This window comes from Rhinopithecus roxellana, chromosome 8, assembly GCF_007565055.1.
Source record: "Rhinopithecus roxellana isolate Shanxi Qingling chromosome 8, ASM756505v1, whole genome shotgun sequence".
Taxonomy (NCBI): domain Eukaryota; kingdom Metazoa; phylum Chordata; class Mammalia; order Primates; family Cercopithecidae; genus Rhinopithecus; species Rhinopithecus roxellana.
The window spans coordinates 44613716-44685804 of record NC_044556.1 but is presented as its reverse complement, the minus strand read 5'-3'; the positions used below and the strand labels follow the sequence as shown (position 1 = coordinate 44685804).

General features: G+C 40.5%; 3 protein-coding genes and 1 pseudogene across 4 annotated transcripts; 3 read left to right on the top strand and 1 right to left on the bottom strand.

Moving 5' to 3' along the window:
• Positions 1 to 7447: 7447 nt before the first annotated feature.
• LOC104671277 lies at positions 7448 to 8515 on the bottom strand (annotated as a pseudogene).
• Positions 8516 to 11505: 2990 nt separating this feature from the next.
• LOC104671276 (late cornified envelope protein 3C) lies at positions 11506 to 12350 on the top strand. Its single transcript, XM_010374706.2, has 2 exons — positions 11506 to 11556; positions 11979 to 12350. The coding sequence occupies exon 2, from the start codon at positions 11996 to 11998 to the stop codon at positions 12278 to 12280; it is 285 nt and encodes a 94-aa protein (XP_010373008.1). The 5' UTR covers positions 11506 to 11556; positions 11979 to 11995; the 3' UTR covers positions 12281 to 12350.
• A 39233-nt stretch (positions 12351 to 51583) lies between these two features.
• On the top strand, positions 51584 to 52869 carry LOC115899253 (late cornified envelope protein 2D-like). 2 transcript variants are annotated; one of them, XM_030936951.1, is made up of 2 exons: positions 51584 to 51621; positions 52291 to 52869. In XM_030936951.1, the coding sequence occupies exon 2, from the start codon at positions 52312 to 52314 to the stop codon at positions 52642 to 52644; it is 333 nt and encodes a 110-aa protein (XP_030792811.1). In that variant the 5' UTR covers positions 51584 to 51621; positions 52291 to 52311; the 3' UTR covers positions 52645 to 52869. The 2 variants fall into 2 exon arrangements, with proteins under 2 accessions (XP_030792811.1, XP_030792812.1); XM_030936952.1 differs by having other exon boundaries at positions 51588 to 51649; positions 52291 to 52853.
• A 9497-nt stretch (positions 52870 to 62366) lies between these two features.
• LOC104671275 (late cornified envelope protein 2D) lies at positions 62367 to 63657 on the top strand. Its single transcript, XM_010374705.2, has 2 exons — positions 62367 to 62416; positions 63085 to 63657. Exon 2 carries the CDS (start codon positions 63105 to 63107, stop codon positions 63435 to 63437), a length of 333 nt encoding a protein of 110 aa, XP_010373007.2. The 5' UTR covers positions 62367 to 62416; positions 63085 to 63104; the 3' UTR covers positions 63438 to 63657.
• Positions 63658 to 72089: the final 8432 nt, after the last annotated feature.

Genomic DNA, 72089 nt, shown 5'->3' with positions numbered 1-72089 from the left:
AGAAAAAGCCATAAACTTTTCATGATTAAGTACGATGTTTGCTATAGGTTTGTCAGATATGGCTTTTATTGTTTTGAGGTGTATTTCCTTTATACCTATTCTATTGAGAGTTTTTATCATGAAAGGATATTGAGTTTTGTCATATTCTTTTTCTGTATCTAATGAGTTGATTACATGGCTTTTATTCTTCATTTCATTAGTGGAATGAGTCACATATATTCATTTGTATATTTTGAACCATCCTTGCAGCCCAGGGTTAAATTCCACTTGATCAGGGCAGATGATTTGTTTAACATGTAGTTGCATTTGGTTTGCTAATAGTTTGGTAAGGATATTTGCATTTAGGCTTTTCAAAGACATTGGCCTGCAATTTTCTTTTCTTGGAGTGTCCTTGTCTGGATTTGGTATCAGAGTAATGCTGTTTGATCAGAATAATCAGTTTGAAAATACTCCTCTTCTTCAATATTTTGGAAGAGTTTCAGAAGGATTGGTATACAATCTTCTTTAAAAGTTTGGTAGAATTTATTTTTAAAGCCACCCAGTCCTGGGCTTTTCTTTGATAGGACAGAGCAGGAATTAAAAGAAATTAAACAATGTGTAAGCAAAAACTCAGTTGTATGTAAGAAAACCCAATTCCCCCTGCAGAAGAGAAGGAGCTAGAGTCCTTTAAAATTAACTGCCTGTTTTTCTGTGACTAGTAAGCCTTATCTCTCGCTTTCCCAGGCATTGTGAAGACCCTGCTTCTCTAGCTGTGCAGCTGCAAGGTCACTAGACAGATAATTTCAAGTCATAAAACATGTTGCTCCTTGAAAATTAACAAATGATGTAATGTGTGTCTTAATTGAATAACTGTCTTTGTTTCTCGCTTCTGTAATATGCTTCCCCCTGCACAGATCTCCCCCCGCCCCACAAAATGCTTTAAAGGTAACTGAACTCTTTGTTCAGGGCTCAGTCCTTTGGATGTTAATCCGACTGGGTCGATGCACCTAAATAATTAAATAATTCCTCCTCAACCCCTCAGTATCTCTGATTCCTTAATCATCCTGCTGCAAGGAGACTATCACTGATTTAATCCCTTATTTATTGCTGGTTTAATCCCTTTACTCACTATTGGTCTGTTAAGGTTTTCTATTTCTTCATGATTCAGCTTTGTTAGGTTGTATGTGTTTAGGAATTTATAAATTTCTTCTAGATATCCAATTATTTGGCATACAATTGTTCATAGTAGCTTCCTATAATCCTTCCTATTTCTGTGGCAGCAGTTACAATGTGTCCACTTTCATTTGTGATTTTTATTTCTTTGAGCCTTCTTTTTTTTTTTTCCTGGTTAGTTTAGCTAAGGTTTGTGGATTTTATCTTTTTAAAAAACCAACTCTTGGTTTCACTAATTTTTTTCTACTGTTTTCCTAGGCTCTGTTTTATTTATTTCTGCTCTGATCTTTGTTATTCTTCTCCTTCTCTTAACTTTGGGCTTAGTTTGTTCTTTTTCTAGTTCCTTGAGGTGTAATATTACACTGTTTATTTGAGATCTTTTGTCTTTTTGATATAGACATTTATTGTTATTTTCCCTCTTAGCACTTCTTTTGCTGCATCTCACAAAATTTGTTTTGTTGTGTTTTCATTTTTGTTTATCTCAAGGTATTTTTTGTTTTTCTTTTTTATTTCTTCTGTGACTCATTGGTTGTTTAAGAGCATCTTGCTTGATTTTCACATATTTTTGAATTTTATAAGATTTCTCCTGTTACAGATTTCTAGTTTGACGTCATTGATTGATTGATTGGTATAGTGTTAATCTTCTGAGATTTGTTAAGAATTGTTTTGTGGTCTAACATAGAGTTTATTTTAGAGAATATTCTATGTGCTCCTGAGAAGAAAGTATTTTCTGTTGCTGTTGGGTTGTATGTTTTATATGTGTCTGTTAGGTCTCTTTGGTCTGAGGTGTAATTCAAGTCTAGTGTTCCCTTACTGACCTTCTGCTTAGATGAGCTGTCGATTGTTGAAAGTAGAGTATTGAGATTTTCTGTTGTTATGGTATTGCAGTCTATCACTCCCTTCAGATAATTTAATAATTGCTTTGGTTATATGTGCTCTTATGTTGGGTGCATATATATTTATGATTATATTCTTTTGATGGCTTGACACTTTCTATTGTTGTAAAATGACCTTCTCTGTCGTTTTTATAGTTTTTGACTTAAAGAATATTTTATATGCTGTAAGTATAGCTACCATGCTCTTTTCGTTTCCATTTTTATGAAGTATCTTTTCCCATCCTTTCATGTTCAGGCTATGTATGTCCTTAGTAGGAAAGTGAGTCTGTTGTAGGCAGTATATGGTTTGATCTTTAAAAAAAATCTATTGAGCCGCTCTGTCTTTTGATTAGATAACTTAATCCTCTTACATTCAAGATAATTTTTGATAGTTATAAACTTACTACTCTTATTTTCTTAATTGTTTTCTGGTTGTTTTGCAAATCTTTGGTTTATTTCTTAATTTCTTGCTCTCTTCCTTTGTGGTTGATAGTTTTCTGTGGTGGTCTTCTTTGAATTTTCCTTTTCTATTTTATTCTACTTTTCTATTTTATTCTACTGGATTTTGCTTTATGGCTACCGTAGGACTTATATAAAACATCCTAAATTTGAAACAAGCTATTTTAATCTAATAGTGACTTTAATCACAAACGAAACTGCACATTAATTCCCTTCTTCCCCTTGTATACTTTTGATATTTACCTAGTTTTGAAATTTATATCCCTTAATTATTTATTGTAGCTACAGTTATTTTTAATAGTTCTGTCTTTTTAATCCTCATAGGACAGATAAAATTATTTTATGCTTCACCCTTACAGTTTTAGAATATTCTGAATATGATTACATAGTCATATTACTTATACCATTGAGTGATTTACTTTTGTGTTTTATGTTATTAATTAGCAGCCTCTCATTTTAGCTTAAAGAACTCCCTTTAGCAATTCCTAAGGAGCAGGCCTAGTGATAATGAACTCCCTTAGCTTTTGTTTGTCTGAGAAAGTTTATTTCTGCCTAATTTCTGAAGAACAGACTTTACAGGTAGTGTATCCTTGGTTAGCACATTTTTCTTCAGAATTTTGAATATATCATTCTACTCTCTCATGGCCTGAAGAATTTCTGCCAGGAAAGCTGTTAATGGCTGTATTGGGACTGCTTTAAATGTGATGTTTCTTATCTGTTGGTGCTTTTTTTTTTTTTTTTGTCTTTCATTTTTGATAGTTTTATTCTAGAATTTTTTGATAATTTTATTCTAGAATTCATCTTTGGGTTGGATTTACTTGGAGACTTTTGAGCTTCCTGTACCTGAATGCTGTCATCTTTCTTCAGACTTGGAAAATTTTTAGTCATTATTACCTAAAATGTGCTTTCTGGGCCTTTGTCTCTCTCTTCTTCTTCAGAAACTCCTATTATGTGGAGATTAATTCTTTTAGTAGTGTCCCATAATTTTTGTAGGTCTTTTCTATTCTTTTTTCTTTTTACTCCTCTAACTAGATAATTTCAAATATCCTATCTTCAAGTTATTCTTTCTTCCACATGATCAAGTCTGCTGTTGAGGCTTTCTATTGAATTTTATAGCTCTGTTATTACATACTTTATCTTTAGGATTTCTATTTTTATTGTTTCTATTTATTTGGCAATCTTCTCATTTTGTTTTATAAATTATTTTCCACATTTAATTTAGTTTTTTATCTATATTTACTTGTAGTGCCCTATAAGTAATACAACTATGTATCACATTCAGAATATTCTAAAACTGTAAGGGTGAAGTATAAAAAAACTTTATCCCTCCTGTGATGATTAAAAAGACACAACTATTAAAAATAACTATAGGTACACTAAATTATTAAGGAATACATTTTATAAAACTAGGTGAACTTTTTTTTTTTTTTGAGATGGAGTCTTGCTTTGTCACCCAGGCTGGAGTGCAGCGGCACAATCTCAGCTCACTGCAACCTCTGCCTCCTGGGCTCAAGCAATTCTCCTGCCTCAACCTCCCGAATAGCTGGGACTACAGGTGCATGCCACCACATGTGGCTAATTTTTTGTATTTTAGTAGAGACGGGGTTTCACTGTGTTAAAGATAATTATTCTGAATTCTTCATCAGTCATTTTATAAATTTTCACTTCTTCAGGGTCCCTTATTGGAGCTTTATTAATTTCTTTATGATGGTGATGTATTTTTTCAGATTTTTTGTAATCCTTGTGTCCTTGCATTGGTGCCCAATCATTTGAGGAAATGGCCATCTCTTCTATCTTTGTTTGTGTTATTTGGCCATGGTATACCTTCACTATTTGATCAAACCTGGAATTCTGATTAAGCTAGTTGATTAAGACCTTGAATGGGAAGACCTTGCTGTCAGGCTCTCTAACTGCGTTGAACTACTAACTGTGTTGGTTGAGTAGAATTTCTGGCTGTGTTCCATGGTCTGGTGAGAGCACTAACTGGACTCTATAATAAGACAGAGCTGCTGGCTGAAATTGCCTCTGATTGAGCTACATTGTTTTTTGTCTTCCTTGGATGGCCAGTACTACAGTTTTGAATCTGTAGTTGGGCAAGGCCATGTTCTAGGTGTCAAGGCTGAACAAGGACTCAGATTGCTACATAGCCATGCAGGGTGACAGGACCAGAGGCTATGCTCCATAGATTTACATGGGCATGGATTCACCTCTAATCCTAGGATGACCTAAAGCAGAGCACCATGGCTTGATATATTAGCCACTTGGATGCTGGGCCTGGATGGGACAGATGCTCCTTCTACAGTTAATTGCCACCATGCCCCTGTTTTCTGGCTTTAGGAAGCATTAAGGAGCACTGCTGAGATCAGCTCGGTAGGGGAGACCCTAACCCAGCAGCGCTAGAGGAATTAAAGACACACACACAGAAATATAGAGGTGTGAAGTGGGAAATCAGGGGTCTCACAGCCTTCAGAGCTAAAAGCCTGGAACAGAGATTTACCCATGTATTTATTAACAGCAAACCATTCATTAGCCTTGTTTCTATAGATACTGAATTAACTAAAAGTATCCCTTATGGGAAACGAAGGGATGGGCCAAATTAAAGGAATAGGTTGGGCTAGTTAACTGCAGCAGGAGCATGTCCTTAAGGCACAGATTGCTAATGCTATTGTTTGTGGCTTAAGAATGCCTTTAAGTGGTTTTCCGCCATGGGCAGGCCAGGTGTTCCTTGCCCTCATTCTGGTAAACCCACAACCTTCCAGTGTGGGTGTTAGGGCCATTATGAACATGTTACAATGCTGCAGAGATTTTGTTCATGGCCAGTTTTGGGGCCAGTTTATGGCCAGATTTTGGAGAGCTTGGAGAGCTTGCTCCCAAGAGAGCACAATGGGCGGGGCTTGACTGGGTGAAAGTTTGGCAGCTGGGAATGAGTGGGGCCAGATGTTCTCTTTGTGGGTAATTGCCATCCTACCCTTATCTCCTGGCCTGGGGAAGTTTCAAGGGGAGCACTGGGGCTGAATGTGGAAGCTGAGCAGAGATTCAAGCCTGGGAGACTAATCAACTGTGCTTCTTGTTGAGCATTGCAAGCCTCTCTGGTGGTGTGCCTCTGCTGGCCAGAATGCAGAGCAACTGTCAAGACCCCTGAACTGGTCACTGTGAGTCTCACCATGTTCTTAGTTTCTTTTCTTTTCTTTTTTTTTTAAATCTCTAGTTTATTTCTAACAAACACCACTTGATGCTTGACTCACAGGCTTTATTTACATTTGTCTACAGTATCATTTCCTTATGAAATGAACTAGTACAGTTTAGTTAAACCAAATGAAATCATAATCATCAGAATTGTCTGTAAACTACTATTAGCTAAATTATAACCTTGCATTTGCTTAATACAGCCAAAGTTTTAAATACAGAAAGCACAAGAATAAACCAATGGTAACATGTAGAATCTAGATCATCTGGGCAATTTAGAAGGTAGACTTTCAAAAAGTCTGAGGCACAATTACAAGTGAGTAAAAGTTCTTGTGCAACCTACATAAACGCAGCAAAGAAAATTAAGACATAAAAACATGGGAAAGCTCACTGTAAAAATATCATCAAAATATTTCTACATTAGATATTTTGCTTTCATTTTTAGATCAGCTGAAGAGAAAAACATTCACTTTAAAATAAAAACATATATTTTTGTTTGGTCTGTCTACGAAATATCTTAAAATGTCGTAATTTTTTATTTAAATTGCAGCAGACAATGTTATGGAAAAAAAACAAGAAAAAGAAATCAATATCCCATAACAAAAAGCCCCCAAGCACAATTATTGATTTCCTTTGATATACTTACCTTACATTGTCACTGGAAATACTGTTAAGAGAAACCTTTTTATTTTTTAAACCAGAAAACAAACCGAAGCTCATATGACCAGATTTTAATTTTGAGAAATGAACTCCGAAAGCATTTTAAGCCATAACTTACTTCAAATGAATAGGAAAAATAATGATTTTTGCTTACATCAGGTAGAGATAAGCATTCACTTGTTATTCAGAAGAAAATTGTATGCAGTATGTTTATAGTTAACATCTTGAGGCAAATGTTCACTTAAATTCACAATGTCTCCATTGGCCTTTCATCAAAAGAGAAATATACTTTAAAAGCTTACTTCAATTTGCTCATTGACTATGATTTAGCCTTTTCTACCATATCATATTTGGTAACTAGATTTTGAAGAATATCACACAAAGCTTCTTAAAACATTGGTAAACATTTTGAGATGTCTTTATCAAGCAACTATATCAGTAGAGAAGAGATAAACTCTTAAGACTTTCTTTTTTGCCCCAAATTGTGTGTCAAAAAGGAAAATAAATCCCACTCCTCTCCTTGTAGATGTCACAAGATTCTTTCGCATTAAATGTGGAGCAAAAAAGTAAAGCTAGATAAAAGAGACACAATGATTCTAAGGCACCCTTAGCAGAGGGAATTTCAAAGTAAATACATTTACAGTTGGCTGCTTACAATATAGTTTAACTTTTTTTTGGTGAGAATCACTTTGACATCTGTTAACAGCATAAACAGGTTGACTGTCTTTTCCATAAGTGTGTTTCCAACTAGTTTCCAGTCTTGCCTCCAAGCCCAAAGTTCAGGCAAGCCTAAGTAATCCTGTCTTAGCCAATGGACAGGATGTATTTGAAAATGAGAAAAACAGGTTTAAATTAGGAAGCAAAGTACTTTGTTATAAATGAAGCAAATGGTTGTAACAATGAATGACAGAGCATCTATTTTGGGACATTATGGCTTAAAATGCTATTTACTTTTAACTTCACAAATAAACACAGCTGTATTGTTTTGAAAAGCAATGAAAGGCATGCACCTCTACTAGCAGATTTAGCACTTCTGACCAAGTAAGACACTAACTTCTTTAAAAATATGCTTCATGCACTGAGCTGGGTTATTTTAAGATGTAAATTTTAATATATTATTTCTTTTTTGAACTGGAACAGGAACCAGAATGGGATGATCCAGAAGATGACCTGTGGCGTCTGGGTAAAGTAGTGGTGTTCTGTAGGGGTTGACCCTGGGCTCAGGGTTGTTTAGTGTTTTCACCAATCACCTAGCTTTCCGGTGACCGTGATCTTGTTCGTCTTTTTTTGTGATCACCAGATGAAGAAGATCTAGAATGGCTTCTCTTTCTGTTCCTCTCAGGAGAAGATGATGAACTTGAATAAGATCTTTTTCGTGGGGAAGAAGAGCCCCTGTGGGACCTGGAGCTGGATCTTGATTTCGACCCACGAGATCTCGAACGTTCTCTGGAACTGGAATGAGATCTTGACTGCGAACTGGAAAAACTTCTTGAACGGGACCTGGACCTAGACCTTGAACTTGAGGGGGAGGATGAGCGTGATGAAGATCGTGAATGTGAAGATTGAGACTTTGAACGACTTTGTCTATTAGATTTCTTTTTATTACTATCTTTTTCTTCACTGGCATCAAGATTATATTTTGAGAGATCAGCATCATCTTCATCCTCATCCTCATCTAATTTATATTTAGAAAGATCTTCATCCTCATCCTCTTCTTCTCCCTCTGATTCTTTATCTTCAACTTCCTTTAATATAGATGCAGGACCAACTACTTTCCCTCTGTATTTTTTCTTTTTACGTCCAAACTCATCATATTCACCATCAGATTCTTCTCTTTCTATATATTCAACATTTTCTCTTTCATTAAAACCACCACCATATCCTGTTCTTTCTTCTAATTTAGCATACTTCAGAGTATTACACATATTACACTCTGATCTTCTGGCCCAATTCACATTGCTGCAAGTTTTACATTGCCAGTCATTAGCACTAAATAGGCCTCGGTTCTTTTCTGCAAGTGTCTTTCCTATTTCAGTGCCCCCAGCTTTCATCATCTTGGCCTCAGTTGTTTTCTCCCGACCACATCGATTACAGCTGGTTCTTCAAGCAAAGTTTACATTTCCACATTTTTTGTCAGGGCAAATCCAGTCCCCATCACTGACTCGGAAATTCTTGGTCGACATCTTGAACGCCCTGTTCTTAGTTTCTAAATAAACATTGCTAATGTTTCCTGTGAGATAAGACAAGAGAGTTTCTTGTGCGATGGATCCCAGAATGGTGGGAAAGCTGAAAGTTCATTCTCAACTCTCTCTTCCCTCTGTAAAAGTCATGGGTTCTGGGAATCCTCTTTTTTTTTTTTTTTTTGTTTTTTTGTTTTTTTGTTTTTTTGAGACTGAGTCTCACTCTGTCGCCCAGGCTGGAGTACAGTGGTGCAATCTCAGGTCACTGCAAGCTCCACCTCCTGGATTCATGCCATTCTCCTGCCTCAGCCTCTCGGTACCTGGGACTACACGTGCCCACCACCACGCTCAGCTAATTTTTTTGTACTTTTAGTAGAGACGGGGTTTCACCATGTTAGCCAGGATGGTCTTGATCTCCTGACCTTGTGATCTGCCCATCTCGGCCTCCCAAAGTGCTGGGATTACAGGCGTGAGCCACCGCGCCCGTCCCTGGGAATCCTCTTATGTGTGATGCTGTGCTGGCTTGGGGGAGGGACAGTGTGGTCAAAGTAAAACCTCCTCTTGCCCTGTGTGTGTGGTTTTTCTCAGTACTGTGGTCCAAGGGGATGTCTGTGCCTCATTTCAAGTTCTGAGATATTCACAAGGGTATTCTTGTCTGCTGTTGGTTGCTAGTTGGATTTCTGTGGTGGGACTATTGGAGTCAGAGAATTCCTATTCTGTTATATTTCTAACATCTCCCCTAGTATGAACATTTTAGCAACATTCACTTTTCCAGTCTGTGAACATGGAATATCTTTCTATTTGTGTCTTCATTTTATTTCCTCAATGTTTTATACTTTTTAGTATACAGATCTTTCAACTCTTTGGTTAAATTTCTTCCTAAGTATTTTTTGGATGATATTATAAACTGGATTTTTAACTTCTTTTTTGGATAGCTTTTTATGGTATATATAAGTGCTACTGATTTCTGTATGTTAATTTTGTATTAAAGTCTTAAACATAAGACTTGAAATTTTAAAACTACTGGAGTAAAACACAGGGGGAAAACTTCTTGACATTAGACCTGGGCAAATATTATTTTTGAATTTTGACCCCAAAAGCACAGAACAAAATAAAAAAATAGACAAATGTGGTTGCATCAAAGTAAAAGGCTTCTGCAAAATAAAGGAAACAATCAATGGAGTGAAGAGACAACCTACAGTATGTGATAAAATATATGTGAACTACACATCTGATAAGGAGTTAATATCCAAAATATTTTAGAAACTCAAACAACTCAATAGCAAGAAAACACATAAACCAATTAAAAAATGGGCACAGGGGGTTTCCCAAAAGAAGCCATACAAATGGTCTACAGTATATATAAAAAAGTGCTCAATATCACTACTAATCAGGGAAATGCAAGTTAAAAACACAGTGTCACCTCACACCTGCTAGAATGGATATTATCAAAAGACAAAAAATAACAAGTATTGGCAAAGACTTGGAGAAAAGCGAACCTTTTTACAGTATTAGTGGGAATATAAAGTAGTATGGCCATTGTGGAAAACATTATGAAGTTTCCTTAAAAAATTAAAAATGAAGGCCGGGTGCGGTGGCTCAAGCCTGTAATCCCAGCACTTTGGGAGGCCGAGGCGGGCGGATCACGAGGTCAGGAGATCGAGACCATCCTGGCTAACACGGTGAAACCCTGTCTCTACTAAAAACTGCAAAAAACTAGCCGGGCGAGGTGGCGGCGCCTGTAGTCCCAGCTACTCGGGAGGCTGAGGCAGGAGAATGGCGTGAGCCCGGGAGGCGGAGCTTGCAGTGAGCTGAGATCCGGCCACTGCACTCCAGCCTGGGCGACAGAACGAGACTCCGTCTCAAAAAAAAAAAAAAAAAAAAAAAAAAAATTAAAAATGAAACTACCATGTGATTCAACAATCCCACTACTGGGTATATACCTAAAGGAAATGAAATCACTATTTTGAAGAGATATCTGCACTCCCATATTTATTGCAGCATTGTTTACTACAGCCAGATAAGGAATCGACCTAAGTGTCCTTTAGTGGGTAAATGGATTAAAAAACATGATATATAAGCGTAATGAAATACAATTCAGCCTTATATAAAAAGGGAAGTTTCTAATTTGTGATAACCTGAATAAACCTGAAAGATATTATGCTAAGTAATATAAGCCAGATATAGAAAGACAAATATTCCGTGATCTCACTTATATGTGGAATCTTAAAAAGTGAAGTGCATAGAAGTAGAAATGATCATTATCAGGGGTTGGGTTGGGGAGTGGGGAAGAACTGGGGAGATGTTGGTCAAAGGATACAAAATTTCAATGAGGCAGGAGTAATAGGTTCAGGAAATTTATTGTACAGCATGATGACTATAACAATGTATTGTATTCTTGAAAATTTCTAAAAGAGTAGACATTGTTCTTATTACAAAAAATGGTGTGTCCAGCTGTCATTCCTGGAGAACACCTGAACACCGTTACCCTTTGGGACCATCAGTGCAACGGAGGACTGACTTACAAACGCTGTGGTCTTAGGCTTGAAGTCTTTTAAAACACTTCCGTGATAGTGCTTATTTCATCAGATCAAATATATTTACTTTTCTGAGTGATAGTCCATTTAGGCTGCAAGGTACTCAATGGAAGAAATATGTCCAATGCATCTCCATACTACTACTGTTGAAATAAGTGAAACAAACAGTGCCTGTGAATGAACAAGCAGAGGTGGGCAGGAGGTTCAGGGTGGACCAGAGTGGGAAGTACTTCCGCAGTCACGAGGACATCCTGCTTCCATCTTATTAAATCTTTAGGCATGTGCCCAGGAGGACACATGGGGTCGTCTTATTACACCTTTAGGCACATGCTGAGGAAGCAGGCAACTGGGAAGTATCTGGTGCTGTCACCTGCCTGGTTGTAAAAGCAGCAGCATACTCAGGTTGTGCATCATGTACGCTGCACGGGATAAAAGGGCTCCTACCCTAGGCTTCTCATCCACAGCATCCTTAGGAGCAACCACCTTCTCCTACCTCCTCTGCATCTGGTGAGTGGCCAGCAGGGGACAGACCCTCAGCTGGGAGTGTTTGGGAAAGAGAGGCCTAGAACTGAAATGGAACCATCAGAAAGAGGCCCACAGTGGGCAGCAGTGGGGGAGGTGATGGTGAATAAGGAGCCTCTAAGGTACATATCAGGAACTCACGAACTGCAAAAGCCACAGGACCTTAGTGTTCCTTCACATTCTTGTTTGGAGCATGCTGTCAGGAATGCACATAGATCCATTTTACATTCTTGAGGATGCTTTATCCAAATGCATGTGTAGGGTTCCCTCTACTGCATTTCCATTTCTCTCCCACAGATATTGGCTTGGAAAGTGGCTTCATCAAGGGTGTCAGTGTGTGACAAACCCCAAAATAAGGAGATGATCTGAAGGTTCTGTGCTCAAATGTTTCTATTATTTTGTTCAAGGTAAAATTCCTGCAAAGATGTCCTGCCAGCAGAACCAGCAGCAGTGCCAGTCCCCACCCAAGTGCCCCTCACCCAAGTGCCCCCCAAAGAGCCCAGCACAGTGTCTGCCTCCAGCCTCTTCTGGCTGTGTTTTAAACTCCAGGGGCTGTGGCCCCAGCTCTGAAGGTGGCTGCTGCCCGAGCCACCACAGACACCGCAGGTCCCATCGATGCCGGCGCCAGAGATCCAACTCCTGTGACAGAGACAGTGTTCAGCAAGGTGGGGGCTCCTGCTGTGGCCATGGCTCTGGGGGCTGCTGCTGACCTGCATCCTGATGATGAGATGAGTGATCTTTGGAGGAAACAAGAATCCCAAGGGCCCAGGAAAAGCCCCATCCTGATGCATGCTTTTCCAGATACCTTGTTCTGGCTTTCACAAGCTGAGCTGGGGGTGTTCCTGTTGAGTATCCAAGCTGTCCCCAGAAGGTGCTTCCTGTCTGATGTCCAGGAGCTCACAGTTCCCTCATCCCTGCCCCTGCCAAGGATTGGCAGTTCCCTGTGCCTAACCCTGCCAAAAAATAAAACTTCTTGTTTTCATTACCAGTGGTGTCTCACTTGTTAGGAAATTATCCAGGATGTATCCATCCAGGCCAGGTTCTCCTGTCACCTGACCTCCAAGGACCTTAGAAAGCCAGAGATTTAAGTGTGTTACCCCTGGTAGAAGTGACCCCAGAGAACTGACCTCATGCTCTGGGCAAGTAGTTGGACTGTGGTCTCTCAGCCAACCCTCTGTCATCACAGGACGGCTGCACAGCCTCAGACCTGTGTAGTTTTTGCTTTGATGACAGAGGAGCCAGGAATTGGGAGCCCCTCATGGAAGGGAGGAAAGGTTGATGGGCACCATCACCAGGATAAGTATAGAGCCTCCCAAGCCAGGGTTGGGGCTGCGGAGAAAGCCGTGTGTGGACATCTGCTGCATTCCATAGGAACAGAAAGGGGCCCCCACTACAGTTCTGGGGTGTTCTGAAACTTCAGAACTTACTCCTCTGTTGTTGTATCCCAATGACTACAGATTTTACTCCTAAGAAGCAAAAGTGGCCACTCAGCTATATTCAGCCCCACAATCTGGCTACCATGAGAAAGTCCTTGGTCCATCTCTTGTAAATGTCTCTTTGCAGGACAGAGGCCACTGAAGGAACCCTTAACATTATAAGTGAAGTGGCCACTCAAAAGTAGTTCAAGGGATAATTCTTGAAAATATTTCCAGGACAGAGACAGGGGTCATGTGATGGAGGCAGGAAAAGGCTGCTGAGAATATCAATAGCTAAATCTACCCTCTCCCCAGTCCACATTCGGAGCCACCCTCTTTCCTATGGCCCAGTGCCTTTATGCTCCCACAGGCATCACTATTTCAGTTCACTAGAGTGGACTGTCAGGCAGAATGAGGAGACAAAAATTATAACCCTGATAGTGAACACAATTTAATTTTCATTGACAATTATAATTTAATTTAAATATGGATAAAGTTTGGTTACAGCCTGACTGATTTATCTTGAAAGATATCTAGCAAAAGGTATTTAATGTTAGATATTAATTGAATGAGAAATGTATCTAAAATTAAAATGAAATTCACAGGGAAAATAGCATTCAGTTTGCATCAATTCTCCCTACCCAAAATATAGACATGATCAGGTCAGTTCCATTACATGAGATGTACCCAGCACTATCATCAACCTCAAAAGCAGCACACATACCAAAGTCATCTTCATCAAGCCCATCTATTATCATGCATGCTTGCAGAACTTCATTTCGAGTCCAAGCAGATGAACGACTCCTCCCTTGGTGTTTTCATGGTCTTCAAATAAAAAGCACACATTCCCTGGATTTTGATGGAAGGTCATGCCTTTTGTAATGTGCTTATTGTGACTCTTGGCCTTCCAATTGTTGTACTTTCCTTCTCCATATTTGCCCCTCAATCGGGTATTCATTTGGCTCTCCTCCTCTCTTGCCCAGGGCCCTATGTTACTTCCTGGGTATCAGTGAGTCTCTCAAGAGTCCTCATCTCCACTGACTTTACGCTTCCATATGTTTTACACACAGCCCATTCTGAATGTCCAGCATCCTTAACTCAGTCACTACCCCAACAGCAAGTGCTGATCACATCTGGTGCTTGATTTTCCTAAGGGAACATTACAGAAAAAAGTAGATGGGCAAAGAACCATGGACTTTGTGGGTAGTCATTTACATTGCAGTACTTATCTCATGGAAGCAGGCTCCCTATTTACTTGACTGCCTGTGCAGTTAGATAGTCAATTTCTATAGGTCAGGTGATGTGTCATATTTAACTCTACCTTCCACCACAATGCATGGAGCATGACATATTTTGAGCACACATGTAGGCCTGGGTGGGAGGTGTACAAGTGAGGACCAGGGCTTCCTGTGTCAAACATGCCATCCTGTTGCTGGGAAGACGGTGAAGGCCTGGACCTGGGCTGTGGTGTTTGGTGCTGTCACCTCCCCGAGCAACCCATTCATGCTGTCCCTCACAATGTAGCAGCTCTGTCTTGGGCTTCCCAGACCATGGACTTTTTCGAATAAGCTTTCTCTTGCTGCCATGAAATCAGATGGATGTCAAGCTGTAGACAGGACCTGGAGCTGGAAGACCTAGGAAGACAAACCCAGGCTTCCATCAGGGGAGAAGGAAGCAGAGGGTCTGGGATGGAGGTAGCAGAAAGAGTGTGGGATTAATGGGCACCCTTCCGGGATGTTTCAGGTGTCCTGTGACTGTGAAGGTCATGAGTCTTCAGCACACTCTCATCTTCTTCCTATATGTGTTCTGAGAGATGCACTGATCTCACCAGACATCATCAATGAAGCTTTACCCAAACAAGTTTATTCTCCTCTGTGATTACATGGAGATAGGACACCTTAGGTGCTCAATTAGAAAAGACCTAGTATCATTTTGTAGCAGGTGACCAAAGAGAAAAGAGCATCTTTCCAGGATAAACTAACTCCAAATTGATTTTCATTTTCTCCCTATATTTCTTAGTGCAGAAGTACACCCATCAGAGAAGAAACATTACAAAGATTCATTTGCATTATTGCATTCTCTCTAGAGTCATTGATGCTTTGTGAGATTTCGTGTCAGCAAAACCAGCAGCAGGGATAGCCTCCAAAGGCTCCTAGATTTACCCACCCAGTCCAAGCCCCATGTCCACCTCTAGTCTTCTCCTGCTATGGCTACAGCTCCAGGGGTTGCTTTTACTCTTAGGGGGTAGCTGCTGCCTGAGCCACCACAGGTGCTGTCTCTTCCACTGGCACAGGCATTAGACACATGACTGCTGTGAGTTTACCCACTGGCAGCTGCAGCTGTTGAAGGGCTTTGGCTGCTGCTGCTGACCTTGGCAGTGCATTGAGATAAGCAGTTTTAGAGGAATCAGAGACCCTAAGTGCCCAGGATTAACCTCAGTCTGATGTACCCACTCCTAACCTCCTGCCTACGGTCTGAGCTCCTGAGTTCATCCTAATGAGGGCTGTCAGTGATCTCCAGCAGTCTCCCTGGGTGTCCCTCATGGTTGTCTCCACACCCATGTTCTGGTCAGTGCTTAGCAGCACTTATGTCTCACTCTGTAAAAAATAAAGCTTCCCTTTCCCACCTACACTTCTATATTGCCCCTCCCAAGGCTGCTCCATTGCTGTCTCACTCCTTATCTCCCAGATTGAATGTTTCACAGGATGAGAAGAATGAGAGGCAACACTTCTCTCCACTCATAGGGAGACCATGAGGACTTTATGTGTTGCTGCTAGAAAGAGGCTGCAGAAGGCCACACTGCTGCAGGGAGGAACATTCACCTTATTTTTCTACGGAAGATCTGGGTGTTGAGGAGGTAGGAAGGGATTCTTGAAAGGTGAATAGTTGATGGGTGCAAGGAGAGAGATGGAGATGGTTGCAGAGGTACACACTGAGAGGAACTTAGGGGAAGCAAGAAGAATAAAAACCTGATCATTGCAGGAGTTGTAAACTGGATATATTCATAGGGCCAATGACTTGTATACTACTCATGATGTGCCAGTGGCTTGACATACAGTAAATAATTTAATCCTCACTGCAGTCCTTCCAGTTAGGTACAACCCTTGTCCCATTTTACAGATGAGAATCATCATGGAATGAGTGTCCAGGGTCTCCCAACAGCCGCCATGAAAACCTTGGCAGTTTTGCTGAGAAGCCTATGCTCCTGATGGCTGTGGTGTTTGGAGTTCTTCTAAAATGTTTTAAGAGATGTGAGTAAACAGTGGATTTGTTTGGTAATTATTTTAGTCCACAGTATTTTGTTGTTTGAATTATACATCACTAAACCACCAAACCATATGAATCACACTTCTAAGGAGTTCATCTCCTAGAGTTTGGACTCAGAGTAGTATTCAGCTGCACCACAGGATTAAAATCATTATTCTTGATGTGCATTAAAAGAACAATTCACTTTCACTACCAATTTTGAGAATGTTAATGAACTGGAGAAAGACTCAGTAAAAATTCAAGCCTCGGTGCTCATCAGGAAAATACTAGTAATCCAAGGAGGTCTCATAAACTGAGCCAAAGTGAAAGAGCAGATCTTAAGAGTAGTTTAGGGCTAGATACAACAGAGAAATTAATGTATCCAGTAATAGGTGAATATATTAAATTTTAGAAGCTTTTTTTCCAAACTCTTGGGAAATAGGGAAATGTAAATTACTCCCCTTTTCTGTGTTCATAGACATTCATTTTCTTAACCCATTGGGGTGAAAAAGGTACCCAAAGAGATCCTATGAGGAAGTTGATGTCAGAACTGCTCTGATGAGTTTAGATCAACTGCCCAGCTCAATTCCTCTTAGTTGCCACGCCTGGATTTATTGCTCTTGGATGGATACAGGCTCCACATCTTACTCATTCCATTAACTGTCCCAAGTGACAGCAGGTGACACCATCTGGATTCATCATTTACTCAGGCTGGATTCATCATTTAGTCATTCAACTGGCTAAGAAAGATTTCTTTAAGAAGTTACCACAGCTGTAGGACTTATAAAAGCCTATTATATACACTTTTGATTCACTTCTACAACCACTTGCTACTCAAAAATTGAGCAATTCTTGAATAAAATCAGCCTAGGAGACGTAAAGAATTTTGTGTTATGACTTGTAGACCAAGTCCAACACCCATCCATTCATAATTTATCTGCTCATAGTTATGTGGCACTGGTCTAGGTACTTGGATCAGTTTGAAACAAGACGGAGTCCCCTCTCAGGGAGCTTATGTTCCAGTGGGTCCATTAGAGATGTTTTCCGATTTCCTTGCCTGACAGCACATTTAGACAAAGGTGGTTCTATATTCAGTTGAATTCCCACTCTGGAGCACTTGACAGATGCTAGTAAAGGGTGGCTAAATCCAGTGAAGGCATCCACCATGGGCAAACTTTTGAGAACTGGGTATCATTGCTTGGGTGAATACAAAAAGGGCATTCAATGTCTGGTTGCTTCCACACCGAAGGTAGGAGCTTAGTGAGGCAAGGGGTAGGTGGTTGATTCCAACGGTGAAATGTTTGTTTACAGTTAAAAGGTCCTTGTCCCTTCCCAGTGCCTTTCTCATTTCCCAGTTCTCAGTGAACAACCCCATTCACCCAGGTATCTTGAAATTGCTTCTGTCTGGTACTTGGCTATAATGTATGGACCACATTAAAAAAATGGCCACACCTATATCCTTCCCTGTATCAGGATACTCAGACACATTTAATGCAATAATAATGTTTTATCAAAACCTTGTAATTTTAGGATATGTTTGAAACTTACTTGTGTATTCCATTTTTATATACTTTTAATATATCATGATTCAGGATAAAATATATATCTATTGTTATAATAAATGCATTGGAAAAATACTATAGAGTTTAGTGCTCTCTCTACAACCTTGGTCCACTTCGTGTCTGGTGCTCACGGTGATCATATTAACCTCATTATAATCACACCCATCAATTACCATTTCTGTGTGAACAAATCTCTCTTAGTCATCCCATCCAATTCCCTGGGTCTCTTAGAATCAATACTACAGTCACTAAGATCCTGACACAAGGTTACTTAAATGTATGTTAATCCATGATGCATATTACCGAAGCCATTGTAGATTTCTTATACTTGTCTCTGAATTTACCTGTGATATCCCTGGGTCATTTTGCCTTCATATAAACAGATTCGTTTTGCCTCAGACATCTCTACCTTAATACAGCTATTAGGAGAAGCAGGGAAAGATTAAAATCTGGAAGTTCCTGTCTCCAAAACAGATGCTCTTAATGAGAAAATTATTCTACCTTTGAGATTGTACATGTCCCCAGTGCTCCCCTCAGCCCTGTTCTACCTCGACCTCAGCATTGTCTCTTTCTCCTGGGCACCTCCTTGATGTTTCTTGGGTCCACAAATTTCTCTTAGTTGCCATGCCTGGGCTTACTGCCCTTGGATGGATACAGGCTCCACATCTTACTCATCCCATCAACAATCCCAAGTGACAGCAGGTGACACTATCTGGATTCATCATTTATTCAGAGTCACTACAGAACCAAAAGGGACTAATGCCCCAAAACCATGACTTCAGGCCTGGGGAACCCCACACACTGTATTCCAGCACCCCCGCCTGGCTCAGGCTTAGTTTCCTACTTATCTGTCAGTCTCACTACTCCATCAGCCTAAGAGGTAGGGATGGTGTCTTCTTCAGTCTTGAATATGCTTTGCCCAGCACAGTGTCACCATCTCAATATAACTTGTTTAAAGAAGGAATGATGTTAATGAATGAAAAATAAAGAATTGGAGACCTACAGAAAGACTGAGGCACAGATATGTGAATAGTCATGGGGTTTTTTGAATCCCCACTCTCCTCAAAACTCTTGACACTTGCCATGGAGATGCAGAGGCCTTGGGGCTACAAAGGCAAAGAAACTGACTCCTAAACAAGACCCACACTCTCACCCCTCCCAATCCCACCACCCATTTGCTGCCTGCAAAACAAAATAGAAAAAGAGCTCCAAGGTTTGCTCAGTCCTCACTTGAATCAGGATACCTCAACCCAAGCTACTTTCTATTTCCTGCTCTCCTCTGCTCGGAAATTTTTCCTAAGTTGTGGATTCAAAGACACATATGCTTTGAAATAAGTATAAAAAGATCCAATTTAAAAAATTAATACAATTACCTATTATTATCTCTCTTTTTACTTCATCTATAGTCATTATACTTTTCCCAAGACATCCTGGAAGTAAAACTAGGAGGAGCTTCAAGCCTCTCCCAATGTCCCTCAAAGTGGGTACTCAAACATGCTCCTCAGTGTCCACTGCAGTCTCTTCCCACTGAGCCTCGGCTCTGGGGACTGTCATAGCCTCAGCTCTGGAGAACGCTCCATCACAGGCTTTACACATCCCACTAGGCATAGCATCAGCCCTCTGGATGCTGTCACTCACGCAGTGACCAGGGCACTGAAAACCACAGTGGAGCAGGGCTGGATGATCCAGTGAAGCAAAGAGACAAGCCTCTTCCCAGTGTGGTGCTTTTCCTCCTCCCTCACCTCTGCACCTCCTTGGTGGAGAAGTCCCATGTAACATTAGTAAAGATGATAAGGATGGGAATGCCCTTGTAGAATTTACTCTTAATAGTCTGAAAATTGGGCATGCACCATATATTCTAATCTTTTGTGTTTCAAAGCCATTTGCATCAACAAATGTTTGGTTTCTAGCTCAGTGTACCCTTGTCTTAGTAATCCCTTCTTAGGTCTTATTTCTAGAAAGATCCTCACTCAACAGAATGCCCAGGTGTAGTTGCAGCCAGAACACTCTTGTTTTGTCCACTCCAGATTTTCTCTGTCAAATATCATTGAGCTCTTTCAATGCTTCCATTCACTTTTCCCCTAACCACTCTGCTGAAGTTTTGCATTCCACAATGAACAAACCTGTGTCCATTCTAAGCTCCCTGGAGATGAGACCTCCCTCAGAGTCAAAGTATATTCATTGAGCACACAGTATCTGTCACTAAAGTGATGCAGCCGCCTGGGACCTAGCACAGATCCTTCATGCTTCTAGTATGTCCAATACACTCCCTACATTCAGGATAGGCAGAACATTGAGAGAAAACATGGTAAAAGATAATTGCAGCAAAGAATTGGCAAAAGGGATGGCAATTGTTGAAGAAAAGGAATTTGGCAAGGGTCATATTGGTCAGGGTCTTCTATTGCCTCCCAGAGAGTTTTCCTTTTTCCCCATGGACTACAGGTAAGTAGCACATGAATATTCTCACCATCCAACACCCAGCTCTCTGTCCTCCCTCTTGATCTTCCAAGATACTCCTATTCCTGAAAGATTTCCTCTCTGACCTTCCAAACCCCATCACATCTCCAGTAACTACCCAGTTTCTACTTCTAATTGCCTTTACAGTACCTGTGTGTGGTCATTATGAAGCTTCCACCCAACATTCCTGAACTTGCTTCTCGTTTGCCCTCGGGGACCTGGAATCTTGGCATTTATTGATTTAATTGATGCTAGAAAGGGTGGGAGCATCCAAAACTGCCCCCTTCTTATAAAAACCCAAGAGCCTATGAACTTGTGTATTGAACAGTCTAAAGTCAGTACAACAAAAACAGGAAGCATTGTCTTTTCTGGTCATTGATTTTTCCTATGCTGTGTTGAATCTCTCTTGAAAATACCTCAGGGAAATTTCACATTTCGTCAGTCACTTCCATGGATATTAAAGTCCAGACCAGCTAAATTTAATTCTGAACAAAACTTGAAACTCAAATTCTCCCTTGCACCCAAGCATTGCCCAGGTATCTCCCAGGAGACTGGAGTTGGAAGGGGAATATGATGGGCTCTTTCTCTCATTCACTACCACCTCTCCATCTTTTTCCTGAGTACCCCTTCCTCCTCCTTTGTATTGGGAGATGGAAAAGGGGAGGGGAAATCAGTATGCATATGACTGTACCACTAGCTTCCTCTATTGGCAGGTTCTGCAGGAGGGCTATCTCTGCTCCCTCCGTGTGGCAGGTTCTGCAGGAGGGCTGTCTTATAGGGTGCTTCTGTGAGTGCTTCTGGAGCATCTTGAAGGATTTTCCTCACAGCATGCTTTCCGGACATGAGATGAGCAGTCAGATTTAACCCTTCAGGTACTGCCTAAGCTCCTACCTTCATTGTCACCAGCCATAGCTTCTCGATAATGAGGTCTCTCTGCCCAACAGAAAACCATCCTGAGCACAATACTAGCAAGACTGTGGAAGCTGGTCTTCCTTCTTAGATGTCATCTGCTGTTATGTCTCAACGTCCTGTTCTATCTCTTCAGTTCCTTTTCTTTATTCAACAATAGACTCAGAGGTTAGAACATCAAGTCTACTACCATAGCAGATATTCTGCTGAGGGATAAAGGAATAAAGATTTCTTGAAGGAATCTCTAACATCTACAAGCTGTCATTGTGAATCCTGCCCTTTCAAGTGACCTCTGTTGTAGGAGGACAACCAGTTTTCCTCCCCTGTACAAGATTAGGGGGAGACTACAACATTGTCTTTCAGGACAATAACTTCCCTATCTAAAAAATTCTCACCAAAGTTCAGCCTTCCAAATATATAGCTGAACCAGAGAAATAGAGTTCCATTTTTTTTTCTTAGCAAGTCCTGCAGAGATTTTCAGCAGCTTATCCTAAGGTTACTTTAGTATATGGGGATAAGAGGCATCTATTATTTTCATCTTTTGACTTCAGCCAACATCCTAATACAAGAAGAAAATTTGAGTCCAACATCTTCTTACACACTGGGTCCTACCAGAGCTTTCTCAGGAAAATAGAGAGAGGTGTAAATATCTCAAAATACCACTTAATCTGAGGGGAAAATTCAAATTCATATAAGAAACTTAAGTATGTTGGAGATATGTGGCACTTTCTGGCTACTGCTTCCCATTTTCCTTAAGAATGACTTAGCTGCTTGCCATGGAATGTAATAGTCACAGTCATAGCAGGAACAGAATGGAGAAGGAACTGTGAGTTTTAAGCAAAGGGAGAAGAATTCTGTTTGTTTACTCATCCTTCATTGCTGATGTGAAATGTCCAAAATGCACTCCAGGGAGCTAAACCTGAGGTCCTGCAGTGCCTGTTCCCATAGTATCAGTTGGAATGACTAAGTCATGAAATTCTTCCTGGATTCATCCAGCCAGAGCAGTCTCTGTATTTCCTTGATGTCTTTGGACCACAGGAAGCCAAGGCTCCTCAGGATGGGACTCCTGGGACTTATCATTCTCAGGGAGGTGGCCTTGTGCTGTAGGGGAAGTGACCAGATCATGATCTTATAGCTACTGTTTGTCAGCACAGGACAAATCCTGTGCATGTGAGGACTGTGGACACCTGATTTCAGAAGGAGGACAGCCAAAATTGACAAATGGGATCTAATTAAACTAAAGAGCTTTTGCACAGCAAAAGAAACTACCATCAGAGTGAACAGGCAACCTACAGAATGGGAGAAAATTTTTGCAACCTACTCATCTGACAAAGGGCTAATATCCAAAATCTACAAAGAACTCAAACAAATATACAAGAAAAAAAAAACAACCCCATCAAAAAGTGGGCAAAGGATATGAACAGACATTTCTCAAAAGAAGACATTCATACAGCCAACAGACACATGAAAAAGTGCTCATCATCACTGGCCATCAGAGAAATGCAAATCAAAACCACAATGAGATACCATCTCACACCAGTTAGAATGGCAATCATTAAAAAATCAGGAAACAACAGGTGTTGGAGAGGATGTGGAGAAATAGGAACACTTTTACACTGTTGGTGGGATTGTAAACTAGTTCAACCATTATGGAAAACAGTATGGCAATTCCTCAAGGATCTAGAACTAGATGTACCATATGACCCAGCCATCCCACTACTGGGTATATACCCAAAGGATTATAAATTATTCTACTACAAAGACACATGCACACGTATGTTTATTGCGGCACAATAGCAAAGACTTGGAATCAACCCAAATGTCCATCTGTGACAGACTGGATTAAGAAAATGTGGCACATATACACCATGGAATACTATGCAGTCATAAAAAAGGATGAGTTTGCGTCCTTTGTAGGGACATGGATGCAGCTGGAAACCATCATTCTTAGCAAACTATCACAAGAACAGAAAACCAAACACCGCATGTTCTCACTCATAGGTGGGAACTGAACAATGAGGAAACTTGGACTCGGGAAGGGGAACATCACACATTGGGGCCTATCATGGGGAGGGGGGAGGGGGGAGAAATTGCATTGGGGAGTTATACATGATATAAATGATGACCTGATGGGTGCTGACGAGTTGATGGGTGCAGCACACCAACATGGCACAAGTATACATATGTAACAAACCTGCACGTTATGCACATGTACCCTAGAACTTAAAGCATAATTAAAAAAAAAAAAATGGGCAAAAGACCTGAATAGACATTTCTCAAAAGAGGATACACAAATGTCAAACAGGCATGTGAAATGGTACTCATCAGTGCTTGTTAGAGAAATGCAAATTAAAACTGCAATGAGATATAATCTCACCCCAGTAAAAATTACTTTTATCCAAAAGACAGGCAATAATGAATGCTGGAGAGGATGTAGAGAAAAGGGAACACTACTGTTGGGAATGTAAATTAGTACAGCCACTATGGAGAACAATATGGAGGTTCCTCAAAAAGCTAAAGATATGACTACCATATGATCCAGCAATCCCACTGCTAGGCATTTCTCCAAAGGAAATGAAATCAGCATGCTGAAGATATATCAGTGCTTTTATATTTATTGCAGTACTAATCACAATAGCCAAAAATTGGAAACAACCTAAGTATCTGTCAACAGATGAATGGATAAAGAAAATGTGGTACATATATACAATGGAGTATTATTCAGCCATAAAAAGAATGAGATCCTGTCATTTACAACAACATGGATGGAACTGGAAGACGTTATGCTAAGTGAAATAAGCCAGGCACAGAAAGACAAACTTCTCATGTTTTCACTCATTTGTGGAATGTAAAAATTCAAGCAATTGAACTCATGGACATTTTATATACCATTAGATGTAAAAGAAGAGAAGACTTGCTTTTGGAAATGGAAGAGTAGGTTACTTTATACAAAATTTCCACAGAGAATAACTGTAAAAGCTAGAAAAGACAAAATAAAATACCTGTCTAAATATGTCATCAACCTATCAATTCAGTGAAGATTTTTGGAACCAAATTCTAAAAAGTAGAGACGCCAAAAGACAGCCTAGAATGTAACACAACTTTTGTCTTGATACATTTGCCAATTCTGAAAAGCTGTAGCTGGAAGTTGAGAATATGAGTACATCTTTCAGAAAATTCATCGGGGTCAGGGAGGAGGGAGGACAAAAATTAGAACTCAGGGCTGTCAAGACGGAGGGGTTCTGGTAAACACTCCAGGATTCGGTTGGAGCCAGAAGGGCTATAAACTATGAATGAAGAGAATCAGAAATAGAGCATCCTAGCAGGGTACAGTAGCTTATGCCTGCAATCCTAGCACTTTGGAGGCAAAGGTGAGAGGGTCACTTGAGCGCGGGAGTTGGAGTCTAGCAACATGGTGAAACCCCGTTTCTACTAAAAACACAAGAATTAGCTGCAAAAATTAGCCGGGTGTGGTGATGTGTGCCTGTGGTCCCAACTACTTGGGAGGCTGAGGCAGGAGAATCATTTGAGCCTGGGAGGTGGAGGTTACAGTGAGCCGAGATCACAACACTGCACTCCAGCCTGGATGACAGAGCAAGACTGTCTCAAAATAAATAAATAAATAAAAATAAAAAATTAAAAAAAATCCTGCAATTCTGCAAAGAGACTGAAGCCAGCCTTTGAATGATCTTAGTCCCTGATCAGATTAATATTACTTGGGAGTGTTAGTGCGCCTAGCCTAGATACTTGCTAGAAAGAAAATAAAATCAACATTTAGAGACTAAATGACTTCTATAAATTTTTCACATAGAGCTCTATAATTAATGAAAAAAATAACCAAATATATTTTTTAAAATTTGACTACGAAAAATAAGAGAAAACAAGCAATGCAAACAGACCACAGGATATCTAGCTAGTATAGTTATGAGATACAGATTTGAAAATATCTGTGATTTGTATGCTGAATAAATTAAAAGGCAAGGTGGAAAACTTGCCCAGAGATCTAGAAATTCTAAAGGTAACAACATGGAAGTCTAGACCTGAAAAATTAATAATCAAAATTAAGAACTGGGTAGAGAGGTTAAATAACAGACTGAGCACTACAGAAGAGATAATTAGCAACTGTTAGATTGGACAGAAGAAAATATTGAAGCAAGGGAAGACAAACACTGGAAAATACAAAAAAAGCATACAAAATATATATGGACTATAGTGAAAGGTCTAATATCCAGATAATAATACTTGGAATCCCAGAAGAAGAGAGACAACAGAAATAAGCAGTATATGAAAAGATAATCCCTCTAAATTTTGACAAACTGACCAAAGATATCAAACCACAGGTTCAAGAATGATTAGGCATCCCATGGACAAATTTCTTCTACTATTAGTGCTTGGGGATCCACCTGAGGCCTGGTGTTTCCTGTACTCCTTCTTGTCAAGCTCTGAACTCCTTCCTGGTGAGATGCTGAAATCTTGATTGGCCTCTCAGCTTCTTAGCCACCGCTTTCACTTTCAGCATTCACAAATGGCTGCATGTCCCAAATACCTGGCCCACCCTGCTTGAATCCCCTCTGTTTCCAGGTCTTGCCATCAATCTCTTTTCACTGCCTTGGAGTAGGCTTGTGAGATGAAATATAAGATCCCCAGTTAAGTTTAAACAAAAGATAAACAACAAATACATTTTTAGTGTAAGCATATACTATATAGTATTGGAGATTTATATTAAAAAGCTATTGTTTATCTGAAATTTACATTTAATTGGGTGTCCTGTATGTTTATTTGCTAAATCCAGCAATCTACCTTAGTGCCTCTTCTGTGCCTTCAAAGGAGTTTAGAAACATATTGTCCACATTTGTTAGCTGTTCTTACTGGGAAGCTAAAACAACCTAGTTGGCTATTGCTGGGAGAGAAATTGCTGAGTTTTAAAAGATAACTTAATTGAAGTATTACATGCATAAAGCAAAGCACACAATCATTGTATACAGCTTGATGCTTTTTTCAAAAAGGTAACACACTTATGTAACAACACCCAGATCAAGAAGGAAATGATTACCAGCATTATAGAAGCTCTCCTTGCTCCGCTTTCAAATTACCATGATTCCCATCCACACCAAAGGTAACTTATCCTGATTTTTAACAGTATGGCTTAATTTTGCTTGTTTTTGAACTTTATAGAAATGAAACCATATGCTAAGTGCTCTTTTGCACCTGGTTTCTTTGCTCAGCATTATGTTTATGAGACTCATCCATAGAATTGTGTGAAGTTACAGTTTGTCAATTTTTATAGTGATATAGTGTTTAACTGGGTAAGCATTCCACACTTAATTCTCTGATTAAAGGACATTTGGTCAGGTTTCAGTTTTTTGTTTATTACAAGTAGTTCTGCCATGACCATTCTTAAATATGCCTTTGGTGCACATACGTGTGGATTTTGGAGGATTATATTGTGGAATAGGTCACAAGTTGTGCATATGCTCAGTTTTAGTAGACACTACCAAGTAATTTTTTAAAGAGTCTGTATGATAGTTACTGCTCTGTATTCTTGGAAATCCTTGGCATCATTTGTGTCATCATGTTACCCATTCTTAGTGTTTGTCTCAATGGTAGCCAGAATCTGCCTTGCATCCATGATGGGTCTTGGGCAGGAGAGAGGTGGCATAGGCTGTTCTCATTGAAAAGGTACTCTTTCTTATTAGCCAACTCCCTTCAGTCCTACATAGACTGTCTTGGGTTATCTTACTATATACTCCCACAGTCCACATTTTGTAGTAATTTCTTGCATAATTGGCTGCTTTAGCCATGAGTTTATTACCTCCATGAGCATAGAGACTAAAATTGTTTTGTTTATCTGCAATAGTTTAAATGTTCCCTCCAATACTCACGTTGAAATTTGGTTGCCATTGTAACAGTGTTGAAAATTTGGGCCTTTCAGAGGTGATTGGGCCATGAGGGCTCCACTGTCATGAGTGGATTGGTGCCATTGTCATGGGAGTGGGCTAGTTGTTGCAGGAGTGGGTTCCTGATAAAGGAATAAATTCAGTCCCCATTTTCTCTCTGTCTCATATATTCACTTGGCCTTCTGCCTTCTGCCACAGAATAACCCTTACCAGATACTAGCTCCGTGCTCTTGGACTTCCCAGCTTCCAGAACTGTAAGCCAAATAAACTATTATGTTTAAATTATCCAGTCTTCTTTTTTTCCTAACTTTTATTTTAGGTTTAGGAGTATATGTGCAGGATTGTTATATAGGCAGATTGCATGTTGTGGGGGTTTGGTGTACAGATTATTTAGTCACCCAGGTAATAAGTATAGTAGCTGAGAGGTACTTTTTTTGATTCTTTCTCTTCTCCCAGTCTCCATCCTCAAGTAGGCTCTGGTGTCTGTTGTTGCCCTCTTTGTGTCCATGTGTTCTCATTGTTTAGCTCCCACTTACAAGTGAGACACACAATAAATTAATCAGTGCTTGGTACTCTGTCATGACAGCAGAAAATAGACTAAGAAATCACTTAATAATTTCTGGCATAAATTTGACACTCAATAAGTAACTATCAATGAACAAATGGATGACATTTTGTTGTGAATCCCCCCCTAAAATTTTTTAGAAATATATTTACTATTTAAAGCAGCTGCCCCCTTACGTTGATGATATTTAAGATGACAAAGCTGGTGATATTGACAAAAACCCCGTGTCTAGGTGCCATCTTATGATGTGGTTGTGGGATTAGAGTGTTTAATTGGCAATCTTAACAATAGAAATGTCCATTTTCCTTTATATCTTCCTCTTTTTTTTTGCCCCATTAGCAAAACGCTAACAATTAGTATGAGTGTCTCCCATGTATGGTCCACTGTACGTTACTGAAGAGAAGCTTCTGAAGGAACTCATGGCAACCAATTGACCAATCAGCATATCTTTTCCTTGGCTCTGTACTCAGGTCTGTGCTAGAGCTGGGTGACAGAAACAGTTTAGTGGGTCTTGATTTCTGCCTTCAGTGAGCTTTGACTAATTGGAGACAGTAAATTTTTATTTAATTGAAATTTAAAGGGAGGAAGGTTTTCAAGGCCCAAGGATAGCATGAGTTTGTACCTGAAGGCAGTAGGATGAAAGGTGTGCTCTGGTACCAATAAGCAGCGGTGTCAATAACAGCATCGGGGTGGCAGGATATGTGGGGGTGATTATTAATCTATTCTTTCTATATTCCCATAGTTTCTAAATTATTTTTACAATTTTAAAGTTGATTGAAAAAGAATCCTAAATGGTTACTGTTGCAGTATGGAAGGTTTTTTTTTTTTTTTTATTTTGGTTGGAGTAAGCTCATATGCAGAATGGCCACCCAACCAGTTATTTTTCTAGTTCAGGAGATAGGCAAAGGCCAGTCTGTGGCATGTGCAGTGGCATAGGGAGGAGCAGATAGCTGTATCACATGCAGAGTCACTCTGTTATCAGAATCTCAGTCCAATCTGGGTCTGGAATTTTCTCTACATAGACTCTTCTCAGTTTGACACTAGGGAAAGTTGTCTTTATTTCCCTGTTGGTACTTGAGCCATTTCCCCAACATTTTCCTGAGTCACAGGCCCTCTGATGGCCAGAGGATTAAGCTTGGAAAGGAAGCAGATATTCTGGATGGATCTTGAGGGCTGTGGGTGTTCTAAAAATGTATTCTCAGCTCTCACCTGTTCTTGGACCCTGGCAAGCAAGAAAAGCAACAAGGGTAATGGCCTTCAGCTATGGCCTCCTGTGGTGGGTATGATTGTTGAGTAAGTCCAAATGGAAACAAGACATTGGTTCAGCTTCCTAGTCTAGACTTTCTGGCAACCCAGACTAGCTTTTCACAGCAAAACATCAGCAGCAGCAACAACAAATAATTATACAGGCTTCATTTTAGGACAGTCTCTGCTGTTAGCATGTTACATATATTAACCCATTTAACTCACAACAACTCTTCAACGAAGACATTATTATTATCTTTCCATTTTACAGATGAGTAATCTCAGGCTCAGAGAGGTTCACACAGCTAACAAGTGGCAGGACTGGAATTCAAACCCAAGAAGTTTGGTTCAAAGTCTATGCTCTTAACTACCAGATAATAGGCCAGACTAGACAGAGACACATAGGCATCTGGATGAACTCATTTTATGGGTAATTTCAATCTGGTATTGTGTAAATATATATTCAACAGAGATTGAGAAGAGAGATTGAGCTCTGTAATAGGAGAAGGTTTAAGCAAAAAGATGTATCACCAGTTGGCAAAATAAAATTCTACAGTTAACTGGATTTACTCTATAGGCATATTTCGAAGATACGGTGGGTTCAGTTCCAGACCACTGCAATAAAGCAAATATTGCAATAAACCAAGTCAAATGAATTTTTTGGTTTCTCAGTGCATGTGAAAGTTATGTTCACACTATACTACAGTCTATTAAGTGTGCAATAGCATTACATTTAAGAAATAATGTGGATATCTTAATTAAAAATACTTCATTTCTAAAAAAACACTATAATGTGAGCCTTCAGTGAGTTATAATATTTTTGCTGATGGAGGGTCTTGTCTTGATGTTGATGGCTTCTGACTGATCAGGGTGGTGGCTGCCAAAGGTGGGGTGATTGTGACAATTTTCTATAATAAGACAACAGTGACATTTGCTGCATAGATCGACTCTTTCTTTCACAAAAGATTTCTCTGTAGCATGTGATGCTGTTAGATAACATTTTACTTACAGTGGAACTTCTTTCAAAATTTGAGTCAAACCTCTCAAACCTTGCTGCTGCTTTATCACAAAGTTCATGTAATATTTTGAATCCTTTGTTGTCATTCAGTAATGTTAACAGTATCTTCACCAGGAGTAGATTCCATGTCAAGAAACCACTTTATTTGTTCATCCATAAGAAGCAACTCCACATCCATCCAAGTTTTATATAAGATTGCAGCAATTCAGTCCCGTCTTCTGATTCCACTTGTTTTTCTCTTTCTATTTCCATCATGTATACAGTTACTTTCTCCACTGAAGTCTTGAATCCCTCAAAGTTATCCATGAGGGTTGGAATCAAATTTTTCCAAACTCTTGTTCATGTTGTTATTTTGACATTGTCCTATGAATCATGAATTTTCTTAACAGTATCTAGAATGGAGCATCCTTTCTAGAAGGTTTTCAATTGATTTAGCTCAGACCCATCAGAGAAATCGCTGTCTATGGTAGCTATAGCCTTACAAAATATGTTTCTTATATAATAATGATGCTTAAAAACTGAAATTACTTCTTAACAATAGATCAAACCAGCCACAAGATTTCCTTAAGCCAAAACCTATTCCAGAGCAAAGCCCTAACTCTCTTCAATTCCATGAAGGCTGAGAAATGTGAGGAAGCTGCTGAAGAAAAGTTGGAAGCTAACAGAGGTTGGTTCATGACGTTTAAAGAAAGAAGCCATCTTCAAAACCTAAAGTGCAAGGTGAAGCAGCAAGGGCTGATGCAGAAGCTGCAGCAAGTGATCCAGAAGATATAACATGGACTTCATAACAGTTGTTGTCTTAGCAGACATTAAAACAAGATTAATCTTGTACATCTCTATCAGAGCTCTTTGGTGAATAGGTGCATTGTGAATGAGCAGTAATATTTTGAAAGGTATTCTTTGTTCTGAGCAGTAGGTCTCAAAAGTGGGCTTAAAATATTCAGTAAACCATGCTGTAAACACATGTGCTGCCATCCAGGCGTTGTTGTTCCATTGTATAGAGCACAAGTATATTAGATTTAGCATAATTCTTAAGGGCTCCAGGATTTTTGGAATTAAAAATGAGCATTGACTTAGATTTAATGTCAACAGTTGCATTAGTTTCTACCACAAGAGTCAGCCTTTCTTTGAGACTTAGCATTGATTTCTCCTCTCTAGCTATCAATGTCCTAGATGACATCTTCTTCCAATATAAGTCTGTTTCATCTACATTAAAAATCTGTTGCTTAGTGTATTCACTTTTATCAATTATCTTAGTTATATCTTCTGGATCACTTGCTGCAGCTTCTGCATCAGCCCTTGCTGCTTCACCTTGCACTTTAGGTTTTGAAGATGGCTTCTTTCTTTAAACGTCATGAACCAACCTCTGTTAGCTTCCAACTTTTCTTCAGGAGCTTCCTCACATTTCTCAGCCTTCATGGAATTGAAGAGAGTTAGGACTTTGCTCTGGAATAGGTTTTGGCTTAAGGAAATCTTGTGGCTGGTTTGATCTATTATCCAGACCATGAAGTATTTATTTATTTATTTATTTATTTACCATATCAGCAATAAGGCAGTTTTGCTTTCTTACACTTATGTGTTCACTGAAGTAGCACTTTTAATTTCCTACAAGAACTTTTCCTTTACAATCACAACTTGGCTAACTGTTTGGACCAAAAGGCATAGCTTGGCTTTCCACATGCCTTTCTCATTAAGCTTAATTATTGCTAGCTTTTATTTAATATGAGAGATTTGTGACTCTTCATTTCGCTTGAATGCCTAGAGACCATTGTAGGGTTATAAACTAGTCTGATTTCAATACTGTTATGTCTCAAGGAATAGGAATACCCCAGGAGACAGACAGGAAAATGGCCAATAGGTGGGGCAGTCAGAACCCACACAACACTTACTGATTAGGATTGCTGTGTTACATTAATGCAGTTCATAGTGCTTCCAAAACAATTACAGTCATTGCTTCAAAGGTCACTGATCATAGATCACCATGACACATATAATAATAATGAAAAAGTTGAAATATTTTGAGAACTTCCAAAATGTGACAAAACGGCACAAAGAACACATGTTCCTAGAGAAATGGCACCGACAGACTTGCTGGACGGAGGGTTTCTGCAGATCTCAATTGTAAAAGAAGCAGTATCTGTGACAAACACTAAAGCTATTTGCAATGACAGGTATGTCTATACTTAGAAGACTGATTATGAAGCTACACTGCCATCAAATAGCATATTTTTACTTTTTATCTGCTTTCCATTTCTTCTGTTACGTAAGCTCACTCCTCCAAACAAGCTCTGCCGAGTACATATTCTTCAGTTTCACTACACTTCTGGTGATATTTTCTTATATTTTATATTAAACACACACACACACACACACACACACACCCTTGGGAAGCTGCCCAGTTACCCACCCCTTAGTCAAGCTCTGCCTTGGCCTCAGGCTCTCTGAAGAGGGCTCACTGATGATTCTGGACTACGCAGGGCTGAGAGAGTGACCAGGACACACTTTAAGTAGGAAACAGGAACTTTATTTTTGCAAAGAAAATGGAAGATAAGCAGAATGTTCTATGTGTGGAAATGCCTGAGTTAGCTTTGAGATCAACCATCCCCAGGATGTCAAAATGAGGGAATGGAAGAATGAGAAGCAAATTGTTTGATGCTTTGGCCCATGTGTACTTCAGAGGTCCTCAAGACCCAAGTCACCAGCAGCTCCCAGAGCTGTGGCAGCAGCTGGAGCCCCATGAAGGCTCACATTCACAGCAATTGGAGCTCTGGGGTCTGTGGCAGTGGGAACTGTGGCACCTGTAGTGGCTCAGGCAGCAGCTACCACCTCCCGAGCTGCAGCAGCCGGCAGAGCTGGAGCTGCAGCAGGAAGAAACTGGGCATAGTGCTGTGCACTGGGATGGACACTTTGGGGGTCATTTCAGAGTACACTTGGAAGGGCGCTTGACAGGGGGCTGACACTGCTGCTGGTTCTGCTGGCAAGACCTCTGGGCAGGTGTTCAATCAACCTGGAAGAGCATAATGACATGGTATGGATTAGTTAAATCAAGGGGCATGTTTTTTTTACCTCATCTAGAATCACTATGAAGGGTGATAGTAAATGATATTTAGAAAACATGAATAAGTATCCAGAGGAAACATATAAATCTTTCCTCTAATTAAAAGTACATAGATTTAAAATGCAGATGTAGTAAACAACGTCTTATTCTCCTCTATAAAAGGACACAAGGATTTCTCAGTCTTCATAGTCCTGCATGCAGCATTCAAAACTCTCTAAAGTGCCACCAGATTATTATAAAAACAAGCTCCTAAAATAGATGAGGTTGGCACAACTGCCTTTCGGCCCAGGCCAGTTTCCAGAGTGGCAAAGTGCCACTGACATCTTAAATCACAGTGCAATAGTTTCCTCTCCCTCTGAATTTTATTCCTGTTCAGTATCAAATACATAACTGTTTTTCCTAAGACTCTTTACTTCCTCCAATCTCTCTGTTCTTCTCCAACCCCTCTGGTCTCCCAGGTTCTCATTCATCCTGGTCACACACAGGAGCACAGACATGTCCCTAGGGAGTCAGAGCAGATGAGGTGCTGGAGCTGGGTATGTGTCTTTTATAGACCCAGGCTCGGCTCCAGTAAGAGCAGGAAGTGGCTCTTGCCCAACCAGGCACATGCTGGGTGATTTGTGACCTTCTCTTCTCTCCTTGTCCCTGCAATTCAAGGAGGCCTTGGGAGCTCCCAGGGCCCCTGTCTGGGGCTAGGGTCTAGATAGGCTTTATCCAGTTGCACCCTCTTCTAGGCTGGAACTCTGAAGAGTTAGGTTGGGATGCACAGGGAGCCAATGTCTGGATAAATATGCTATTTGTTCTTTGGGAAAACTCAGGTCAAAGTCACAGGCTGTTTTATTTTTTATTTTTATTTTTCATTGTGGAAACATTCCATTCTGATTTTCCCTACACTTGGGGTTTGCCTTTGAGGTCCTGCTTTAGGTACCAGCCATTCCTAGGCTGGTTGTTCTGGAGTTTTGAATTAGAAAGAACCCTCCCTACCCAGCCATCCTTCCTGGGACCTGTCCTTCAGGGTGGACTCTGGGTCTCCGCTTCTCCCTCAGCTGTCCTCTGAAGAGCAGCTGTGCTGTTCTGATTTATTTCAGTTTTGAGGATAGTGATGATTGAGCCTATTTAGTCAAAACAATTAACTCTTTCTTAATTTGGCAAGAGGAAGGCAGGCTATAGAGGTCAGGTCTCTGTAACTATACTCAGGGAACCTGGTGTCAATTCTAGCTCTAACTCATGACCTTTGAAATATCACTCATGTTTCCTAGGCATCTGTGTTCTTTTTTAAATGATCAGTGAGTATCCTAATACTCACTGATTTGAACATTAAGAAATGAAAACATGTAGCATAGGTTTGGTATGTAGAAGATGCTCAATAATGCAAGCTAAAACAAATGAACAGCATCTGGGCCTTATGGGGGCTCTAGAGATGGTCACTTATGGTTGCTAATTTTAAGGAGCTTATTCCTAAACTCTAACAAGTGGCCTGAGAAGGGCTTGCCATGCTGGGAAGCTTCTAAACCTGGAGTCCAGTTATCCCTGGGAATGAGGAACAGGAGATGACACTGACTGAGGGATTGAGTACAGCTTCACATTGAATAATCAAGGAAGAGTTTGGATTAGTCAGATTTTTTCATTGATTGAAGCCTATCATTCTACCACTCATTGTTTAGGGAGCAGAATACAGCTGTGAACTAAATGGCAGTGGCCACTCCCTCAGTGAGGATCCCAAATAAGGAGAAACATATGATATCTAAGTCTCTTTTAGAGGTGCTCTATTCTCAATTTATTTATTACCTATTTTCAGACAAGGTCCCTACCCTCCACAAGCTTTCAGGACAAATGTAAAATAGATCAAAAAATGAACAAAGTGTTTGGTTAAATGGACATTCATTTAGCACACCAGATGAGGTCTGTGGACATCAGTCTGGAATTTGGGATTCGGAGGTGAATCAGACACAGCCTCTGACCTTGAGAAGCTCACAGTCCACTAGAATCTCTGAAGCAGTTCTTTGCCTGAGAAAAGCCTATGAGGTCCAAAGCAGGTGGCTCTGAATCTCATCTCCTGAATCATTACTTTGCAATGAGATATGTGGGATACTTCGATTAGTCCAACTTTTTCTTTGGTGTTGTCAGCCTGAGTTTCCCCATTCTCTGTGAAGAGATGTTTGTAGCAACCATGATGGAGTGAGAGGCAGGATTAAAGTGTATGGGCATTTACATGTGGTGTGTGTGTGTGCATCCATGCATGTACACACACACACACACACATATATACTTAATTGGCGGTAGGGTACAAAAGCACAAAAAAGCCAATTCCTCTGGTTTTTGGTGACTGGGGGACAGAGAAGCACTTCATTACACCCACCGGTATCCAATTTTTTTTAGTGTGCCTTCTCACTGTTCCATGAACTGAAATGCGTATGAAACAGCATACTATTTCACAAAGTTGTCACTACTCCGTAAGATTTCTTACTAGTATTGTAAAACATTATAAGATATGTGTGTTTATCTCTACAATTCTGATCCTATCAGAATGTGAGAGCTGCTGAGTAAAGAAACCCTGTTCTCATCCTCTTGGGTCCCCGTAAAATACCCCACACATTTTGGTTGTTCAAATAAATAAATAATCATGTTAGATGTATGAATAAATAATGATTAATGCCAGGGTGATGATTTCAGAAGTTTATCTCAAAGTCCCTTTAGACCGGGAATCGATAATCTCCAAGGTGGTATCTCTAAATGTCTCTAGAACCTCTTCATTCATCAGAAGGTCTAGCTAAGACCTCAGATCTACACCCCTCCCCACATTTGTTCTCTTTCCACCATATGATCATTTCTTTGGTCAAGACATTTGATATGTTGGTACAATCTTTGATCTATCCCTTTTCTCCATCATATACACACAAAGGGACATCTAGTCTTATAGATTCTTTCAAAAAAACTCTCTTAAAGTTTTCTATCCTCTCTTTCCTATTTGTCTCATCTAAGCCCCACCTCACAAAGCCTGGCAAGAAAGATGTGACCACCTATTTCATGAGAAGGGACTGGCACACAGTGACCCGGGCCTTAGAGCCTCAGCCCAGTGACCAGGTTCTTGGGATATCAGGCCATCTGAGGCTTATTGGGAAAGGGTGTGATTTGTTGAAGGCCCACAGGTCTTGGGCCCCAGTGAGAGGCCGGAGTGCTCCTACAGCTCTTTTGGAAGCAGAATGTCAGGAATGCCCCTACATGTTTCTTGGTTATGAGAGATTTTCTCCTGCTCCTTCCACAGACAAGGCTCATCTCTGAGCCCGGCCTGGGGACTCCTCCTATGAAAGGTGTCCCTGGTTCTTCTTCCTCATCATTTTGGACACCTCTGCAGCCTGAGCTAATTCTGAGACTCATCCTGGTAAGTGTGTCTGTGCAAGACCAAAGGACATCTCTGGATTTGGCAGTTTTGTGGTTTTCAGATGTTTATCCTTGCACATGTCTTCTAGGAGCAGAATTGCTGAATCTTGGTGTATTTAGTAGCTAAGAATTTAAATTTATAATAGAGTGCTAATCTGTTTTTCAAAATGATTGAATTTTTATGCCCAATATCCTTAAATAAATTTGAAACGATCTCCTCCTTTATAGTTTTGTACTGTTTGCCTAGAAAAAAATTTTGGCTATTGTTTTCTATGTCTCTTAATAGTACTTTAGTTTCTCTACTAGTTATAAGAGAATTCATGCTTTTTGTCTCTTCTTGTGCTTATTTTACTAGATTATACTTTTTAATGTATGCTTCCCATTTTGTCTAAGCTTTCAACGTTGGCAGTGTATAGTTATTGACAGTATTTTATTTTTATATTTTATTCTCTGCTTTATTATTGTTATGAAGATACGTAACTTTTTAATTTATAATATTTGATGATAATTTATAATATTTTCTCTTTTTTTTTTAACCTAGATTACTCTTGCCACGGTGGGTTTTCTGGGTATTGTTGTTGTTTGTTTGTTTGCCTATTCTGGTGTTGGAACTCCCTTATTTAAAAATATTTCTCATCCTTAAGGATGAAAGTTCCTGCCAAATTTTCATTTTAACTCTTTTCAGACCCCAGGATATGGTGGTCAGTGAGCTACTGAGGAGGCTTAAGTCCTCTCTTGAGTAAAGCCAGGGAAACAGGGAAACCCTGCTCCTGTGAAGAACTCAGGAACATGGGTGGGGATTAACTTAGTCTGAGTTTTCACATCCTCATCCCTCCTTCTCTGACCCCCTAGAAGGTGGTAGATTACAATAGAAAAAGTAGGTAATATTTTTTACTGGGGTGGGGGAAGGAGAAGTACTGAGGTAAAGTCTTCACCTGATGAGCTGGTTTCCTGGTGCTTGGACTATAAAGTGGGGCCTTGACCTCACTGGGGCCTTGACATAGACACTGGAGTATTTCCCTTGTAATTATTTCCAGTCAGAATCTCTAATATTCCCTAGCAGAATATGAATTCACAGGCCTAAATGATAAGATACATAAAGTCACAAGCATTTAAAAAGATTCCATTAGCATCAGAGGTATTAGATATAATTCACCATTTTTAAAAATGAATGCATAAGACTATTTGATATTCTATGTAAATTCTTAATTCATCAGCACTTTTTGCCTGACCAATACTTTTAAAAAATAGTATAAATGCAATGGATATGAAAATAAATTGAATCAAAAGATCCAAAAACGAAATTGACTCAAAAGACAAAACTACTTATGAGATATCCCAGGAATAATAAATACAACTAAATATACAATAAGGGACACACAAGTTAGAAACTATAAAAGAATAACAACAGCAGCAACAACAAAAACCCGTAAAGGATAAGACAGAAAGTAATGAATATAGAAGATACACGATGGAGCTCTAATTTATACATAAGTTGTATACCTGAAGAAGGAAAGGAAGACAATGAATTAGAATAAATACTTCACATTACAATTCAGGGACTTTTATTCTGTGTATGATGGAGTAAAATTATCTTTCCTCCACTCAATGTAACCATAAAAACCTGGGAAAACTGACAGGAGTTAGCTAGCTGGGAGCTAGAAATAGCAGCAGACAGACAGGGGAAGGACATGAGAATTCAAAAAGTAGATCTAAAAAGGTGCATAGCTTCCCTTTTCCTCTTTTGGTTTCTCCTGGCCTGAACTTAATGCATTTGGAAACCTGGAAATGAGTGCTGTGGGGCACATAGAGAGCTTTTGAAGAAGTCAGCTAGTTCTGGCTTAAGGAGCAAAAGGGTAAGCCCATGGAGGGTGTGGAAGTCCCCCATTTCAATCTCCTTGTTCTTTCTTACCCCATATCTCAGGCAACTCCATGGTGGATGGCAGTGGCAACAGCTGATAAGGGACCTAGCAGGAGCATAAAATGTGAGAAGGGGAACTTCCTTGTCCATTTCGTGGAGCTATAATCTCAAAGGGGTGGGGCCAACCCCTATTGCTTTCTGTCTCTCGCTGTCTTCCCAATTCTTGGTCCTAGACATAGGTCTAGTCACATAAATGTGTGGCAGAGAAGGGTAACTAGAGGCTCAATTTCTGGCAAGAAGACCATGAAGGTGAGCCTCGCTGAACCTGAAAGTACTGAGGAGATTGCAGAGGGAGAGACAGAAGCTCAGGAAAGAGACCCCATAAAATTGTTTATGAATAGATTCTAGAGTTTGCTGCGAGGACACATGTGCAAGGATCTGATCCTAATTAGCAAACAAAAACATATGATGACTCATTAATAGAGGTTCTACTTCCCAGGCCTCAGGCTGATGCTGGTTGGCACTCACTCTGGACAGTTGTGAATAGCACTACAAAAACTTCAAAAACTTAACTGATAATTGGAATAGTTTTACATGGAAGATTGCCTGTTAAAACAAAAAAATCAACATTTTCCATCAAATTTAAAAAGATCTGGAGTCTTGTTTAAAATGTTAAAAGTGTCCAACATACAAACCACAATTACTTGGCAAAAGAAGAACCATGAAAATGTCACTCACATAGGAAAAAACAATAAATAGAAACCAATGCTCAGACAACACAAATATTGAAATTATCTGGCAAAGACTTTAAATCAGCTATTATATGAATGCTCAAATGAGCAATTATAAACCATATTGAAACAATGTTAAAATAAAAAGTCTCAGCAAAACAATAAGAGATATAAAGAAGAACCAAATAGAAATGTTAAAACTAAAAAATACAATAATTAAATTTTCAAAAAGCCATCGAGTAAATTTAATAGTAGAATGGAGATGACAAAGAAAGGGTCAGTAGACTTGAAAATGGATCAAGATAAATAATCTAATCTAAAAAACAGAGAGAAAAACAAACAAAAATTTAGCAGAGCATCAGGGATCTATGAGACAATAACAAAATCTATCATTTATGCCATTGAAATCCCAGAAAGACAGAAGAATGAATGTGGAACTGAAAAAAAATGTGCGAAGAAATAATGGTTGAAACTTTTCAAGTTTAGTAAAAGAAATAAACATACATATTCAAGAATCAGAGCGAATCCAAAACTCATGAGATCACCAAGAGTGATCCCAAGCTAAGCTCAAAAAACCCTGGTAACATCAGGTGAAAACTAAAGACAAAGGAGTAATCCTGAAAACAGCCAGAAAAAACGATGCATCTACTAAAACAGGAGCAAAGATTCAAATCTTTGCAGATTTCTTATCAGAAATCACAGAGGCCAGAAGAAGGCAGCTTATGATTTTTAAAGTACTGAAGGAAAACAACAAAAATGACAATTGTCAATCAGATATTTATATGCAGCAAAGAATTTTCTGTCTTTCAGCAATGAAAGTTATATAAAGACATTCTCAGATGGGAGAAAACTAAGGGAATTTAGGACCTGCCCACCTGGACATCCCTGGTACTTCCAGCTCTCTGCATGTGTGGGCAAAGTGGCTCCAGAACTCAAGGGCAGCCCAGCTACTGATGAAGAGCTGCAGGTGCTGGCTGTTGTAGGTGGGAAAACATTAGAAGGTGGGGAGTGAGGTGGGTAGTGTGTGCAAGAGCAATAAAAAGGGACAAGAGATAATCCAGGCAGTACATGCATGTTGACTGCCAAAATTTCCCCTGAAGTATGCTTTTTATATTTTAAGAATCCTAACAGAGGACTTACATTGCTCATTTCCATTCTTCATTTAGACTTACTATGCATACACATCAAAGTTCATTTGTTCACAATTAGTTTTCATTTATATACATTTTTATTTTATTCATGGTAAAAATTTTCATGTTGTGTGCCATCTCATTTTTATTTCCTTGTTTTATGGGTATACACATTTATGTTTTCATTAATTTTAAATATTTAAATTATTTTTCCACTCAGATAACATATAATACATATTTGCTTTATTTTTTCTAAATAAAGATATATGCTTTTCTTCTCCTTTCAAGTCTCCAATAAATCTAGAATTTGTCTGAAGTATTTTGTGATGCCTCCCCTCCCTTGGTTTCCCATGGTAGTTGCCAGTATTCATGCCTTTATGCCTTGTGACTTTGGAGTTCCCCTCACTAAGGAGCAAAATATATTTCCTAATCCCTTGACCTCGAGTTTGGCCTTCTGGCTTTCTTTGATTAATAGAATAAGGCAGCAGTGATGGTATCCCATGCCCACAAGAAAACATGTCCAAGATAGCCTACAGGCCCCAAAAGGAGGAATGAAAGACCTATGGAGCAGAGCTGAGCCACCCAGCCGAGCCCAGCCTAGGTCAGATTTGACCTCTATCACCCTGAAGACCTGCACTCTCACAAACTAAATAAATAATTGTTCTATGCATTTTGTTTATTACGTTGTTGTTGTGCACTATAATTGAGGCCATAGTTAACAGATATATTCCTGAACTGTAATCTTTGTCTCATAAACCACGAAAAGCTTTGCAACATTCTAGAAACTTCCCACTTAGGTTTTAGCTTATTGTCCTACATCTCCCCGAACTTGTCAAATACCTTAGGAGAAAACTAGGTGTGCACTTGAGGGCCCCCATGTCTCTGCTACAGGCTCAGCTGATTTCTTTGTCTCCCAGCTATGTTCTTTCCATGCTTAAAATAATCTGGATTCTCAGTGTTTTACCTGCCCAGAATTGACAGATGCTCTCGGGATTAAAAGTGGTTGCAGAAGTCAGCTCCTCTCCCTGGAGTCTTAGCTTCTCCGGTTCACACTACCTCAGCACTTCTCTGCTGCCTTCCAAAACACAATTTCTGGTTTAATCTGAGTTTTATAGTTGTGTTAGTAAGGAGAACTGGTCTCCCAATAACTATTTCATCCTATCCAATGAGGAAAGTTTGCAAGGGAAGGTATGTTTTGTAACTAGAAAATCTACCAATGTAATTCAGTGTATTTACAGATTAAAGAAAAAAACAAAAAGATCATCTTAATAGATATAGAGAAAAACATTTAACAAACTTTAATACCATTCACAATACAGACCTCGGAAAACCTGTAATCAAGGAGAATATTCTTATTCCACTAAACAGTAATTAGCAAAAGTCTGCAGCATGTGTTCAGTCAGCCTTCTTGAACTGGAACTCACAAGTTTAAGTTTTTTTTTTTTCTTCATTTTGACTGACACTAGAATTTTATTAAACTTTTTTTGTTATCAAACACATTTTAAAATCTATTAGAGCCAGGCATGGTGGTGTGTGCCTATAGTCCCAGCTACTCAGGAGACTGAGGTGGGAGGATTGCTTGAGACCAGGAGTTTGAGACCAGCCTAGGTGACATAACAATGTCTCTTAAAAAAGAAAATATATTTGGATATTCGTGCTTCTTCCCCTTGTTGGAGCTGCAGATAGGCACTTTTTAAAAAAAATATAAAGCTGCTTTTATTATATTGCCATCACATTTTTAAAGTCAGATGGATCTTAGAGAAACTGATGCTCGTAGAGGTGAAGTGACTGATCCCCAGTCACAAATGAAAATGCAGGCAAAGCCAAAGCTAGAAGGGCTTTTTGTTTTGTTTTTGTTTAATTCCCAGTCTACTGTTGGACAGTAAACACTTCGAGGCTTGCACAAAACCTTGCACTGTCTCCTTACTACTGATAGAAGGAAGTCAATTAAGTAAAAATTTTTCTTCTAATTTTCAACTTCATCTGTTGACTACAACTTGGCTTTTTAATATAGTCTTCCTCCTTCCATTTTTCAGCAATACAAACCCTCAATTGGAGTCACATAGATCTACTCACTCTTTATTTACTGACCTTAGTTACACTTTTAAAGTGTGGTTTAAAAGTGGTTGCAGAAGTCAGCTCCTCTCCCTGGAGTCCCTGCTTGAAACATGCTTCTCTATTTTCTCCATCTACCCCAGCAGCTCTCTGTGGACTCATAAGCTCATGTCTGTCAGCTCCAAACCCAGCCTTCTGGGCCCTACTTTGTGATGCTGGCCTGGGCTTTGCAACTGTGGTTCTACTTTGCTGGTAGTCCTCTATTAGATTTTGTCACTAGGGGGCGCAAGAGGACGCAGAAGTCAGGAGAGAAAGAAAGGACTGTAAGCGTCACCCCACAATTTTTTTTTTTTTTTAATCTGGCAGCAGCAGTTGGTTCCTGTTCCCCGTTTTCGCCACACTTCCAGAACTATCCTCTTCTCCTTTCCTCAGAAGCACCGGCCCCACTAGCCAGTGTCCCACCTCAGAGGTTTGGGTTCTCGCTCTGCGGGTCTCTCTTCTAAATTCCTAGGTTTCAAGAAGTCCAACTCCTTTCCCTTGTTCCCTATCCTTAGTGTGGCAATAGCTGCTCCGTGTGATGCTAGAATCTCCATCTGCCTTTTCAATCCTCTAATACCTGTTTAATCCAATGTTTATTGTTTCTGTCAAAATAAGGAGTGTTTTTGTTTTCCTGAATGGACACAGACTGATACAAATCTCTAATAGGTTAACATGGAGCAACTGGTGGACTAAAAGAATATCCTGAAATAATAATGTACTTATTTCATTTTGTGAACTGGTAACAATTTTACTGGCAGAAAAATGTGACTTATAAAGTGAAAATAGGTCTATATAATTCAAAAGCAATTGTACCTGATGTTTTAAGAAATCTTAGATATTTGTACTCTTTCTTGCTAGCAGAGAGGCATTGAAATGTCAAATGTTTAAGTAAAATGTAAGAGCAAAACATAGTTTCTTAAAATTGGGAAGACTTTGTGAAGGAAGAGTGTAAGTATCCAATTCTTACAGAAGACCTTTGATAGACACGGAGAACACCGACATTCAATGAATGCAATAGATCCCTTATTTTGAAAAAAAAAATTTTTTAAAAAGTCCTGTTTAAAAGTGTACAGTTAATGTATGTTTTTGAAAAGAGAAAGAGAAAGAGAGCGAGAAGCTGGATCACAGACTGAATTAGAAAGAGAGGAAACTTATTTATTTATTTCCAAGAAGGAATAGGACCATAGAGTCTTGAGAAACCAGATTCTTGTCTCAAGGGTCAGGAATCCTCATGCTGCTTCATGGAGTCGCAGCCTAGGAAATAATATACTTCGGTGAGATTTCGTTCTCTAGCTTCAGAAGAGTAACTCAGTATCTCCCTGGGAAGGATGGATTGAAGAGGCAGGGAGGGAAATGTCAGGAATTACCCTGCAGATGTCCCAGTATGGGAGGAGCCACTTCCTGCTCCACCCAGAACCATGGCTCACTAAGGCCCAGTCAGGCGAGTGCCTGCCTATAAAATGTGTGTCAGGACCCCACTTCTCATCTGCCCTGGCACCCTGAGGGCTGCCTGCTCCACACCTGGGTCTGATCAGGGTAAGTGGGTCTTTTGGAACTTAGAGCACAACTGAAAGGGTAAGTAGCTGTTGAAAATCACAGGGGGAAAGGAAAGACAGTAAAAAAGAGGGTAATAGGAGTAGAGATGTAGGCCTAGGAAGATCCAGCCTAGGAATTAAGAGTCCCTGGGAATTATAGGGATTAGCCAATCCAAATTCTTGCCAATGTCTGACTTCTGGCAACTGAGTCAGCTGGCTGGGGAGGGATTATTCCACGCTATTCACATCTCACAGATCCATTTTTAGATGCTTAGAGAAGATGGCAGAGGCACCCAGAGAAAATGGCAATTCCCAATATTACCATGAAATACCAACTGGTATCCTTTCCTCTACCTCAGCTATAATTCCCTCCCTCCTTCCCTTCCCCATTCTCTTCCTCCCTCCCTTCTTGGCTACCTTTCTTTTCTCGTTCGTTTATTCATTCGTATATTATTCTTATATCACCAGCTATTTATTGAGCTCCTACTAATTACCTGGTGTTATTCTAGACATTAGAATATAGAAGTATGCAAAAGAGAGGAGGATAATCCCTGTTCTTATGGTGCTTCCATTTCAGGGGGAAATCTACATTTGTTTGACATCATCTATGTGACAAGAACTGTGCCATATCTTAGAGGCAGAGAAATGAACAAGATGGAGGCTTTGACTTGAGAGTGTGTGTGTGTGGGGGGGGGGGGGGGGGGGGGGGTTATGATTTGTTCAATATTTCAGCAGCCCCAGGGTAGATTCCAAAGGAGGAAACAATGATCTAACATTTAACAAGTCTATAAAACACCTGTATTGGCTTTTAGATTGACTGAACTCCCACCAAGATGTCCTGCCAGCAAACCCAGAAGTTGTGCCAGCCTCCTTTCAAAAGGCTCACTACCAAGTGCCCCCCAAAGTGTCCCCCTAAGGGACCACCTAAGGTGCCCTGTTCCAGTCTCTTCCTGCTGTGGGCCTAGCTCTGGAGCTGCTGTGGTCTCAGCTGATGATGGCATCAGGGCTCCAGCTATTGCTCTGGGGCCGCTGCTACTAGAACTTTGAGCATCACCTGAGTAATCGAAACACCAACGACCTGCACCTGTCTCATGCGTCTCATTCATCAGTGCCTTTCATCCTTTCAAGAGCTCTTGCCTCGGAGCATTGCTACACCTGAGCTGTGTCTCAGAAGCAGCCATTGGCACAGTGACTTGGGGCTAGGCTCAGAATTTACTCTCCTGAAGTTTGGATGTGATTGCTCTGAACAAGCTGCTTTGCCACAATAAATATTTTCAAGTTTCCTTGCTTCTATTTTTAAATATTTTATGTTTCCATCTACTTACCAATTCCCACTTCTTCTTCCTGAATACATTGCTAAGGTTCCTAACTTTTGATGAATAGAAGAAAAATCAACCTTCCAACATAAATAAATTAACTTTTAAAAATACATAAATGCTTTGTTTTAATAAATAAAATAAGACAAAATAAATAACCTAAAATATGGGCACACTGTTGAAATAAATAAATTAAGGATATAATGGTGTATCAGGGAAAATATTACTATAATATGTTCAAAATATTCCTTTAAATAATTGTCTTTTAAGTGACTATGAAAGAAAATGTCCTTGCAAATTAAAAGACATTGTTTCCCAAATGCTCTCATGATAAAATATGAGATAAATATATAATTTTGTGCTCAGTCTCTGTGGCTGAGCTAGCTGTTATGTAAAAGAGGATTTCTGCAAAGGAATGCCATGGTTTCCTTGAGTCCAAATGAAGGAAGCATATTATCCCCTGCTCTGATTCTTTGTTCTTTCTCATGCACAGGTAAAGGTAATTGGATTAAGCCCTCTTGATATCCACACATCAAAATAGAAGCCCATTTCCAAATGTGCAGTGATCCGAAGAGGATGCCTATGTGGTTCTTCCTTGTCCTTTTCACTCCTACAGCCTCAGGGTGGGGATGTCTCAAAGACACCCAGTTTACAGTTTCTCCAGCCTACAGACCCTTCTGGCTGATGTGGTGGAGAGCTGTTAAGCAATCTTAGTACCCACCTCTGTTGGACCTCCAGAATAGTCAGTCAGGAAAGGCCTTGAGGAATAAGGTTAGATCTCAATGGGAATTCCTAGCAACATTTGAAAACCTGCAGTGGGATAGTTCCACCCACCTGAATGCCTATACAGATGTTCCTCAACTTACGATGGGTTTATATCCAGATAAACCTATGGTGAGTTGAAAATATCCAAAGCCAAAAACACATTTAATATAACTAACCTATCAAACATCAAAGCTTAGCCTAGCCTTCCTTAAACAGGCTCAGAACACTTACATTAGCCAACAGTTGAGCAAGATCATCTGGCAACAGCGTATACCATAGAGTATTGACTGTTTACTCTTGCAACCCCATGGCTGACTGGGAGCTGCAGCAGCATGCCAGGCATCAGCACAGACTATCATTCATAGGATGTATTGCTAGCTTTGGAAAATATTAAAATTCAAAATCCCAAGTATAATTTCTACCGAAATAATAAAGTTGAAAAATCCTAAGTTCAACCGTCATAAGTTGAGAATCATTTAGAATTAGTAATTATATATTTTCTTTTATTTGTCAAGCTTCTGTGTCTACATTGAAACATAGTCACAGTGGGCAGAGATGATATTTCTTTCATGTCATGTTGTATCCCCAGAGTTGACCACATAGTCAACAATACTTGCTGAATGTATGTGAGAGTGAATTAATGAACTCTGATTTTTGAACTTACTAATGGAGGACAGTCCAGGAAATCCTCAAATGGTTTTCTCTTTAGAGATGTTCTTTTTTTTTTTTTAATTCGCCTGATCATATCTTTCTCTCATTTATACTTGTAAGACCTGCTTAATAATTACCTAATTTGCTTAGCACAGAATCTTTGGAAATAGTTTCTTGCTCCGGGAAATCCCAAGGCATATATAAGCAGTGATTGCAATTATAATATTTAATGTGACCTATTCATCCAACTGAAATTCTTCTAATTTCAGTGATTAAGAAGATAGAAATACTGGATATAAATGGACATAGGCAGTGAGGGTGTTGGGGTGTGTGTGTGTAGCGATCATATGTAATTAACATAGTTTTATCCCATGATAGTCTATAAATAGTGCTGTCTGGGTCATGAAAAATGATGGGCTCTGTCTTGGTTTTTATTGGGAAGTAAGTGCATAGATATTGCATAAAACTAGGAGGACTGGAGAGAGGGACCACAGCTTTCGGCTGGGGAAGTCCTTGGTCTTTGCCCTTTGCACTTTGGTTCCACAGAGGTATAGTCAGTACAGCACAGACAAGGCTGCTGACACTGCACAGTAACTGGAACTCTGGGAGCTGATGATAGCTGGAGCTGCTTCCCATGCAGGGGTCAGTCACACAAGAAGAACCGGAGATGAACATGGGCTGTGCACTGGAGTGGCACTGTGGAGGGCCCTTCAAAGGTGTTGGCATTGATGATGATGTTTTGTCAAGGTATCTGAGTTTGAAAGTGAATTGAATAATAATTCAGATAAATTAGATCCAGGAAGGGAATAATTTTGCCCTTTTAAACCTATTCATGGTGTGCTGGCAGACAGTTTATACAATGCATTAGTATCTAATTAGTACCTGTGAAGAAACATATTACTCCAAGTTAAAAGTGTTAGAAGCAACATTCCTGAAAACAGAACTAATGCTAAATCAATGTCAATTTCTGTCTCTCATCATTTCATTTCATATCTACATACCCATTTCCTACCTACTATATTTCATGAGTGTAAAGAGGCTATCAGCTGTAAGGGGCACTCTTATTTCATGCACCACAAATAATTTAAAAAATGTTGCAAATTCAACTATTACATGCCACCAATCATATGTTATATGCTGATTTAAGAGCTGTTAACAAATGTAAGAAGAGTGTATCATGGAATTGATGAATTAAGATAAGTATAAAACCAATCTTCTTTAGGTCATATAAATATGTATGTAAATACTAGATGGGCCAATTCTTGCTTTGCCCAGAATACCCCTCTGCTGTCCTGCTCCCTATCGCGGGGCCCTCCTCTCCTCTCATATTCCATACTCCTGGTGTTGCTCTTTAGACTCCCATATGGGTCTGTCAAGAGCCAGTTCAATGGCCCCCAGTGGTAAACTCGCCCAGGCAACCAGCTAAGGAAAATGGCAGGTCCCAGATGTGGCAAAACAGATGCGGGGCAGTGTTAGAACATCTCTTATGAGCTATGCTAATATTAAGATCTGAAATGAGTCCCAGTTCTAGCAGGACCATGACACACGAATTCTGGAGTTCATACCCCTCTAATGTCTATCAGCCAAATGTGACTTCAGCAAGGAGCCATTCTGGACCTGGGTTCTGAAGCCCCACTTTCCTGTGGAATCATTTCTTGTTAAAAATTTGGGGATAAAATTGTCCAGAACTTAAAATTAAGCCAAAAAGTGATTGCTGATCAGTCTTTTAAAGTTTTACTTCTTCCTAGTAACTAACAACCTTGCCTAAGATTTATGGGGACCCTCTAGGAATTTTTTTTTTTAAATTGGTGGGTTGATTTTACTTACTATATTTGGTGTTGAGTAAGGCCCAGATTCTGTAAAGCTAGACTGGACTTAACAGAAGATTTATAACCTCATGGTTTCTTTGCCTTTTAAAAAGTGTAACCAGTATGTATCTAAATTTGCAATCTTGTTTTAGAAGATTTTCCTCTGACTGTATATACTTTGTTATCTCCAATTCTTTGAACCAGCATTACTATCGTGCAGCATTACTACCTTACTAACAAGTGAAACAAATCTTTGATATATGTCTGTAATATATTAACATATATAAATATACTTTTAACTTTTTGGAAATTATAGTTAAATAAGCTCTTATCTCCACACTTACTCTTTTGGGAGTGAAAACAGGCCCAAACCAGACAGTGCCAGACAGTATCAACAAGAAGATCCAAAGGGCTAAAAGATATAGTAAAGGGAAAATTTGGATTAGTGAATCTATTAAATAAGGTGAGATACATGAAGATACATGTAAAGCTTTTTATTGTACTGTGGCTGAAATAAAGTTCCAGCATTTCCTGGGGAATAATTTTTTGGAATATATGGAGTTTAAGTTCCCAGGGAGACAAATCAAGGAGCTACATGGAGAGACCAGCCTGCAGGATACTGACTTTCTAGATGAGGTGAACTTCAGAAGAAATGTCTGAAATCACCACCAAGATGTTCTTCTCATGACACCTATGTGCTCGTTTATGAGGTCTTGCAATCATGCATTGATCCTGCCAACATTCATGTGGCAATGGGTTGGCTGGTGCCTGAGGGAACATGGGCAACTTAACACAGGGTCTCTTGGCGCAGAGGCATCACATACGATGGTGTGAGGACTGTGGAGACAGAAGCAAGAATCCTTGCAGGCAGGTGTTTCTTCACTGACTTGTGAACCAATTCTCAACATTTTCTGAGCTATAAACGGACAAAGGGGACACGTTAAAGAGCTGCTTATATCCCATTTCTGGTTTCCCAGGGGATCGGATCCCATTAGTTCTTCCATTGCTCATTCAGCCACTCAATCCAGATGCTCATGTATGTGCATATTCATTTCACCTGCACTTTTATATGAATACAACATACACACATACAGTGCGCACACGTGCACGCGCACACACATACACACACACACAAACACAGGTTTGCCTCCCCCACTTCCTCACTTACAACATTGTTACAAGTATCTTTGTCAAAGAGTATGAGGAAGCTAAGGGTGATATCACCATGAAGACAGTGGAATGAACTAACGTGTTCGAACCATATTGGGAAATAGTGACTCAGGAGGTTCAGTCCCCAGACATCATCTCCTTTGGTGCCCATGTTTGTCTGCAGTCATCTTCAAAAGGGCCACTAAATTCTACAGTCCTTGAGGTCATGGGCTACTTATTATTCACCTCTATATCCCTGTGTCTGGACATACATGCTCCAAGAATGTTGTAGGCTTTCAAGGAATGCCTTTTGAATACACTGATCTGGTCACACTGTTGACTTACTTTATCCTTCAGGTAAAAGCTGTCTGAGAGCAGGAATCAGATCTGATAATAGAATTGGATAACTGGGAGAATAGAATCCCTCCGTTAGAAGCTGACAATGGGAAACTATGCCTTCTCTGCATCCTCCCCTCCCCCAATAAGTAGGCATTAGGCAATGTGAAGGCGCAGTCTGTTTTTCTGTTTTAATCAGAGGTGTGAATATCGATCTTTTACAATTTTAATTTTAACATCTTTATTGAGACGTAATTCACATATTACATAGTTCATTTCTTTAAAGTGTAAATTCAGTGGTTTTCAGTATATTCATAGAGTTGGACAATCACCACCACAATTTTAGAACATTTTCATTACTCCACAAAGAAAACCTGTATCCATTGGCAGTAATTTCCCAATTTCTCCCAACCCGCTAAAGCACCTGGAAGACGCTGATATTTCTTAGAGGACAGGGATAAATATAAAAGGAGATACAGGGAAGAGAATCTTGTCCAGGCTCTCGTTCCTCAGAAGCCCTAAGTCAGCTCTTCAGGGGGCCAGCCTGGGAGAGGCTGTAACTGGTTAAAGCCTCATCTCCTTTCTATTTCCACAGATTTGCCTACTCTACACATTTCATATAAATAACATCATACAATGTGCAGTCTTTTGTGACTGGCTTCTTTCACTTAGTGTAATGTTTTCAAGGTTCACCCTCAATATATCTGTTTAAAATAAACGAATAAATGAATGGGTAACTCTGTCTAGTGCAACCCAGAATCAGAACTCTGAATAACTAGATCCCTGGCTGACCCTCTACTTCCTGGTAGGAAAGGAGTGCCCTCTCCATAGGAGCCCCAAGAAATGATGTCTCCTTCCCAAGAGAGGTTTCAAATAATCTAAGTTTCTGGTTGAGTTAAGCTCTTGGAGGGTAAGGGCTCTAAACGGACAATTAATGACACATAAGACCTGGGCAAGTACCCAACACATGGCTTTAGTTTTTCTTTTAAACATATATTTATTAAGGGTCTATCAGGCACAAAGTGTCATACTTAGCTCTTTCTTACTTTTCAGTTTATATTACAAACTGCTCAGTGAGGTAGGTATATCTGGTTTATAATGGGGATTACATATGAGAAGTGATACTCATAGTGAGTATCATAGTAATACTCTAGCAATTATTGATAATTGTTCCAGCAACTTCCAGAGATTACCCAGTTATCATATGCAGGTTTTCTGATTCCAGTAGCAGATTCAATACAATTCCTCCATACAAATGTTTAGATTTTAGAGGGAATTGTTTATTCTCATTCTCCTTGCTCTAGGTGACAGAATCAATTCAGATTTAATCCACTGAATCTGCTTGCCATGGTGAGTCGGAGGAAAAGCAGAAACCCAGAGGCCAGGAGGAAGGGCTGAGAGCCTAGGCAAGGGAGGGATACCTAGAAAGAGCCAAGGCTGTAGAAGCCCCCTGGGATGGCTAGATCTACAACAGAACATGGAAAAGAAACTGCTCAGGGTGGAGGGAGTCATAATGGAACATTTCCACAAGTTCAGGGAAAGCTGTGGCTCAGAACTGATGTTTCCTCAGAGGACATGCATTAAAAAAATGCAGGGAACAGAATCTTGTCCAGGTGTGGGTCCCTTGGGTACCCTAACTTAACTCGTTAGGGCTCCCACCTGGTGGAGTCTGTGACTGACTAAAGCCTCTCTAGACCCCAGCCCCAGAGAGGAGTCCTGGAAGCTCCTGAGGCCTCTTTGGATTGCAGGGACTGGGAGGCAGGAGAATGTCAGGAATGACCCAGCACGTGCCTGGTTGTGCAAGAGCTACCTCATGCTCTTCCCAGAGCCAAGCCTGGGCCTATAAAAGACACATCCAGCTTCAGCACCTCATCTGCTCTGACTCCCCAGGGACGTGTCTGTGCTCCTGCGTGTGACTAGGGTGAGTGGCAACCTGGGATACCAGAGAGGTATGAGCAGGGCAGAGGGATGGGGAGGAGGGAGGTAGGCTGGAGAAAGAGAGTCGTGTGCTTGTGTTCTGCCATACTGAGCAGGAATAGGACTCAGTCTGCATTGAATCTACTGAGGCTCTGAGGCCTACTGGAGCTCATTTAGGTGGGAAAAGCTAACTGTGCACATCTTTTCCAATTCTGTGCTCAGTGACTTCACGCTGGTAACTTCAAAACTGCCATGTTGGGTATATTTCCACCATGGAAACTGGCAAATACTTCAAGCCAGGCCCTTTTATCTGGAGGTTTCATTGTGAAATATTTTCCAGAGGACCCCTTGGTGTATTCTGAAACACCCAGCTGGTCCTTAGGCCTTGTATTAAGGAAATAGGTACTTCAGGGAGCTGTGAATACTCTACCCAGGCTTGTGAGGATAGAGAAATCCCAGCTTCCCCTGAAAGGAAGAATAAGAAGCTCATTCTGTTGATTTTTTAATCATGTACTTTTATCTGGAGGAAAGATTCAAGTTGTTTCTTTCAGGTTACTGATGTGACTGTATGATCTAAATATCATTCTTCTTCTACACATGCATTGATTTTAGAGGAGGTATAATTATGACCTTTGGTCTGAAATATTTAAAGAGTTTCATTATTATCTTTTAGGCTGACTACACTCCTGCCAGCATGTCTTGCCAGCAAAACCAGCAGCAGTGCCAGCCCCCTCCCAAGTGTCCTCCCAAGTGTACCCCAAAATGTCCACCTAAGTGTCCCCCCAAATGCCCACCCCAGTGCCCAGCTCCATGTTCCCCTGCAGTCTCTTCCTGCTGTGGTCCCAGCTCTGGGGGCTGCTGTGGCTCCAGCTCTGGGGGTTGCTGCAGTTCTGGGAGTGGTGGCTGCTGCATGAGCCACCACAGGCCCCGCCTCTTCCACCGGCGCCGGCACCAGAGCCCAGATTGCTGTGAGAGTGAATCTTCTGGGGGCTCTGGCTGCTGCCACAGCTCTGGGGGCTGCTGCTGACCTGGTCTTCAGAGGAGCTCTTGGGACTGAATGGTCAAGAACCTGCTGCACCCTGATAGATATGCTTTCTGCTTCCTCTCATTCCATTCATTGGTGTGCAGAGACCACAAAGACTCATGGGGCTTCCCTGGAATAACTTCGTGCTTGATGGAGCACCCCAATTGCAGTCTTCTTTTCCTCCTTTACCTCGTGTTATAATAAAGCTCTGATTTCTGACTCACTAAATGTCTTGGTCATTCTATTTTCTTCTGAGATTTGTAATGTCCTCCAAAGGACAGGGCCTCAGAGAAATTTTCTTCATGAGGCAAGGAGAAGACATGAGTAGGTGATACATGAAAAGCTGCTCCGAGGAGCTGATTCCCCCAAATGCAGGGTGGATGGAGCTCCAAGAGGGTCACCTCTGGCTATGGCAGCTTTGCCTTTCTCTCCACTAAGCCAGACACATGTTCTAATTTTCTGTCTATTCCAGACGTTGGGAAGGTTGGGAAGCTCTGCAGACTTGTTCTTCTCTAGGGAGAAGAACACATCTAAATGAAGCAATACTTCCTTGCTGTTAGAATCAATAGTTGGTAAAATGCTTGAAACGGATGTTGAGACCCTTCCTCCTGTTAAGTACAGTCCATGGTCACTGAACTCCTTTTCAGGGAAGGTGAGTCTGGTGAAGATCAGCCTTTTGACTTGCTGCCTTGGACACCTGGCTTCAGTTCCTCTCAGTGTTAGATCTGATCCCCAGGATGCTGTCCTGCCACTTGGCCCACGTGCTGGGCAGGGGAGTGATGAATGATGGAGATAATACATAGAAAAAACATGGAAGAGTTACTTAGAAAATACAAAGAATATAAGGAATATAAGAGTACAAAGAATACAAGACACTGTACGAAAGAAAAGACCTTTCTTCCTTCAATACTTATCTTCTTTGCCAAGCCACCCTCAGATGTGAGGGGCGAGAAGTTCCAGGATGGGTGGGGCATTTTAAGTATTAATAGAGGAAGGGGAGGGAAGCAGGGACACAGCAGGGGAAATAAGGGCTAGTGCTTCTTAGGTTCAGGCTGACAGGTGTCTACATGAAGGTAATGGATTCAGCAAAGATGGATTTTGACAGAGATGGAGTCTCTTATTAATATGTTTAGCTTCTTACTTACCCTTAGTGCCACTAAGACAAAAACCTGACTGATTAACCAGTCTGAGATTCTGTACTGACTGCATTTTAAATCACCCTCTGCACTGTTAGTTTATTTCACTTAATGTTCTTTATTATTTTGCCAGTCTCATTGTTAACCAATTTTCAAGTCCCTGACCAGTAGTAATTTTGAGCTTCTATAAATATGTACATGGGCCATTTCTACAACATTTGTAATAGGATTTTAAATTTTCTTTTCAATTTTCAAGAGCTCTTGATATATCATGGATATTAACCTTGATCTGTCTTCATTAAAACATTGAATACATCATAATTAATTGACTCTGTTTATAATAACTTTTGCCAAGGAAATATTTGTATTTTAAAACAGTCAAGTATTTAAAAACACTCAAATATGACTTTCTTTGCTTTCATAGCTTCAGGGTTTCCTGAGTTGGTTAAGAAGTTTTCCCTTGTCCTTAGTGTTTACATGTCAGCAAACAAAACAAACAAAAAAACCCAAACAGTATAAAATGGAATTCCAAGCAAGGGACCTAAGGTTGCCTGGGGCAGGTGAAGGCTGGCCTGTGGAGGGGTGGACACCTGCGTGTGCTTTCAGGGACCTCTGCCTTAAGTAAGAGCAACTCACCAGCCCTTCCCTTATCCAGTGGGTCTGCTATCTGGGCCCCCATGTGCTCCTTTCGTGGTGATCATAATCCTTTCTTCATCCAAACTTCCACACACAGAACAATTTCCAATCTGACTATTGGTTTTTACTTGCATCTTATCTTATGTTTGGCATGTTTGCATGTGTGTTACAAATTAACGTTCTGCTACTATCACAGGAACTCAAAATCACAGCAATTTAAAAAGGAGAGCAGGCTATTTCCACTCACATATGATGAAGTCAGAGGTCAGTAGTCCATGGCTGGTACAGTGGTTCCCTGGAGTCTTTAGAGATGGATACCCCTCTGTCTTATCATTTCATTATTAGTGGTGGTTTCCTGGGAAACAGTTGGTGATCTCAGGATGCCTGATGGAGCTCTGATCTGCAACGCTGTACTTCAGGTCTGAAGAAAGAGAAAGGGTGGGTAAAAGGCTCTGACCCCAATACAGCCTTTTACCTGAGCTTTCCTAAAGCCCCAAGAACTTCCTAAATCTCACTGGCTACTTGTATGTACAGAAGGGATACAGAAGTATAAATTTTGATATCTGGACACAGTGTGGTTCTGGACAAAATTTAAAGATGTGAGTTAAGAATGAAGTGGAGCACGTATATTGCGCACACATCCAATCAAGTAGTTCTTGACACAGTTCGACCTGCTGAGTAAAGACAGCTGGATTGCTGGGTTTCTGGAAATAGTGACACAGACTCTCTGGGTACCCTTCACTTACCTCTTAACACAACACTCAGGAACGTCCTGCCCACAGTTCCACCTTTATGGGCTCTGCTGTATGCACTGAGGCAAATCTGCCTGGAAAGTTGATTAGGCAGGGGAATTCACTGCTTGCAGCTGAGGTCTGGAGTGCTGTGGGGAGCTCCCTGGAGACAGGCACAAGACCTGGCTTATGGATGCCTGGCAGAGGCTCAGAGTTACTTCTGCTGTCTCCCCACCTCTAATCCACCCATCACCCAGAGGTGGGCAAAGATCAGGGGTCTGGATGATCTCTCAAGGGCAGAAAGAGGGTGAGGCTCTGAGAAGAAGTGTGCTGTGCAATCAGAAATCATACTTGGTGTTATGGCTTTATCTCTTTCAAAGGTATCTAGAGGGGGAGGGTAACAGATGATTAACTCTGGGTTATCTGAAATACGACCCAAGTGAGGAGAGTCAACAGTAACCAGAACACATTGTGAAAAGGAAAATGTGGACGGATTGCCACCTGGGCTAGAATCCCCAGAGAGCACTTTCACCTCCACATCGAGTGAAAATTCTACCTAGTCACCCTCTTGAGTCCCCAGAGGGTCAGCCCAGGAATACGGTAGAGTAGAAAAGGAGTTTTGGGCCAGGATGGATGCTTGTGTGTGTGGTTATCTCAACTCGGACCCTGTGAGATCCACAGCAGTGCCCGAGAGCTGTGGTACTGCTCTCTCGCTGACCCCCCAGGCTCTGTTGCTGCTGCTGCAGCAGCTCTGCAGCCAAGGTCGGCTGACTGTGTTTTGCCTGTGTTAACTTCAGGAGCAGCTGCTCCCAGAGTAGGACCAAAACTACCCCTAGTGCTAAGAAAAACTCGGGAGCCTGAGGGACAAGTATATTGGCCAGCTCTTGGAGGGACTCTTACTGTTGCTGGCTCAGTTGACAGGATATCTCAACCTGAGTTCAGCTGGAAGTGAATTCAGCTGAAGAGAACACATGTGTAAACCTAGAATAAGGCTACTTTTCATTTTCTAAACAATTCTCCCTCTGCTTGTAAATAATTAACAAAATCATTAATATTCAGAAACACATTCCCCATGTTACCATTTCGTGGTTGCTCCTTGACCTTGCTAGGTGAGATTTCAATCCTAGTCCACCCCCACGCTGGTTGCATTGCTCCATCTTCACACCTAATTCAGAACTATGTACAGAAAGAGTAAAACTATGAAATCCTAAACTTTTGTACTTGTTATAAGATATGCACTCTTGTAAGTGTTTCAGGTATAACTCAACCAAAATAACAATTCACACAATATTGCTATTAGGAAATTACAGCTATTTTCCACACTTCATAGATGAAAAGACAGATGCACAGACCATTTTGGGCACATTTCTAAGGTTTTAAGGCAAGTAACTGGTTCTCAGAATCCAAATCTAGGTGATTTAACTACAGTCTGGTCTCAACCAGTTCTCTGGAGTTAAACTGGGAAGGCATGCACTATTTACTGCGTGTGAAATTCAAACAGCTTATGGTAAGTTCTTCTCAACAAGCTAGACTTAAAACAGCTATTCCCTTCTTTTCTTGCCTGATATACTAATGTTTCTGTGTTAGCTCCCACACTGCACAAAATGAGCCTCTATTTCTCATGCCGTTATCTTCATCCACGTCCTTCCATCCTTTCTTAAGAATATAGTCACAGTGGGCAGAGATTATATTTCTTTCATATCATGTAGTATCCACAGAGTTGGCCACATAGTCAACAATACTTGCTGAGTGTTTACCAGAATGAATTAATAAACTCTGATTATTGAATTTACTAATGGGAGACAGTCTAAGAAAATCCTCAAATTGTTTTTTCTTTAGAGATGTTCAGTTCTTCTAATTCATCTGATCATATCCTTCTCTCATTTACTCTCATAAGACCTGCTTAATAGTTACCTAAATTGCTCAGCACAGAATCCTTGGAAATAGTTCCTTGCTCCAGGGAATCCCAAGGCATGGATATGAAGTGATTGAAATTATAATATTTAATTAATGTGTCCTATTCATCTAACATGGAAATTCTTCTAATTCCAATGATTAGAAAGATAGAAATACTGGACATAAATGGATATAGGCAGTGAGGGTGTTGGTGTGTGTGTGTAGTGATCATATGTAATTAACATAGTTTTATCCCATGATAGCCTATACATAGTGCTGTCTGGGTCATGAAAAACGATGGGTTCTGTCTCGGTTTTGATTAAGAAGTAAGTGCATAGATATTGCATAAGAGAGAGGTACACAGACAATGAGGTTGGCAGGGAATTGGCATGGGAGAGGGATTTAGAAAGCATAGTTATAAATGATCTGGAAAATTTACCTCACCAAACAAAATAATTGACAATCTGGACTAGAAACATGGTCTGACATTGTGTGTGTGTGTGTGTGTGTGGTAGTGTATCTATGCTGTGTGTAAACTTGTTCTCAGAAACCTGTTGACATTAGGCTAAAATAATTGAAATTTTTTGGGTTAAATTTTCTGAACTTTATTCCCAGCTGTGTCAACTTGGGCTATTTGTTTAGCTCTAGGATCCTTTGTTTTCTCATTAGTATAGCGGGGATATTAATACTACCTACATCGCAGGATTGGTATGAAGATTAAATGAGATAATGTGTATAAAACAGTTAAATATACCTAGAACAAAATAGATGGTCAGTAAGCATCAGTTACTACTTTCTGTTATTTTTATCATTTGTACACACATGTAGGTATATATATGTATATACACATATGGAAGTATTTGACCCAAAAGCACAACTCCACTCAACCTATACCTCAGGGGAAGACAGGGAGGTAGGTAGAACTGTATTGGCTAGGGCTATGCAGAGAAACAGAAGAGAGAGAGAAATTTATTTTAAGAAATTGACTCATGCGATGACGGTGTGGCCTGGCAAGTCCAAAATCTTGGCTGGAAATTCAGATAACAGTTGATGTTGCAGCATTGAGTCTAAATTCTGTAAGGTAGTAGTCTGGAAACAGGCAGAGTTTCTACACTGCAGTCTTGAGGATAATTTCTTCTTCTGTGGGAAACCTCAGTCTCCATTATTAAAGGCTTCAGCTTATTGGATGAGGCTCACATTAGGGAAGATAATCTGCTTACTCAGTCTACTGATTAAATACTTACAGAGAAACCTGTGGATGGCTGTTTGATCAAACAGCTGGGTACCATAGCATAGCCTGGGCAAAATTAACCATCACAGAGACCGAGAGAATACATGGAGGTCACTGGAGATAAGACCCAAGAGACAGAAGAGGGGCCAACTGTGACCAGGACACACTAAGAACATGAAATGATGGTTTTATTTTCACTTAGGATAAAGGCAAATTTCTGGACAGACCCTTGGAGAATATTGGGGAAACAGAAACTTCTACCTGGTAACCCCGGGAGTCTCAAAAAGGCTGTGATGTTAGAAGGACTGGAGAGAGGGAATGCAGTACGCAGCTGGGGAGGCCCTTGGCCTTTGGACTTTGGTTTCACAGAGGTGTAGTCAGGACAGCACAGACAAGGCTGCTGACACTGCACAGTAGCTGGAGCTCTGGGAACTGATGATTGCTGTAGCTGCTTCCCATGCAGGGGTCACACAAGAAGATCTGGAGGTGAACATGGGCTGTGCACTGGAGTGGCACTGTGGAGGGCCCTTTAAAGGCACTGGCATTGCTGGTGGTTTTTTGGCAAGGTATTTAAGTTTCAAAATGAACTGAATAATATGTCAGATAAATTAGAGCCAGGACGAGAATAATTTTGCGCTTTTAAACCTATTCTTGGTGTGCTGGCAGACGGTTGATAAAATACATTAGTATCAAATTAGTACCTGCAAAGAAACATACAACTCCAAGTTAAAAGTGTTAGAACTGACATTCTTAGAAACAGAACTAATACTAAACAATGTCAATTCTGTCATCATTTCATTTCATATCTACATACTCACTTCCTACCTACTGTATTTCTGAGCTTTAAGAGGCTATCAGGTGTAAGGGGCACCCTTATTTCATGCACCACAAGGAAAGAAAAAATGCTGCAAATTCAACTATTATGTGCCACCAATCATATGGTATATACTGATTTAAGGGCTGTTAACAAATGTTACAAGACTGTATCATGGAACTGATGAATTAAGTATAAAACTGATCCACTTTAGATCATATAAATATGTATGTAAATACTAGACAAGCCAATTCTGGCTTTGCCCAGAACACTCCTCTGCTGTGCTCCTCCCTGTCTCTATGTCTAGCACTAGACACTGCTAGACAATATTGAAAAAATATCAAAAGTTATGGTACAGGAAAATTTTGGATTAGTCAGTCTATTAAATAAGGGGAGACAAATAAAAAGACATGGTAAGGCTTTTTCTTGTACTGTGGGTAAAATAAAGTTCCAACATTTGGTAGGGAGTGTGTTTCTGGAATATATGGAGTTTAAGTTCCCAGGGAGAGAAATCTAGGAGCTATTTGGAGAGACCAGACTACAGGAGAGTGACTTTCCAGATGACATGAACTTCAGATGAAATGTCTGAAATCACCCCCAGGCCATTCTTCTCATGACACCTATGTACTCATTCATGTGGTCCTGAAATGATGCATTGATCCTGCAAACATTCATGAGGCAAATACGTATTTGGGTGGTCCCTGAGGGAGCATGGGCAATGTGACCCATGGGTCTTCTGGCTCAGAGAGATCACACATGATGGTGTGAAGACTGTGGAGACAGAAGCAAGAATACCTGTAGTCAGGTGTTTCTTCACCGACTTGTGAACCAATTCCTACCATTTTTTGAGATATAAAGGGGAAAAGTGGGCAAAAAAGTGGGCAAAAAGAGCTGTTTATTTCCCAGTTCTGGTTTCTCAGAGGATTTGTTCCCACTAGTCCTTCCATTGCTTATTCAACCACGCAATCCAGATGCTCAAGTATGTGCATGTTCATTTCACTTACATTTTTATATGAATACAGCATACATGCACACAGTACACACACACACACACACACACACACACACACACACACACACACAGGCTTGCCTCCCCTACTTCCTCACTTACAACATTGTTACAAATATCTTTGTCAAAGAGTATGAGGAAGCTGAGGGTGATATCACCATGAAGACAGCGGAATGAACTAATGTCTTTCAGTCACATTGGGAAATAGTGACTCAGGAGGTTCAGGCCCCAAACATCACTTCTTTGGTACCCAGTTTTTCTGCAGTCATCTTCAAAAAGGCCACTACATTCTGCAGTCCTTGAGGTCATGGGCTACTTATTGTTCACCTCTATATCTGTATGTTTGGACATATGTGCTCCAAGAATGTTGTAGGCTTTCAGAGAATGCCTTTTGAATACACTGCTCTAATCACACTGTGGACTTACTTTATCCTTGAGGTAAAAGCTCTCTGAGAACAGAAATCAGGTCTGAAAATAGGATTGGATAAATAGGTGAATAGAATCCCTCAGGTAGAAGCAGACAACGGGAAACTATGCTTTCTACCTATCCACCCTCCCCTACCAAGTAGGCATTAGACAGTGTGAAGGCGTGGTCTGTTTCTGTTTTAATCAGAGGTGTGAATAACTATCTTTTTCAATTCTAATTTCAACGTTTTCATTGAGACATAATTCACATATTATATAGTTCATTTATTTAAAGTGTTAGTGCAGTGGTTTTCAATATATTCATAGAGTTGGACAATCACCACCACAATTCCAGAACATTTTCATTACTCCAGAGAGAAAACCTGTATCCATTAGTTGTAATTTTCTAATTTCTCCCAGCCTGCTAAAGTACCTGGAAGCCACTGATGTTTCCTCAGAGGATGTGCATAAAAGTGAAAGGAGATACAGGGAATGGAATCTTGTCCAGGCTCTGGTTCCTCAGATGCCCTAAGTCAGCTCTTCAGGGATCCAGGCTGAGAGAGGCTGTAACTGGCTAAAGCCTCGTCCCCTTTCTATTTCCAAAGATTTGCTGACTCTACACACTTCATATAAACATATAAAAATGCAGTCTTTTGTGATTGGTTTATTTCATTCAGCCTAAGGTTTTCAAAGTTCATCCTCAATATATCTGTTTAAAATAAATGAATAAATGAATGGGTAATTCTGTCTAGTGCAACCCAGAATCAGAACTCTGAATAAGTAGACCCCTTTCTGACCCTCTACTTCATGGTAGGAAAGGAGTTCCCTCTCCACAGAAGCCACAAGAAATGATGTCTACTTCCTAAGGGAGTTTTCAAATAAACTAAGTGTCTTGTAAGGGTTCTATATGGACAATGAATGCCACATAAAACCTGGGTAAGTATCCAATATATGGCATTAGTTTTTCTTTTAAACACATATTTATTAAGTGTCTATCAGGCACATAGTGTCACACTAAGCTGTTTCTTATTTATCACTTAATATTAAAAACAGCTCAGTGAGATAGGTATACCTGGTTTATAATGGCCATTACATATGAGAACTGATACTCATTGTGAGTATCATAGTAACACTCTAGCAATTGTTGATAATCATTCTAGCAATTTCCAGAGATCACTCAATTAGCATATGCAACTTTTCTGATTCCAGTACCACATTCAGTACAATTCTTCTGACTAAGGGTAATGTTCTGATTTTAGAGGGAATTGTTTATTCTCAATCATACTCTTTGCTCTAGACCACAGAACCAACTCAGATTTAATCCACCGAATCTGCTTGCCACGGTGAGTCGGAGCAAAAGCAGAAACACAGAGCCCAGGAGGAAGGGCTGAGAGCCTAGGCAAGGGTAGAAAGAGCCTAAAAAGAGCCAAGGCTGTAGAAGCCCCCTGGAATGGCTGGATCTACAGCAGAACATGGAAGAGAAACTGCTCAGGGTAGAGGGAGTCATAATGCAACGTTTTTACAAGGTCAAGGAATGTTGTGGCTCAGAACTGATGTTTCTTCAGAGGACACGAATACAAAAGATGCAGAGAACAGGATCTCATCCAGGCATGGGTCCCTTTTGTACCCTAAGTTAACTCTTTAGGGTTCCCACCTGGTGGAGGCTCTGACTCGCTAAAGCCTCCCTAGACCCCAGCCCCAGAGAGGAGTCCTGGAAGCTCCTGAGGCCTCTTGGGATTGCAGGGACAAGGAGGCAGAAGAATGTCAGGAATGAGCCAGCACGTGCCTGGTTGTGCAAGAGCCACCTCCTGCTTTTCCCAGAGCCAAGCCTAGCCCCTATAAAAGACACATCCAGCTTCAGCACCTCATCTGCTCTGACTCCCCAGGGACGTGTCTGTGCTCCTGCGTGTGACCAAGGTGAGTGGCAACCTGGGATACCAGAGAGGTATGAGCAAGGCAGAGGGATGGGGAGGATGGAGGTAGGCTGGAGAAAGAGAGTTGTGTGCTTGTGTTCTGCCATACTGAGCAGGAATAGGACTCAGTCTGCCTCAAATCTATTGAGGCTCTGAGGCCTACTGGAGCTCATTTAGGTGGGGAAAGCTAACTGCACATCTTTTCCAATTCTGTGTTCAGTGACTTCACATTGGTAACTTCAAAACTGCTGTATTGGGCATATTTCCACCATGGAAACTGGCTAATACTTCAAGCCAAGTCCTTTTATCCGGAGGTTTCATTGCGAAATCTTTTTCCAGAGGACACTCTGGTGTGTCCTGCAACACCCAGCTGGTCCTTAGGCCTTGTATTAAGGAAATAGGTACTTCAGGGAACTGTGAATACTCTACTCAGGCTTGTGAGGACAGAGAAATCCCAGCTTCCCCTGAAAGGAAGAATAAGAAGCTCATTCTGTGGATTTTTAAATGTATGTGCTTTCATTTGGAGGAAAGATTCAAGTTGTTTCTTTCAGATTACTGATGTGACTGTATGATCTAAATATCATTCTTCTCCCACCCATGCATTGATTTCAGAACAGGTATAATATGATCATTGGTTTTAAATATTTAAAGAGTTTCATTATTATGTTTTAGGCTGACTAAACTCTGCCAGGATGTCTTGCCAGCAAAACCAGCAGCAGTGCCAGCCCCCTCCCAAGTGTCCTCCCAAGTGTACCCCAAAATGTCCACCTAAGTGTCCCCCCAAATGCCCACCCCAGTGCCCAGCTCCATGCTCCCCTCCAGTATCTTCCTGCTGTGGTCCCAGCTCTGGGGGCTGCTGTGGTCCCAGCTCTGGGGCTTGCTGCAGCTCTGGGAGTGGTGGCTGCTGCGTGAGCCACCACAGGCCCCGCCTCTTCCACCGGCGCCGGCACCAGAGCCCAGATTGCTGTGAAAGTGAACCTTCTGGGGGCTCTGGCTGCTGCCACAGCTCTGGGGGCTGCTGCTGACCTGGTCTTCAGAGGAGCTCTTGGGACTGAATGGTCAAGAACCTGCTGCAGCCTGATGCTTAACTCTTTCCATTTCCTCTCATTCCATTCATGGGTGGACAGGGACCACCAAGACTCATGGGGCTTCCCTGGAAGAACTTTGCACTTGATGGAGCACCTCAATTGCAGTCTTCTTTTCCTCCTTTACCTCATGCTATAATAAAGCTCTGATTTCTGACTCACAAATTGTCTTGGTCATTCTCTTCTCTTCTGAGATTTCAAATGTCCTCCAAAGGTCAGTGCCTCAGAGAAATTCTCTTCATGGGTCAAGGACAGGACTTGAGTAGGTGATACATGAAAAGCTGCTCTGAGGAACTAATTCCCCCAAATGCAGGGTGGATGGAGCTCCAAGAGGGTCACCTCTGGCTATGGCAGCTTTGCCTTTCTGTCCATTAAGCCAGACACGTGTTCTAATTTTCTGTGTATTCCAGATATTGGGAAGGTTGGGAACCTCTGTAGACTTCTTGTTCTCCATAGAGAAGAACACATCTCTATGAAGCAAAACTTCCCTGCTGTTAGAATCAGTCATTGAATAAAATGCTTGAAATGAATGTTGAGACTCTTCATTCTGCAAAGTACAGCCCATAGTCACTGAACTCCTTTCCAGGGAGAGTGACTGGTTAAAATCAGCCCTTTGACTTGCTGCCTCAGACACCTGGCTTCAGTTCCTCTCAGTGTTAGATCTGAGTCCCAGGATGCTGTCCTGCCACTTGGCCCATGTGCTGGGCAGGTGAGTGACGAGTGACGGAGATTTTTATTACAAAAAAACATGGAGGTTCCACTTTGAAAATACAGTGAATAAATGGTACAAAATGCTGTAGGGAAGATTAGAACTTTTCTCCTTCAATGCATATCTTCTTTGTCCAGCCACCCTCAGATGTGAGGGGAGAGAAGTGCCAGGATGGTTGGGGGATCTTTAGTATTAATAGAAGAAGAGGAGGGAAACAGGGAAACAGCAGGGGAAATAAGGACCAGTGCTTCTTAGGTTCAGGCTGACAGGTGTCCACATGAAGATAATTGATTCAGTGAAGAGAGAATCTGACAGAGATGGAGTCTGTTATTAAACTGTTCAGCTGCCTCCTCACCCTTACTGCTGCTAAGAAAAACACCTAGCTCTTTAACCAGTCTGAGATTCCATATTCTCTGCATTTTAAATTACCCTTTGCACTGAGTCACTTTATTTGATTTAATGCTCTTTATTATTTTTGCCAGTCTCATTCTTTTTTTTTTTTAAATTTTACTTTAAGTTCTGGGATACATGTGTTGAATGTGCAGGTTTGTTACGTAGGTGTATATGTGCCATGGTGATTTGGTGTGCCTATGAACCCATCATCTAGGTTTTAAGCTCTGCATGCATTATGTAATTTTCCTAATGCTCTCCCTCCTCTTACCTCTAACCCCAGTATGCCCCAATGTGTGATATTCCCCGCCCTATGTCTATGTGTTCTCATTGTTCAGCTCCCACTTATTAGTGAGAACATGTGGTGTTTGGTTTTCTGTTCCTGTGTTAGTTTGCTGAGGATGATGGTTTCCAGCTTCATCCATGTCCCTGTAAAGGACATAAACTCACTCTTTTTATGGCTGCATAGTATTCCATGGTGTATATGTGCCACATTTTCTTTATCCACTCTATCATTGATGGGCATTTGGGTTGGTTCCAAGTCTTTGCTATTGTAAACAGTGGTGCTATAAACCTACATGTGCGTGTGTCTTTCTAGTAGAATGATGTATAATCCTTTGGATATACACCCATTAATGGGATTGCTGGGTCAAATAGTATTTCTGGTTCTATATACTTGAGGAATCGCCACACTGTCTTCCACAATGGGTGAACTAATTTACAGTCCCACCAATGGTGTGAAAGCATTCCTATTTCTCTGCATCCTCTCGAGCATCAGTTGTTTCCAGACTTTTTAATGATCACTATTCTAACTAGCCTGAGATGGTATCTCATTGTGGTTTTCATTTGCATTTCTCTAATGACCAGTGATGATGAGTTTTTTTTCATATGTTTGTTGACCGCACAAATGTTTTCTTTTGAGAAGTGTCTGTTCATATCCTTTGCCCACTTTTTGATGGGGTTGTTTGCTTTTTTCTTGAAAATTTGTTTAAGTTCCTTGTAGATTCTGAACATTAGACCTTTGTCAGATGGATAGAATGCAAAAATTTTCTCCCATTCTGTAGGTTGCCTGTTCACTCTGATGATATTATTTTTTGAAAAGATTAACAAAATACATAGGCCACTAGCCAGACTAATAAAGAAGAAATGAGAGAAGAGTCAAATAGACACAATAAAAAGTGATAAAGCGTATATTACCACTGATAACACAGAAATACAAAGTACCATCAAAGAATACTATAAACACCTCTATGCAAATAAACTAGAAAATCTAGAAGAAATGGATAAATTCCTGGACACAGAAACTCTCCCAACACTAAACGAGGAAGAAGTCAAATCTCTGAATAGACTGATAACAAGTTCTGAAATTGGGCAGTAATTAACAGCCTACCAACCAAAAAAAAACCCAGGACTAGACAGATTCACAGTCGAATTCTACCAGAGGTACAAAGAGGAGATGGTAGCATTCCCTCTGAAACTATTCCAAACAATAGAAAAAGAGGGAATCCTCACTAACTCATTTTATGAGGCAAGCATCATCCTGATTTTAAAATCTAGCAGAGACAGGACAAAAAAAGAAAATTTCAGGCCAATATCACTGATGAACATCAATGCAAAAATCCTCAATAAAATACTGGCAAACTGATTCCAGCAGCACATCAAAAAGCTTATCCACCACATTTAAGTCAGCTTCATCCCTGGGATGCAAGGCTGGTTCAACATACAGAAATCAATAAACATAATCTATCACATAAAATGAACCAATGACAAAAACCACATGACTATCTCAATAGATGTAGAAAAGGCCTTTGATAAAATTCAATACCCCTTCACGATAAAAACTCTCAATAAGCTAGGTATTGATGGAACAAATTTCAAAATAATAAGAGCTATTTATGACAGTCCCATAGCCAATATCACACTGAATGGGCAAAAGTTGGAAGCATTCCCTTTGAAAACCGGCACAAGACAAGGATGCCCTCTCTCACCACTCCTATTCAACATAGTATCGGAAGTTCTGGCCAGAACAATCAGGTAAGATAAGGAAATAAAGGGTATTCAAATAGGAAGAGAGGACATCAAATTGAATCTCTTTGCAGATGACATGATTGTATATTTAGAAAACCCCATCGTCTCAGCCCAAAAACTCCTTAAACTGATAAGCAACTTCAGCAAAGTCTCAAGATACAAAATCAATGTGCAAAAATCACAAGTGTTCTTATACACCAATAATAGACAAGCAGAGAGCCAAACCATGAGTAAACTCCCATTCACAATTGCTACAAAGAAAATAAAATACCTAGGAATATAACTTACAAGGGAGGTGAAGGAATTCTTCAAGGAGAACTACAAACCACTGCCCAAGGAAATAAGAGAGGACACAAACAAATGGAAAACATTCCACGCTCATGGATAGGAAGAATCGGTATCTTGAAAACGGCCATACTGCCCAGAGTAATTTATAGATTCAGTGCTCTTCCCCATCAAGCTACCACTGACTTTTTTCACAGAACTACAAAAAAACTACTTTAAATTTCACATGGAACCAAAAAAGAGCCCGTATAGCCAAGACAATCCTAAGCAAAAGGAGCAAAGCTGGAGGCATCACACTACCTGACTTCAAACTGTACTACAGGCCTACAGTAACCAAAACAGCATGGTACTGACACCCAAACGGATATGTAGAGCAATGGAACAAAACAGAGGCCTCAGAAATAATACCACACCTCTACGACCATCTGATCTTCAACAAAGCTGACAAAAAAAAAAAAAAAGCAATGGGGAAAGGATTCCCTATTTAATAAATGGTGCTGGAAAAACTGGCTAACCATATGCGGAAAACAGAAACTCGACCCCTTCCTTACACCTTATACAAAAATTAACTCAAGATGGACGTTAAAGACTTAAACATAAAACCCAAAAGTATAAAAACCCTAGAAGAAAACCTAGGCAATACCATTCAGGACATAGGCATGGGCAAAGACTTCATGACTAAAACAGCAAAAGCAATTGTAACAAAAGCCCAAATTGACAAATGGGATCTAATTAAAGAGCTTCTGCTCAGCCAGTCTCATTATTAACTGAAATTTCAAGTCCCTGACCAGTAGTAATTTTGTTCTGCTAAAAACATGCACATTGGCCATTTCTACCACTTTCATAATATGATTTCAAATTTTCTTTTCAATTTTCAAGAGCTCTGATATATCACAGATATTAACCTTGATCTGCCTTTATTAAAATATTTAATGCATCAGATTTAATTGACTCTGTAATAACTTTTGCTATGGAAACATTTTTAGTTTTTATATACTCAAACATGACTTTCTTTGCTTTTATAGCTTCGGGGTTTCCTGAGTTGGTTAAGAAGTTTTCCCTTGTCTTTAGTGTTTACATGTCAGCAAACAAAACAAACAAAAAACCCAAACAGTATAAAATGGAACACAAAGCAGGGGACCTAAGGTTGCCTGGGATAGGTGAAGGCTGGCCTGCAGAGAGGTGGGCACTGAGTCTGCTTTCAGGGACCTCTGCCTTAAGTGGGAGCAATCCCCAGTGGGCCTACTATCCGGGCCTCCATGTGCTCCTTTCATAGTGAGCATAACCTTTTCTCTATCTAACCTTCCATACACAGGATAATTTCCAGTATAACTATTTGTTTTTCATTGCGTCTTACCTTGTGTTTGGCATGTGTGCATGTGTGTTAGAAGTTATTTTCTTCTGATATCACAGGAACTCAAAATTACAGCAATTTTAATAAGAAGGCAGTCTATTTCCACTCACATATGATGAAGTCAGAAGTCGGTAGTCCATAGCTGTTGCAGGGGTTCCACGGAGTCTTCAGAGATGGACACACCTCTGTCTCATTATTTTATTTTTAGTGGTTGTTTCCTGGGAGGCAGTTGGTGATCTTGAGGTGCCTGATACAGTTCTGATCTGCAAGGCTGTGCTTCAGCTAGGAAGAAGGAGAAAGGGTGGGTAAAAGGCCCTGACCCCTGTAAAGCCTCTTACGTGCGATTTCCTAAAGCCCCAACGACTTCCTAAATCTCCCTGGCTGCTTGTATGTACAAGGAGGATGAAGAAGTGTAAATTTTAATATCTAGACATGGTTTGGTTCTGGACAGAATTTGAAGATGTACGTTAAGAATGAAGGGGGCATGTATATTGGGCACACATCCAATCAAGTAGTTCTTGATGTAGTTTGACCTGCTGAGAAAAGACATCTGGATTGCTGGGTTTCTGGAAACAGTGACATAGACTCTTTGGGTACACTTCACTTACCTCTTAATACAACATTCAGGAACATCCCACCCACAGTTCCATCTTTATGGGCTCTGCTGTATGCACTGAGGCAAGCCTGTGTGGAAGGTTGATTAGGCAGGGGAATTCACTGCCTGCAGCTGAGGTCTGGAGTGCTGTGGGGAGCTCCCCAAAGACAGGCACAAGACCTGGCTTACGGATGCCTGGCAGAGGCTCTAGGTTACTTCTGCTGTCTCCCCACCTCTAATCCACCCATCACCCAGAGGTGGGCCAAGGATCAGGGGTCTGGATGATCTCTCAAGGGCAGGAAGAGGGTGAGGCTCTGAGAAGAAGTGTGCTGTGCAATCAGAAATCATATTTGGTGTTATGGCTTCATCTCTTTCAAAGATATCTAGAGGGGGAAGATGGCAGATGATTAACTCTGAGTTGGGCTATTAGAAACATGACCCAAGTGAAGAGAGTCAACAGTAACCAGAACACATTGTGAAAAGGAAAAGGTGAATGGATTGTCACCAGGGCCAGAATCCCCAGAGAGAACTTTCACCTCCAAATGGAGTGAAAATTCTACCTGGTCACCCTCTTGTGTCCCCAAAGGGTCAACCCAGAAAGAGAGGAGAATAGAAAAGGAGTTTGGGGCCAGGGTGGATTCTTGTGTGTGGTTATCTCAACTCAGACCCTCTGAGATCCACAGCAGTATCCGAGAGCTGCGGCGCTGCTCTCTCTCTGACTCCCCAGGCTCTGTTGCTGCTGCCGCAGCAGCTCTGAAACCAAGGTCGGCTGACTGTGTGTTGCCTGTGCTAACTCCAGAAGCAGCTGCTCCCAGAGCAGGACCAGCACTATCCCCAATGCTAAAAAGAAGTCAGGAGACCGAGAGATGAGCATATTGGCCAGCTCCTGGGAGGTACTCTTACTGTTGCTGGCTCAGTTGGTAGGATATCTCAATGTGAGTTCAGCTGAAAGTGAATTCAGCAGTAGAACACTTGTGTAAACCTAGAATAAGGATACTTTTCTTTTTCTAAACAATTCTCCCTCTGCTTATAAGTAACTGACAAAACCCTTAATATTAAGAAAGACATTCCCCATGTTACTATTTCATGGTTGCTCTTTGGCCTTGCTAGGTGAGATTTCAGTCCTAGTCAACCCCCATGCTGGTTGGATTGCTCCATCTTCACACCTAATTCAGAACTATGTACAGTAATTGTAGAAGTATATAATTCTAAACTTTTTTACCTGTTTTAAGATATGCACTCTTTAATTCATACAATATTGCTATTAGGTAATTACAGTTATTTTACACACTTCATAGACGAGAAAACAGAGTCACAGACAATTTGGGAAACATTTTTAAGGTTCCACAGCAAGTACCTGGTTCTTAGAATCCAAATCTAGGTGATCTGTGATCTCAAGCAGTTCTCTACAGTTAAACTGGGAAGGCCTGCACTATTTACTGTGTGAAATTCACACAGCTTATAGTAAGTTCTTCTCAGCAAGCTAAACTTAAAGCAGGTATTCCCTAATTTCCTTCTCTGACATACTAATGTTTCTGGGCTAGTTCCCATGCTGTACAAATGACCCTCTATTCCTCGTGCCCTTCTCTCCCCCCATGTCCTTCTGTCCTTTCTGAAGATCCAGTTTCCCAAAGGGGCTCTCTATTTGTCTGCCCCACTCCTGATTAGGGCCCCTTCTTTGGCTTCTCTGGATAAACTCACAATAATGATAGACCAAGAAGAGGACCGGTACCTGAGAAGTAAAAACAGATAACGGACCAGGACCAGGGCCAAGGATGCCTCATATAGAGGGTCCTGGAGCAGATTGTACGGTTTATTCTGGCTCTAGGAGGAGCAGGGTGTGATTCTTACACATTAAATGTATATGTCTAAATATTCTTGATATTCTTGTCTCCTCTTCTGTCGCTTTGGAAAATCATGGGAGATTCCAGGATACTCCACCAGCTTCTTCTGCCCAAAAGTTATAATTGGCTTCAGCAGGAATCTTGCCACTGGGCAAGAGTTTCAGGGGCCCAGGTCACTATGTAGCCATCCCTTGTTAGGAAACTATTGCCCCCCACCTCACCTCCAGGTCTGCTCTATGAGCTGGTGGCTTAGTGACTTTCTAGGCAAAGGGGAGGTGGAGGTGGCTTAAAGGAAGTATTTTAAATAACTCCCAGGTAATTCTTCTAATAACATTTAATTCATCCATTCATCCATCTAATCAATAGTCTACAGTCAACTGCTAGACTCCCAGGAAAAGAAACAAGGGGTAAGACCTGATTCCAAGCTCCTGCTCTGGTGACTTAATGACTGTGGACATAAAGCCAAGATTACCTAGAATTCTGTAAGCCTGATCTCTAGCAGTGGCTGATCATATTTTATCATAAAAAATATGGAAGGACATTTTGTCTCCTGAGACTGGCTTCCTGTGAATGAGGCACATACCAGCTTTGCGGTTTTCTCTCCAACCCTTGGCCACACTGCTGTGCTTGTTCCTGGCCTTGCAAACGCACCCTCATGCCCATGCTGCCTACACACACATACACACACGTTCATAAAGGCACAGCCCATTCCATTCTTTTCCTTCATGGTTACTACCATCTTTGTCAAGGAGAATGAGGAACCTGGCATGATATCCCCTCAGTCATTGTCAGGTGATCCAGTGTCCCAACAATCTCCTTGAAAAATAGACTCATTTTGTATACACATAAATTTCACAGAAGTCTTCAGAATGTCCACTGAATTGTGAATTCCTAGAGGTCACACAACACACAGGGTATTTGCTTCTATAAACCAAAGTGTTTGGATAGATGATCACTGAATACCTCGTAGCTGACAAAATAGTATCTTTTTGATTAACTGCTATGTTTGGATATCAACATTTTTTATTCTTGACCTGAACACCCTCAAGGGTAGGGAACTACATCTGAGACTAGAAAATAAAACTATTGGAGATAGGGCATCTCTTAGTATGACAGAAATGTAAAGATCATATACTTTTACCTTCTAGACCAAGGGTATATGAAAGAAGGGACTATCTTTTTCAAAAGCTGTATTCTAACTTATGCCATATAGTAGGTTGTCAGTAAATGTTTGATGGATGGATGAAATAAATTGATTAATGGATGAATGTATCTTATCCAAAATGGTATCAGATTCTTTACTCTCCTGTCATTCACCAATAAGATTAAATAAATCATTTGATTCCCATCACCCTCTTGACAAGAAATAATTAGACTTCTCAAAATC

Coding starts and splice junctions, on each gene's coding strand:
- LOC115899253 (XM_030936951.1), top strand. CDS start 52,312: ATGTCTTGCCAGCAAAACCAGCAGCAGTGCCAGCCCCCTCCCAAGTGT.
- LOC104671275 (XM_010374705.2), top strand. CDS start 63,105: ATGTCTTGCCAGCAAAACCAGCAGCAGTGCCAGCCCCCTCCCAAGTGT.
- LOC104671276 (XM_010374706.2), top strand. CDS start 11,996: ATGTCCTGCCAGCAGAACCAGCAGCAGTGCCAGTCCCCACCCAAGTGC.